At 44.9% G+C, this 62,359-nt stretch overlaps 2 protein-coding genes across 3 annotated transcripts; both read left to right on the plus strand.

Annotated features, from left to right (window-relative positions):
• Window positions 1–12,396: 12,396 nt before the first annotated feature.
• Window positions 12,397–51,431, plus strand: LOC107203951 (fibronectin type-III domain-containing protein 3a-like). Of its 2 annotated transcripts, none has more exons than XM_015626646.1 (27): window positions 12,397–12,479; window positions 17,056–17,146; window positions 28,238–28,373; window positions 31,528–31,603; window positions 32,465–32,541; window positions 34,052–34,289; window positions 35,202–35,474; window positions 36,373–36,428; window positions 37,526–37,680; window positions 37,941–38,000; window positions 39,075–39,213; window positions 40,045–40,098; window positions 40,774–40,895; window positions 40,985–41,159; window positions 41,798–41,884; window positions 42,209–42,347; window positions 42,856–42,924; window positions 43,220–43,338; window positions 43,441–43,546; window positions 44,114–44,289; window positions 44,760–44,873; window positions 45,379–45,528; window positions 45,850–46,130; window positions 46,619–46,831; window positions 47,345–47,511; window positions 48,211–48,332; window positions 48,942–51,431. In XM_015626646.1, the coding sequence occupies exons 3-27, from the start codon at window positions 28,278–28,280 to the stop codon at window positions 49,257–49,259; spliced, it is 3,582 nt and encodes a 1,193-aa protein (XP_015482132.1). In that variant the 5' UTR covers window positions 12,397–12,479; window positions 17,056–17,146; window positions 28,238–28,277; the 3' UTR covers window positions 49,260–51,431. The 2 variants fall into 2 exon arrangements, with proteins under 2 accessions (XP_015482132.1, XP_015482133.1); XM_015626647.1 differs by having other exon boundaries at window positions 12,412–12,479; window positions 17,053–17,146.
• Window positions 51,432–54,486: 3,055 nt separating this feature from the next.
• Window positions 54,487–58,589, plus strand: TAF9B (TATA-box binding protein associated factor 9b). The gene is made up of 7 exons (XM_015625962.2): window positions 54,487–54,574; window positions 54,662–54,743; window positions 55,284–55,420; window positions 55,888–56,022; window positions 56,661–56,742; window positions 57,320–57,433; window positions 57,899–58,589. The coding sequence occupies exons 1-7, from the start codon at window positions 54,524–54,526 to the stop codon at window positions 58,057–58,059; spliced, it is 762 nt and encodes a 253-aa protein (XP_015481448.1). The 5' UTR covers window positions 54,487–54,523; the 3' UTR covers window positions 58,060–58,589.
• Window positions 58,590–62,359: the final 3,770 nt, after the last annotated feature.

Consider the following 62,359-nt stretch of genomic DNA (forward strand, 5'->3'; position numbering starts at 1 on the left):
TTCAGAAACTGCACATGGGACGTGTTCACCCTAATTCCATAAACTGCTTTCCCATAAAACACCTGCAGGATGTGAGCAGCCCTTCAGTTTAACGAGCAATAAAGTCCAAGCACTGGCAATAAAGAGAGATTTCCTCTCATTCCTGCTCTGAGCTCGGTGCCTCCTGCCCTCCCTCCCCCCAGCCCTGAGCATGTTTTTTGGGGTTGGAGGGGTTCAATCCATTCCCACTGCTTGGATTCCCCAGGGATCTGTGCACTGAGAAGCTCTGGGTCCCTTAAGCAGGAGTTAATTCTCAAGCTGAATCTTAAATTAACATTTTTTTCCCAATTTCCACTGTGGTCTGACATTAGGGAGGGACCTCTCCCACATGGCAGGAGGGAGAACACCAGGCTCTTCACCCTTTTCCTACACTGGGTACAACCTGATTACCAGGGAAAAAACTAAGGAGCAAAAATGAAGGAAAGCCCATCAGATTTTGAAATACCATCAGCACTAAAATGTCTTAGAAACGTTCAGCAAGCAATAAAATGTCATAGAAACATTCCCAAAAGCAAACCTGAGGGATGAAAAGCCCAGCCTGACATTTGGGGTTACATTAAATCCCTCTTGGGATCAGCAAGGTTGGGAACTCAACCCTGCTTCTCCCAAACTCTTAATTCCAGCCCTGTGAGCTGCCACATGTACAAACAACCCTTTGGAATATTTGCAGACTTCACTGGAGGGGGAAATGTGCCCGTTTTGTTCTTGTCAGTGTAGATTCTTACGCTTCAGAGGAAACCAGGCTGCCCTGGGAGCAAAGGGCCCTTTGTTAGGTCAATAAATACATTCCTGGTGGATCTTCACCAGGTTGGGAGGGATGGAAGGAACGAGGCAGCAAAACCCCACAATTTTGATCATTAATAAAAACCCCAAGTCCACAACCACTGCTGGAGGTCTCTGCTGGGGGAGGCAAAGGCTAAACAGAGTTTATTTTGGGCTTGGTCTGTTAAAATCCCTTTATTTGTGAGGAGCACAATTCCCTGGTGATCTGCTCGAGTTTCATTTCAGCGAGGCCACTTGAGTTACTCAGCCTGGAGAAGAGAGGAGACAGGGGAAGCTCCTCAGGAGCTGCAGCTCCTCCTGAGGGGCAGCTCCAATCTCCACTCCTTGTGAGCGGGACAGGACCCAGGGAATGGCTGGAGCTGTGTCAGGGGAGGGTCAGGATGGATTTTAGGGAAAGGTTCTTCCCCCAGAGGGTGTTGGAACTGCCCAGGCTCCCCAGGGAATGGGCACAGCCCTGAGGCTGCCAGAGCTCCAGGATGGTTTGGACACCACTCCCAGGGATGCCCAGGGTGGGATTTGTTGGGGTGTCTGTGCAGGGACAGGGGCTGGACTCTGATCCTTGTGGGTCCCTTCCAGCTCAGGGTATTTTATGATTCTAAGGCTCCCCGCTGCCCCTGAGCCCCCCAGTAACACCTGGAGGGTTCAAAGATGAGAAGCAGAGTGTCCCCATGTCCCTGCTGTGGGGACACCCAGGACAGGAGGCTCCTGCACGTGCTTTGTCTGGGCTTGAAGCTGCTGGGTTTGGGAGCAGTTATTGCAAAAGGCAGCCTGTGGCTGGACTGTTAGAATTGCATCCATCCCAGGATCAGAGAGGCTTTATTTCCTTTCTGAGTAACCCTGAGACAGCCCCTTCTCTCTGCCCCGTCCTCCCCACGTTACTCACGGCAGGAAGCTGCTTACGTGAGTGAGGGCTGGAAAATGCTGCACTGCCCTTTCACCGCGGATTTTCGAGGAAAACGGAATGAAAAGTTCCCCCAAACTGGCCTTGAGCCGCTGCCTCCCGTCAGCAGCATCTCCTCCCACACTCCTCACGTCCTTCACCACCCCAAATCCCTGTGCCAGAGCTTCACAGGACTCCAGAGCTGCTTTGGGTTCCTCCTCGCCCTTTCCCGGCGCTCAGGTGGGAAGGGCAGGGCAGCAGCTTCCCTGCAAACCTGGAGCAGCATCCTCACCTGTGGGGAAGGGCTTGTGGACCCCAGCTCCAGAGCAGAGACTGGAGCAAGGCTGAGATCCCTCAGCAAGGGCAGCCAAGGTGGCCCAGATGTGTCCCAGAGAAGATTCCCGAGGAACCCCAGGCTGGGCAGGACTCGAGGGGGACAGAGGCTGAGCTCAGGTGGATTTTCCTCTTGGGCTGCTGCACCATGACTCCAGTCAGGGTTAATCATATCCTGTGGGAGTTTAAAGAGCCCTCAAGGATGTGAACTGAGGAAAGAGAGATGCTGAGGAACAGATGTCAAAGCCTTGGGGGACAGTCCTGCACATCCTCAGCTCCTGGGGCAGATCCTCCTGGGATCTATCAGGAAAATCCTCCTGGGATTTATCTGTTCAGATCCAAACTGTGCCAGTAACACCAGCTGATGGCAGAGATTGCTCCCACTGTAATTAAAACTAATCAATAGAATCTGAGGTTGTTCTGAGGGTCAGCAAATGTCCCTGGTGCATCTGCACACAGCAGAGGACACTGGAGGCACTGGGCAGTGCTGAGCAGGAGCCTCCAGAGCCTTGGAGAGTGGCACCAATGATTCAGCTCAAATCAAATGTCTAATTTGATTATATTAAATGTAACTCTCTCCCATGGTAGGAATTCTGCTGGTGAAACAGCCTTAGCAAACATCCAATGTTACACTGGATTTATGTAAACTCAGCCTCCATGGCTTCCAGCGAGGTGCCCGAGCTCGTGGCCTCCTCCACCAGCACTGACCCCTCAGCAGAGCTGTATATTTTGATTTTTCCCTGTTTATTTCTACTGGAGGTTCCTCTGAAACAACTGTGCTCCAGCAAGGACTGCTGGAGGAGGAGGCAGCTCGCCTCACACTCAGAGAGGGCACAATTCGTGGCTAAACTGACTCTTAGAAGGAAGTTGGGAAAAGTAGAAATATGGTTTATTGGCCATCAAATCTAGGAAAACAACACAGCCAGGAAAATACTGCCCTCCTGTGAAGAAAGGAGAGTGATAATGAAAAGTTAAAGCTGAAGTTTCAACCCCAAATGTAATTGAATTACAAGAAAAAAAATATGTAAATTCTTCAGCCCCTGCTTTCACTGGAAAATGGAAATTTCTACAAAATACCATGTCTTTATCCAAACTGAAAGGATCATGTCAATACAAACTGCAGGAGAGGGAGGAGATTTGGAGCTGTTTGAGAAAATAGCAAAAAATGGAGAATATTTTTGTTTCTTTCTATTTCATGTTAAACTTCAGGGACTTTTCCTTAAGTTCAGTGCAGCAACACCACAGGAGAGCATCACCTTTGCCATCCCAGCTCACACAAACAAAGCCTGGACTGCTTTTGGATGGAGGGACCTATATTTAATAACTTTTATTGATTGATTTGGCTGGATTCTATATAGAAATACATAAATAGGAAGACCAGGGGCAGTGGTGAAAAGGCAGCACTCAGAGAGACCCTGATGTTGGTGAGGCGCTTTCTGTCCCCTCTCCCAAAATTGAAGGGGTCAGGACCCCCTAAGGAGGCACTGACAGCATTTTATCCATCAGAAGGAGGATTTTCAAGCCCTGTAAGCTTTGATAAGAGCAGGGATTACCAAACCCCGCTGAGTGACACGGTGACAAAAGGCCAGCCCTGCGCATGTCCCACACGCGCTGCCCGAGGACGTTGCTGGCCCCGTTTGGGGAGAAAAGATGAAGTAACAGCAAAGAGGGGAAGTGAAAAGGAGATTGCTTCATTTCTTTATGAAACAAGGGTCCTGTAGTTCTCTCAAAACCTGTGTTTGTTTTTGGAGAAACAGCTGGAACAGACACAGAGGCCACATGTGTCACTGGGGGAAGGGTTTGGTGGCTCTCCAGGGTGACCGGTCACTGGAGGCCACTCACAGGTACAAATATTCCGTGTCTGGAGGCTTTCCCTTGGCTCCAGTAGAAAAGCTGAGCATGATTCAGACCAAAGAGGGTCATTCCAAGCTTTTTATTGAAGGAGGTGGTTCAAACACTCTGTCTCAGGAGGTGGGAATTGGGCAATGCCATTGCTGGGGTTCAGCCACCCCACCCCTCAGCAAGGCAGAGGAACTCTGGGCTCCCAAATCCCTTCCCAGCACACAGGAGCTCCTCAGCCCCCCTCTCACAGCTCTAACACAAATCTATCCTCACCCTGTAGTGCTTATCTCACCCCTAACAAGTCAGACCTCCTGACGGCCCTGGGGAGTGGAAGTGACTCCTGGTCACACATTCCTGGTGTGGCAGCGAAGCAGAGGGGCAGGGATTGATGCTGGAGCACCAGCATCTCCACCAGCATCTCCACCACCTTTCCCAGCAGAAAACTTCACCCTGAGCTCACCACCAGCTGAGGATGAGCACAGGGGCGGTGACCAGGAGCACTGCCCTGCAGAGAGAGCTTCCAGGCACATTCCAGGAAATGTCACAGCTCCATACTTCACTTCCACTCCCCTTTATTCCTTCTGATTTACTCACAGTGATCGGAAAATTCACTGCTGGAGCATCACAGACAATCCCCACATCAATTTCCATGGATGACCCCAGCTGGCAGCAGCTCCAGGCCCCATTTGCAGCCTCTGGAGCCACCAGCTCCTTTTCCAGAGCAGGGAAATGGCAAAGCCAGCGCTCCTGGAGACTTTGGAAGGGCTCCCTGAAATTCCTCACTCCAGGAAGCCTCCAGCACCAGGCACAGCAGCAGGGAAAGCAGTGAGGAGGATTTTTCAAAGCAAGAGAAGATGGGGAAGGTGGTAAGGGGCCAGTTTGGGGTTTTCTTCTGCTTTCTCTCCTAAAGTGTCCTCAATAATTCTACTTGCAGGTTCTCTCCCAGAGATCTGCTCTGCCAGCTGAGAAATGCTCCTCGTGCCACCACCTCACACGGAATATCAGTGCCTGGACCTTCCCTCTGAGGGTGGGAAACCAGACCCGCACCAATCTTGAACTGGAGGTCATTAGTCCCAAACAAATAAGTAGATTTCAGTAATGGATACAACGTGGAGGTTTCCTGGAGGAGCCAATATTTGAATTCTTCACAGCTGCATCTCTGCCTTTTGCTGGGTGGGTTTTTTTTCCCTCTTTAGCCTGAAGTGCTCCCAGCTCCCTCATGCCTCATGTGGCTGCTTCTTATTTGCATCCCAGACCTGATTCACGACTCTGCACTGATATAAAATATATCAGATATAAAATATATCAGATGTAAAATGCTCCTTGGGGTGGGGAGAGTCCCTTCTGCAGTGCTGAGGACACGGATCCAAAGGGAAGGGGATGCTGCTCCAACGTCTTTGTGGCTACAAGAGGAGCCCCCAGTGCAGAGCAGGGGCCCCCAGGCCTCCATCGAGTGAAAAATAAAAAATAAAACAAAAAAAGAGAATGGAAACAATCACGAGGAATGGGCTTATTGTAGGAGAGAGCAAGTAAAAGAGGTTGTTTGGGGACAGGGAGGAAAATGCCAGATAGGAAAGAAACAGAGCTCTGAAGAGAGACAATGGAGAACTGGAGTGAAACAATTGAAGTCCCATGTGGACAGGGAGCAGGGAGATCACGGAGCTTTTCCCAAAGGTGCCGCAGCTTCCAGCACTCTCAGCCCAGGGATGGACACCAAACCCTCCGTGCACAGGGCTGAGGGAAAGTTTGGTGCCAGTGTGAAGGGAAAAGTGTTTTCACTGCCTAAAAGTGAGGTGAGAGGAGTTAAAACAAGGGCAGCAGCCAGAAAAACAAGTGAACCTGTGGAAAGGTAAGAAACCTGCTCCAAGTGCCCAGCAGGAAGGAAACAGCCCAAACAAAGGGATGAGCATCACATTACACCTGACACAGGAATATTTCAGGTTTTATCAGTTCTCCACTGCTGAGGGTTCACCTGCAGCTCCCTTGCATGTGACCTTCAGAATAAGTTAAAAAAGAGATCAGCATTTCAACAACTGAACTCTCAGCCTTTTGTCTGATGGAAAAAAAATCAGTTCCAAATGTGGAGATTTCAATGCAGGCTGTAGTTTTGTTACAATTCAGATTTATTCTGCTTGCTTTCTTTCCTTTTTTTTTTTTTTGTTTTGTTTTTTTGTCACTCCCCTCCTCTCTGTTCTCCACACTTTGGCTCTGGTGCCTGTTCTGCTCTCCAAAGACCTTTCTCAGCTGAATTCCATGCAGGGAAATGAGCCCCTGCCCAGCCCAGGGAGTGAAATCCCCTCTTTGGGATAAAAACACAGAATTCAGGTGCTTCTGCAGCATCCTGGAAATGTTCTCTTCATGCAAAGCAGCAGGAAAGCACATCAGAGATGGTTTGTTAAACAGCTTCACTCTGATTTATAAAAGCATTAAAAATGAACTCATTTTGGCTTCCTCCTTTCATCACCAGAGCAAGGATGAGCATCTCCAGCTCTAACATGTTTGAATGAGGGTTCTTTTGATTTCTGATGCTCCAGTTCCTTGGAACTGTGAGCTCATTCCCAGGTCCAGACCCAAGCCAGCCGTGGTGTCCCTGTGGCCGGGTCAGCTGCAGAACTTCCCTGTACCCAGCTGGGAGCAGCTCTGCTCCTGCTCCTGAGCCTTCCCACTGCTGACACGGCTGCTGCACCTTCCCTGGGCTCTGCAACACCAGAGAGAGAGGCAGGATGAGCTCAATCCCACAAGGAGATCCTGTTTTCCCCAGCTGAACGTTCTGCTCTGGAGGAGAAGCCCCAGCAGGTGCCACGTTGCTTCCCAAGGCCTCTGCTTGGACCTGCCCGTTCCCAACAATTTCTTGAGGCACAGAGTTCTTCAGTCCTGTTTGGATTTGGTTGTTCTTTCTTCTCTTGTTTGCTTCTTGGCTTGGGGCAAGAGTTATGGATTTATGGCTAAACAGAGCCAGTGGTTGGAACTGGACTGAAATGAGATGTTTGATTCCTATCAGGGACCTTGCTAAATAAACTGAGGAGAAACGGAGCAGAAAGACCTTGCAGAAGGTGGGAGAGACCAGGCAGGTGTTCCACAGCCTTCTCCTCCCATGGTGGTGACAGCAGCTCCAGACTGGGGCTGAGAAAAGTGAGGAACAACTTCCCTGCTCCAGGTTTTTATCATTTACAGGTATCCAGTGGCAAGGGAGGAGCTCCAGCCCTCCCTCCTGCATGGGAGAGGGATGAGGGCGAGCTCAGCTGCTCCTCCCTGCCCACAGAAAGATCTTCAGTGGGACAGGGTTTAATTCCCTTTTCCAAACAGCCCCTGTTGTGCTCCCAACCCGCAGGATGAGGCAGAGGGAGGTGTGGAAGCAGCTGGAGGTCAGGACACGCAGTGTTTGCTCGTGGGCTCTGCCACATAGCGAGTGAAGGAATCATAAACCAGGTGTTCCCCAGCACTGAACTTCATCCCCCAGCACCTCCAGCAGCCATAAACACCAGCAGTGTTTGTTGTGGGCTGCTGTTGTCGAGGGCTTTTGGTTTGGTTTTCATGGGTGACGTTGTGCCAGCAGGTTTGCAGATCCAGGGCTGATGTTCAGTGGGATTTCATGGGAGCAGGTTTGTGCCAGGAGTTCCTGGTTTGGAGTGAGGCTTTTTGGGGGGGTTCTGAGTCCTGCTGGGAGGAAGAAGCACGGACAGAAAATGCCCACCTGCACCTCCATCCCCTGCCAGGCTTTCCTGCCAGTCCATGCTGGCCTGTCCATACTGATGCCAAGCACCTGAATTTTCCTCTCAATACATCTCTTTTTTTGCTATAAGTCACCACCAGAACTGAACCAGGACTGAAAACCACTGAGAGGGCAGAGAGTTTTGTGCATATTACTGAACTCAGAAGAAAATCTCAAAACCTTGGTGTAATTTCTTCAGTTAAAATGACGTCAATTTTAGTGGCTGGTCACCAGTGCTGGTACCACCCTGTGCCTCTGCCAGTGTCACCTGTTTGTTTAGTGGGTGTTTAATAGCCCTAAAGCTATTAACATCTATTTCTGCTGGTGCTGATCTGCTTCTGAGGTTCAGCATCAAATAGAAACAGCAGCTGGATGGGGCTTGAAACAACCTGGGGTGGTGGAAGGTGTCCCTGTCAATGGCAGGGAGTGGAACTCGATGGGTTTTAAGGTCCCTTCCCACCCAAACCATCCTGGGATTCTGCGTTCCATGGGACAGGGATGAGGGCACCTGCAGAGGAGCAGGCGTGTGACCTTTGAAGAAAACCCTCTCTCCCCACGCCCTCCAGGCTTTTCCCATTGTGCTGCTCTCCAAACCCACAGCCCAGAGCGCTGGTTTGCTCCCTGTGGAGCAGATCCCACAACCAGAGAAAACACTCCGGGTGTGGAAGGAGCGGTGCCAGCGCACACGGGCGGAAAATCTGCTCCAGCACCGCTGTTTACTCCTGCAGATCCCAGCACAGCTCCCAGCAAAGTGCTGCTGGAGGGGAGTTGGTTTGCCAGGCTGTCCTGCCCTGCTCCCTCTGGGTGTGCTCACACAGGAGTTTGTGTGGAGCCAGGGAAAACCAAGGGAATGCCTTCCAAGCCTGCGCTCGCAGCTCCCAGCGGAGGCAGGAGAGGGGAGGCTTTGCTAGACACGAGTTCAAATAACCAGAATCATTATTATTGTAGCCAAAGGATGGAAAAACAAACAGTTTTTTTGTGGGCTGGAACTAAAACTCCAGGGTGGCTGCTAATCCCCCTGATAAGTGGGGTGTTGGCATGGAGGGGGGGTGTGCATCCAGGTTTTTGTTATTCAAGCTCCCCAACCCACGTTCAGACTGGGTTATGTTGTAATTGCAATATTCCTCTTATCTTTCTTTGCTCTCCTCTCTGTCAAAGGCTTCTCTTTTCCATTTATTTCCTATTTTTCTTTCCCCCTGCCCCTTTAGTTTCATTAAAGCACCTAAGGCAGTTGAATCAGCAAATTAAAAAAAATGAAATTGCAATTCCAAATTTTCTAGTGGAAGAATGAGCATGCTTTTGGCACTGCCTCTTGCCATTGTTTTGTTAAGGCAGACTCTCCTTAATTCCCCTCTTTTCCATTTTTTTTTTTCCATTTCAGAGCCTGCCCTTCCTTTATAAGCCCAGATTTCTTCCCATTTGCCCTCTCTTTCCTCCCTCCTGACTCATTTCCACTTCCCATTTCTCTTTCCCTTTCCTTTTGCCAAGTGCTCTTTGATGTTATATTCTGCTATTTTTAATTCCTCTTTCCCAGGCCTGGATCCAGCCCCAACCCACTGTCCTCTTCCTCTCCAGACCCAACTGACAGTCTGGGCAAAAATTTCCTCAAAATCCAACTTTTCCCAAACCAGTCACAGCCTCCGTGTGTGGAACCCGCTGTCCTTGCACGGTCCTTGTGGCTCTCCAGGAATTTCAAAATAAGGGTTAAAGCTGCCCTCAGCCTTGTTCCGTGTAACTCCTGACCCATTTAATCAGAGCCTTCCTCCCAGGCAGTTTGGTCACTGCTCTCCTCACGCCAAATATTCCTCCCATGCGGCTTTTCCGTCTGGAACATCCCGCCTCTGCCTCCAGCCTCATCTCCCTGTCCAGTTCCAGCTGTAAAAAGCAGCTTTCCCTCACTGTCCTGCCATGTCCACCCAGTCTGGGTGTAGGCAGCAAACATTGGGTCATTTCTTTTCCATGGTGTGGGAATAGCTGTCGCACTTGGAGTTTTAAACGAGTTGTGACTCCAGAAGTTTCTCCACTGCTTGGCTGGATCGACCTTGTTAGGATATAAAATCCATTTTAAACGGAAAATTTAAGGAGAAACAACTGATTTAAGGAAAGGCTGGGGGGAAAGGAAAAGGATTTTTCTGCACTGTGTTATTACCTACAAAGGAATTCTTGTCCTTATCAAAGCTGGAGGGTCCAGGAGCTTTCAGAGCAAAGAATGTTCAGCATTCCCTCCCAAGGACCTCCTTTATTCTGGGTATCAGGCACAGGACATCACCACGGGGGATCACAACCACCTCTAGTCACAACTTGTGAGGTTTAGCTGGCAATGGATAAATACCAAGCCTGGGAAGTCAAAACAGTCCTTGAATCTCTGCTTCCAGCAGCAAAATTCATTTGGTGGAGAGCGTTTCAGATTTCCAAATCCCATCTGGAGGGTCACTTTCAGGAGATCTCCCAAAAATTAAGCCCAAATATTTCACTTCAGAATGAAATCCCCAGGGCACTGCAGATTAGGTAGAGCCTGTGGAGTTCTAAGATTCCTGGGATGGAGTGCTGAAGATTCCAGGAATTCTCTCAAAGGTGAAATTATTAACCAACTTTCTGTTCCTAAAGCAGGTCTGCACTCACTGAGTCCTGTGCTGGTCTGGTCTTCCACCTTTCCTGAGGTGTTCCCAGACTTAAATGGGAGCTGGAATTAAAGACTTCCATTTGGGGTCATCAGTGAAATTCAGAGTTTAGTATCAGGGACAAAAGCACGGTGAAATTAAAAACAAAGGAGCAGATAGTTATTCCCCTAAATCTTTGTCTGAAGATTTCAATCTACTTTATAGGCAAATTTATAGGTTCTTATCAACCGTAATAAAACACGGGATGTGCTGATCCACACTGTTCCACAGGGAAAAGAATCAGGCCAGGAGTCACAAATGTGCAGGAAAACTTGTGGAAGAGTAGAAAAAAGAGGAAAATTTACTGCAGAGGATTCACCAATGATTTTGTTAAAAGGAAAAGGTTTCTCCTGCTTTTTCCACCTGGAATTTTCTGTGGATTCAGCTACAGCGTTTTGCTTTTCATATGCAACAGATTTTATGTTCTTTCACTGTTTGTTTCAAATTAGCAGGGAATATAATTATTTTATGGGTCTATATGAGTAAAATTAATGTTAAAGTTACCCTGAGACTTTTTGGCCTTTACTTAACAAGGTAACCTATTAATTGCTTAAAAATTCAGCAGCCAGCACCACTTCTGGCCTTTCTTACCAGGGCCTGCTTGTTTTAAAAGATGGATGGGAATTTATTTTAGTCCTGTCCAGCACAGGGTGTTCGTTCTGGCAAATAAACCCCTTCCACCGGTCTCCGGAGAGAAATTCTCTGACATTAAGGAACAATTTCTTCTATTCATCATAAAAATTTCTATATTCATTATGAACACATCTAAGATCAATCTGGGGGTAAACACAAGCTCATTCATTTTACAAGGTTAGTCTTTCTATGTCTATTATATATACACATTTATTATGTTGCATATAAATGTCAAGTGTGACCTTTATCTGCTGTGATCCACAGTTTAGTGGGGCTTGTATAAAAGCACAGCTGTCACATTTATTTTACATCCACACAGAGCTGAATTCCACACAGAATATCTCTGAAATTGCTGCTTTAAGCAAGTTTGAGATACACTTTTAAAAACACATTAATAGAAATGTATTGTGTGAACTGCCTGGTGGAAATAGGGTGAAGAGTGTAAGATTTATCGGTACATTATTTGGCAGGGGAAAAAAATGGATGTGCCAGAGGGCTCTGCAGCCCAGGAGGGTTTTTTTTTCCAGTCCCTGCCCTTGATCCTCTTTGCAGCAGGGCTTGGGATGCTCCAAGGCTGAACATGGGAATGGAGCTGGCTGTCAGGATACACAGGATCATGGAATAACAGGAATATTCAGGTCAGAAAAGACCCCCAAGACCATTGAGTACAACCACTCCCCAGCACTGCCAAGGCCACCACTAGCCCTTGTACCCAAGTGCCACATCCACAGGGATCTTAAATCCCTCCAGGGATGAGGACTCCTCCTCCAGGATGGGGTCTCAGTGCAGGATGGGTGCCCTGGAGATGCTGTGCCAGGGCTGGACAACGCTTCCCAGGAAGAAATTTTCCTTAATATCCAACTAAACCTTCCCTGGCACAACCAGTGATGAAACCTCTGCTTCCTCCTCCCTTTGCCCACTCAGTCGGGACCATCCCCTGTCTTCCATGCTGTCACCATTAAAGGTTTTTTTGTGTTATGACACAGTTTTAGGGTCAGGCACGGGCTGTGACCCCCCCAAATTGTGGGGTGGAATGTACAGAGTGGGAAACCCCCGCTCATCCTGGCAGTGGCACGGGGGGGATGGAGACTGGAGACCCCCGAAAGGGTCTGGACATGGATTGGTGACACGGGTGGAGCGCTGGGGTGACAAACAGCGCTCAGGTGTGACAAACAGTGTCCGGAGGTGACAAACAGTGCCCGGGGGTGACGCTGCCCAACGGGGACAGACAGTGACCAGGGCACAGCGTCCAGGGGTGACAGTGCAGTGCCTGAGGGGGACAGACAGTGATCAAGGGACCAGACTGCCTAGGGGACAGTGTCCGGGGGTGGCGGGCGGTGTCCGGCAGGGACAGACAGTGCCCAGACAGGTCACCCGTCCCCAGGTGCCACCACCCCGGCCCGTCAGGGCCGCCCCCCCGAGCAGCTTTCGGCGGCCTCGGGTGTCCGGGAGCCGCGAATCCGCGCGGGTTGTGGTTGGGGCGCCCGCCCGCCCCCGGTCGGCGGCGGCGCGGCGGCGCAGGCGCGGTGCGCGCATTCCATGATGGCGGCTCGGGCGGGCGGCGGGCGCTGAGGCGGCGGAGCCCGCGGGGTACACGGTCAGTGCCGGCGGGAGCGCACGGGCACCGCCGGGGGCCGCTCCCTGCGACCCCTTTCCCGGGCTCTGCTGGTCCTCGGGGCGGACAGAGCGGCGGTGCCCAGCCGGGGCGGGGTGGGCAGTGCCGGCAGCGGAGCCCCGCGGAGCGGAGGGCGGGAGGCGGCGCGGAGCCGGGCGGGGGCGGCTGGAGGGACCGGCGGGAGCCCGGGGACGGGAAGGGTGTTCTGCGGTGGGGGAACAGCTCGGGCTGTGGGGCAGGTTCGGGAGTGGACGTGGCGCAGGTGGGGCAGGATCCAAGGCGATCCGATATCTCGGGACACGGGGTGGGATGGGGTGAGCGGGATGAGATGGGGTGCCTGGGATGGGATGCGGTGCCGTGCCCGAGGCGCATGGGGTGGCCGGGGCGCGGGGCAGGCAGGGTTCAGGGTGGCCGGGACAAATGGCCGGGATCTGTCTGGGTGCGCTGCCCGATGGAGCGCGGGCATCCCCCGAGGAGAGCCGGCGTGTTCGGGGATGGGGGTTCTGGGTAGCCGCTCCTAAAGGGACTCCCGGTGCTGGGGGGTCGGGCCGGGCCGGGCGGGGGCTCCCGGCTGAGCCTGCCCGGACGGGGTTAATGCCAGCCCGCGACGCGGGTCGCGCTTTCCCCAGCCCGTTCCCGTTCCGCTCCCCAGCGCACAAATTTTCCGTCTCCTTCTTTCCCTTTCCTCTCCTTATCCTCCTGTTTCGTGGGGCAGGAGGGGCTGAGATGTGCAGTCGTCCCCCCCAGGTCCCCCCTGGCCGCCCCCCCGTGCTCCCTCCCCGGCAGCCGCTGCCTGCGAATGCCACGTAGCCTTGTAGTTGTTCCCCTTGGCTGCTCCGCAGCTCCGGTCCCAGACACCTCCCCCGCGTCCTCCTGGGCTCGGGGCAGGGGGAGGTCACTCCTGTCAGCCCCTGCCTGGCTGGTGACCATGTCTTGCCCTCCCCCTTCCCGCTGTGTCTCCCTCTCCGCCTTGGGGCAGCAGCAGTGGGGACCCCACTGGGGCCGCTCTCTGCCCACTCCTATTTATGCGTCTCACAAAGGGCTGGGGACTTCAGCAGTGGGTGCTTCCCTTCGGGGACAGTCTCCAGGGGTTCTCTGCCCCCAGACTCAGCAGCCCCTCTGCCACCTCAAATCTGAGGTATTTTGTGTGATGATCTCCGAAAACAGGGCAATAATGCATTGCTGGCAGGTGTATTTGCTCCCTTCACAGCTTGCCCAGCTGCTTTCTGAGTTTCGTTTCTGTTCAAAATTTGGTTGGAATGATGGAAATTTTCTGTAATTAATAATTGAGCTTTCAGTTTCTGTCCATTCTGCTGATACTTTATGTCTTCTCTCTGTCCTGTACTAGTTAAATTTTTTCACATTGGCAGCCTTTTCTTGCTTTCCCTGCTGCCTGATTGGGAATATTGACACACAGATAAGTTCCCCAGCAGCCCGCTCTACGTATGGCTGTGTCCTGTGATTCCTGATGTTTTCCTAATGTATTTATCTTTACAACACTCGGTTCAATAGGGAAATACTGTCTCAGTCACAGATGGAAAGACTGAGGCACCGAAATATTTATGGCCCAAGGTCACACAGGAAGTATGTGGTGAGGCAGGGAATTGAATCTAGATTTCCTGAGCCTCAGATTAGCATTTCAACCAGGGAAGCATCCTCTCTGTATTTTAAGCCAATAAATTGACCTTGGAGTTAAGATCCAGTGTAGAAGAAAGTACTTTGTGTTTGGTTCAGTATCTGTGTGAGCAAGAAGCAAAGCCTGAGTTGCTTCCCACACTCGCATTCCTTCCCTTGGTTTATGTAATTTGTGAAAAAGGATAAGGTGGTAAAATGGGAAAGATGTTGACTTTCTCAGGGCTCAGTGTGTGTTCATGGGTGTTGAAAGGCAGCCAGCTATTACACTCTCCTCTCTTCGCGCTTTTTACCTTCCCATTTCCAAATCTTGGAAAGTTCCGGAGCGCTGTTGTTGTCTGGGAATCGTTTATTCTCAGCTGGGATCAAATAAATCACATTTTCTAGAGAGCTGAACTAATTCACTGGATCCCAGATCTCTCTTTGGGATCCTTCATGGGGCAGCCTGTAAATAAGCAGGGCTGGGACTGATGGCTCACACACCTCCTGGAGCAAGCTCTTACAAGTTACTCACTCAGCTGTAGCTCGGGATTGTTGCAGCAAGTTTTTGGAAAACTTGGCCCTGGAATGAAGCAGCACTTTGACAATGCAGTGGAATAATTTCAGCTCCTTAGGCTGGGGATGTGCACAAATACCACCTTTCCCTGCTCTTCTCTTGCAACAGCTGATTTTTGGTGGTGGTTTGGTGGTTCATTCTCTTCAGTGGCTTTGAGGAATTGGATGTTAGAATGATTTAAAACAATAGGATTCACCTTGAAAGAGAATAAAGATAACTTTGTCTACACAAATCCGTTTCCTGCCACAAGCCTTGATCACAAGCTGCACCTCTCTTTGATGTTGCACTGACACCAAATCTGGATGTAACTGTTCTGTAGAACTCCTTTTCACAACCTTTTGGTGTTTTTGGAGGTTGGCATTGGCATCCTGTTAACTTTGGGGCTTGTCACACCCCTGCCAACAATTGTCATCTTTTATGGTTATTTTTAGGAAAGGTCTGGTGGGTCCTCAAAACAACAATATTTTATATGGACTGTGCAGACAGGAAAAATTCCAGTATTCTACTCCCATTCTGCCTGGCCTTGGGTGAATTTCATGCAAATTGAATTTTATCTTTTAAGCTTGAAAGAGTGGCATTTTTATTTGGCGACTTGCTATTTCCACCTTTGGGAAACTTGTCATATTTAGAAGGAAATACGTGACTGGGAAGACATTCTTCTAATATTGTTCATCTAAGTCAGGAGCTGGTATGAAATATTGTAAGAATTCTTTCCCTAGTTCCATATTTTATTAATTTCCTGTCATGATTTCATTGAACTGGAGAAGAATTTTAAAATTATCTCTGAAAGCAGATGAGAAAACCTCAATATTAGTAATCCTGCAACAGGCAAGAGGCTTGAGGGAAAAAAATTACATTTCTCACTTCTAATTTTGGTCTGTCTGAAAGCATCAGGTCTGAACTGTCAGTATTTAAACCTGGGGTTGCTCCAGGCTCAGGCCTCAAGGCTGGGGGATGTGGGAGCAGGAACCTGTGCATTTTTTCACCTGTTTTTAGCACGTTGTCATGAAGCTTCCCAAGGTCAAGATGGTTGGTTTTCAGCTGTTATCTTTGCTGCAAGCCAGACCTTCACTGAAAAGTTTTGGATTCCTGAGTGAGGAGCACACACTGAAGTCTTTATTGCATTCTTGAAGAGCTTATTGTAAAAGCAGCGATAATTTATTCTTTCAGTGGTGCTAACACAATCCTTTCTGTGTATTGACCAGCACAGACAGACCACTGGCTCCCAGCCCTTCGGCCCTTTCAATCCTAATGTAAATCTCCCCTTGTTCCCAGGATCTTGATTGATGTGGAAAATGCCTCCTTTTGCCCAAGATTCACTCTGGGGCCTGATGCTTTATATTCAATATTTTTCCAGTGTCTCATTTAAAGTGGCTCAGGAGGAACATTTGTTAGGTTGTGACTTCAGAAGCATCTTCAGGTGATGTCATCAGGGTGACTTGAAGACAGTATCACCTTTTTGGTGACAATGACAATGGATTGCTGTGTGGGAGCTTCTCCAGACAGCCTGGGGAGTCACCCGGACTGAGATTTCTTGGAGTGTTCCAGTAAAACTGCAGAACACACTGCACCTGCCTGAGCCTTATCTTCAGAGATTCAGGGGGAATTTCTTCCTGGAAAGGGTGGCCAGGCACTGGAAGGGGCTGCCCAGGGAGGTTTGGAGTCTCCATCCCTGGAGGTGTCCACTGGAGGTGGCACTCAGTGCTCTGGGCTGGTGACAAGGTGGGACACAGGTTGGAATTGATGATCTTGGAGACCTTTTCCAACCTTAATAATTCAGTGAAAAACAATATTAGGGATTGACTGATCCCTGCAAAAACTTCCTGTGTCTGGAGGGCCAAAAGAGGGCTCATTGTGCAGATATTTTAGGAAGTGTTTTAGTGCTGGATGCAGCTTGAGAAGGGTGGTGATTTTTGCATTATTAAATGCAACATCTGAAGTGGTTTAATGTCTCCTGGAGCTGTTCATTTCCTTCTGCTGGAGCATCTTTAGTGGAGCAGTTTCTAGAATAAAGTTGTGCTGCCCCGTAACAGCAAACTGGGATCGTATTTCCAGCTTTATATACAATTTATGTCTTTTTATGGCCCTTATCAGAAGTCAAATGGGTTCATGACAATCTAAATTTGGGTGTGTTTGTAACCTGATTTTTCTATCTTTATTGCCATGTAGAGGAGTAGAACAGGTACAGAGTAGGTAACTAAATAAATCCAGTTATATCCAAAGAACTCCCCATTGCAGTTACCACTGCCTGTCCCCTCCTGGCTCCTGCTCATTTCATGGATCTCTGGCATTCCCTGCAGCTTGTTTTTCTTCAGATTTCACGTTTGCCAAGGCACTAACATGAAAATGTGTGGGTTTTTTTGCCAGCAGAAAGAAGTTTGAGGACAGCACACGTTGCTCGCTCTGCAGCAGGCACTGGAACACTCACCAGGAGGAATTCCAAGTCAGGAGAGTGGCAACGGTAATTACACAGAATTTAGGATTCTCCCAGATTTTATGAAGTGTTTATTTTCTCATTAAGTCTCTAAGTAACACTTTAAGTTGAAATTAATGTATTTGACAGACCTCTAAACTTAGGACTCTTTTTTTTCTGGAAGAAAGTTCTGGACAACTTCTTATCAAATGGAAAAAATGAATTAAGGAAAGAGGAACTGATTGAGTTCTTGATGTAAGAAGAGTTTTGTGTTCCACAGGAACATTATTGATTTTGTGAGGTGGCAGCCTTATCTCTGTTTTCACATTTCTTACTCTTTCTTCTCCCTTCACCCACTTAGCTGGAAGTTTTCTCTTAGAGAGAATTGCATAATAGGCTTTGGATAAAGAAAGTAAATTCTGTTTTTGGCCAAATGCATTTCCTGTGTAGAGAACAGCTGGAGAGGGTGACAGCATTCTGGTAGTGCCTTGCTCAGATCCTTTGGTTTTAGTTGGAGATCATGGAACTGAGTTCCTTCTCATGGAACTGGTCAGGTCAGGGAACTGATCTGCTGGGAAAGCAGAAAGGAATCCATCAAAAACTTGGGGAGGAATGTTGGAAAGCAAAACATGATCAGCAGATGGATTTCATACAAGATATAAAGAAGTGATAATCATGCTGCATCCCCTGGGTCTGTACAGGTGTTTGGGGAGGAAAAGCATTTAACCAGGTTAAATCCAGGTTTATAAATTCAGATGAAGTTTTTTAATCTGTTGTTCCATGCCCTTTATTAAATGTCTTCAGCATTAATGTCTCTTCCATGGGAATCAGTAGCTTTCAGTTCTGCTAAGTGAGGTATTAAAGTGACCCTGATGTGTCACTTGGGTTTGTCATCTCCAGTCACTTGCAGGAGTGAAAGCAGTTTAATGTTTGCATGGGAGGAGTTGTATGCTCCTGAAAGACTTGCAAGATGTTCATGTTGGTTTTAAGCAGATTCTGCTTTAAAAAAGCTTTAATCTGGTCACCCAGGTGTGTATTTTTGTCCGTTTCAATGTGAGGGGTGAGACTTTATTTAGATGAACTATTCAGATTTAGAAGACATTATGTAAACAGCTTTTTGGTGTATTGTAAATTGGCATGTTGCTTTTTAATGCCTGGATTTCTTAAAATATAAAATTAATAAAAACTTACATAAGCTATCATCCTTAGGTTTTTCAAAACTGATAATTTCTACTTAGGCAGTTACATAAAAATGTGATTCAATCCCCAAATTTCCAGCAGTTTTGTTGATTCACAAATAAATATTCAAAGCTCAGATGCAGAAGCGAATGATTTCAGGGTGTTGTCAGCCATCAGCTGAGCTGTGGCAGTGGCTCTGTGCTGGTCTGTCACCCTGACTGAGGGAAGTGTTCCTGCTCCAGCCTCATGGGGATGATCTCTCACTTGCATTTTTCCCTTGCATTTTCCATGAACTAAAGAAGTGCACATGGTCTATTGCCACGGGACTGCTCAGCTGTGGTAATTACAGTCATTTATTGGTGTGTTTTAGCCCTGGATTTAAGTGTAACCTGTTCTAACCAGCCCAGTTTGACCCAGTGCTCAGCTAAAGTGTTACAGCCCCAACCTCTGGTGTTGTGCAAGGAAAAGTCTTCAGCTGCTGTACTAAAATAATTCCTCCATGCTCAGAGTTTGCTTAATCTGCTCCAATTTGAAGAAATCCTTTGCTTTTGCTGGGTTTTTCTGCTTGGTTTTGAAGTCCTGGTTTAAGAGGGTTGTTAAATGAGAGAGGCCTGTTTATGCTGCATCCAGCACTCTGGTGGTTTGCAGATCAGAGCTGGTGTAAAATCAGCCTTTACTTCCTTAGAGCCTGCAGAAATTTGGGAGAAAACTCCTGGTTCTTCCACCTGTGAAATCCTGTTTTTACTCCTTTTTTGTTGGATTAGATAGCACTTGACTGCTCTGAGCTGTCTCATGGTAGGGAACCTTTTCTGGAAATGGTCTGGTTGCTGTTGGTTTTCATAATCTGCATGATTGCCCTCCCTGAGTCGAATTTAAAGTAAATAAATTGGTGGAGATGTGGAACGCAAGCATTTGTGCAAGAGCTTTTGGATCACCTCTGTCTCATACCAGCTGTGTATGTCTGCCATCCCATAATGCTCCCCAAATTCATGGAGGTATCACCCAGCTCTGGCACTAAAAAGGGCTCGGTTTTGGTGCTTTCCTGGCTCAATTCCAGGAGGTTTCATCCAGGTTTGGACACCTGGCATAGGACAAAGCAGAGCAGCCAAGCTCAGGTTGCACTCAAATTCCCCATTTTTTCCTGGTCCTCTAAGACTCTAAAAAAAGCTTTTAAAAATACTTTAATATTCCTTGCCATGAGCTGGGTGTTCCTGGCTGGAGGGAGGGACTGGGATGAACAAGGTGCTGTGGAATGATGTGTTCCAGTTGGAGGGAACGTGTCTGCACATACAGCAGCCATTCCTTTGGGTTGCTTCCAGGCTTTCAAACAGAACTTTTTCCCCGGAATCTGGGAAATGGGCAGAATTTTTTTATTTTCAGGGAAAAAAAAATATCACAAAATGGCTTCAATTTTACCTTCCACTTCAAAACAAATTTGTCCCATGGAGAATAACTGTGCTCACTTATGCAGATCCTTCTCCTGAATTTGGAGCCTTGGAGCGGGTGCAGTTCCCTGTAGGAACTTGCAGTTCCCAGCTGGCAAACTTTGGCACACTTGGAAATGCTTTGTTTCATCTGCCCAGCTCTGTGGTACTTCCAGGTGGGAATTCCAGCTGCCTTTTAGCTGACCACTTCAGATCCAGGAGAGAATTTGAGGCACACACAAGGGCTTGTGCTCTGGCTTGTGCCTCTGGGTAGAAGTTTTTTGGGATTTCTTTTCCATGAACTGTTGTGTCTGTTGCTTCCATAGCTTCCAAGTGGTTTGGAGAACCATTTGGATGTAGAATTTCCATAGTATATGGTTAATGTGCAAATAAACTGGTTTGCTTCAAGGCCTAAAAAAAACAGAATAATGTGGTTTTAAATTCATGGTTTTACACTTGAAAATCATATTTAAAGATATCCATTGTTAAATTGCATTTCATAAAGGCTTTTTAATTTAAGCTTGAAATTTTTTGCTTTGTGTGGCATTAAAAATGGGCACCTTGGCTCATTCCAGAAGATATCACCTTCCTAACAGGCAGAAAAAAGGCAGTTTTATGTTTAATTCTTTTTTTCTTTTTATTTTTTTTGTAACAACATTTTTGCAGCTAGAAAGTTCCCCAATCCCTTTATTTTGTTAAGCTGAAATAAGAATGAAGTGCCTTAATGTCTCAGTCCTTTGAGCTGCTCAGTTCTCTGAACATTTGTAGAAGCAGGATTGGGATTAGGACAGGAATGGGACCCTTCAGGAACTCCTGGGTTTTGGTTTATGGGATTGGTCACTTAGGAAGCAGCGCACAAGTGCTCAGAATTCAACTCTGCTTTTCTGGCAACAAGAGAAAAGCCATAAAAGAACTAAAACAACAAAGGAAAATATTTATCTAAAAGTTATGTCATGTTTGCATTATAGAAACTGTTATTGCCAACTTCACAGGCCTCCTAAATGAATAATTCTGAGGGCAGGCATAGCCTTAATGTGAGCATAATATTAAATAACAGCTCAAATCAAATGAATGCACTCTGGCCACTGACAGAGCTTTTCTGCCCAGCTCTTGCCAGTGGAGTTCCTTTTGGGAAGAGCAGCAGGAAGTTACGCAGCCCTTGGAAAAACGTTTGTAAGGCTGGAGGGTGGGCATTGGCCTCTTTGTCCCCTGGAATCCTGAGGGATGGAGTTTCAGGCTGGAAAACAATCCTGGAGTGCCGGGGAGCTGCTGTGGGAGGCTGCAGGGGACAATTGTGTGATGGCTTTCCTGGCACGCTCCCTCAGGAACCCGATCCAGAGGGGTGAGGGAGGGTGGAAGTTGATCACATCCCTCAGGTCAGAGCTGCCGAGGCCTCGCTGTGTTGGATCTGCTGTTTCTGGGTGCTTTGAGGGATTTTAGGGTGTCTGGGAAATAAAGGTTTCCATCCCAATCTTAGTCCTCCTCCAGGGAGAATTTTAGGAGCGTTGAGGTCTCACAGTGGCCTGAGAGAATAGCATTAATACCAAATTAAAAATCCTTCTGTAATTTGGTCAGTGCTGAACACAAACACTTGGAGCAGAGTGTGGAAGCCTTGTCCTGTGTGTGTGGAACTGGGGTGGAATTTTGTTGAGGTTTTTTTGTTTTCCTGGCGTCGCAGACCTCATCTGGGTCAAGGCCACCCCTGGATCAAGCTCTGAATAGTCACAATATTTGAGCCCATTTGTTGGGTAAATCATGAGGAACATTTTTCAGGCAGGCTCTCTCAATATTGAGAATATTTGAGCCCATTTGTTGGGTAAATCATGAGGAGCATTTTTAGGCTCAAGGCTGTGTTGCCCTCCTGGCTGGAAGCCAAACTTCCCACAAGATGCTGCGGCCTAATTCCCTTGGGGGCCGTTATAAATGATTTCCAGGATTTTAATCAAAACATGGATTTAGTGGGGAACAGATGACTTATGGAGCAGGGGTGGTCCCTCCAGAGCTCAGGTTGTAACTGAGCTTCTGTAATCTTGCTGAAAGTAAACCCAGTCCACCCAGCAGGTCTCACGTGTGGTCCTGGGGCACAAACTATTTCAGGATTGGGATGGTACCTTCAACACCTTGTTAATGCTGTTTATTGGAAAAAATTGGGTGGGAGAGGGCAGCTTGGGTCTTATTTCCCCAATTTTTCCTGCTTTAGAATTACATGGGTTATCTGGGTTTTTTAGGAGTCATAATTAACATTCTTTTCTTAATTGGATCTTTTTGACAAGGTTATTCCTTAGATATAATTAATAATTAAAAGAAAAGGATCTTTTAATTCTTCTTGTTAATTGGATCTTTTTGACAAGGTTATTCCTTAGCCTGAGGTTGGGGATGGCTCCATGGTTGTTCTTTTTAACAGCCTTTGGAGATGAGTGATGGAAAATTGAACTGACAGAGTGGAGGGTAAAATACTCAGAGCTTCAGTTTGCAGGAGATCTGGATTTTAAGGCATGGCAATAACAAATAATATTCTTTATCAGAGAACATGGGGTTTTCCCTCAGCTCAGAGGAAATGTATTTGCTACATTTTATATATTATATAATACTAATTAGTAATTCTGTCAGTATAAAAAGGTGTAAGTGAAGCTTTAGGTGTTTAAACAATACTGCTTTTAATCAAGAGCAATATTACAGTAGTTTACTTCCTGCAATAAATGAAAATTTAGGATCAGGCTGGCAGGTTGCATAAGGCACTGACCCTGGAAATCAGGAAGTCTCTGCTGAATTTCAAGCTCTCCTTCCTGGACACATTGTTCTTTCTAACTCAGGCATGGTGTATTTCTAAAAAAATAAAGTCTCAGTTTAAGTAATAAGCTCCTTGGAATAGGAACTTTCTCATCTTAAATCCAGCACTTACTGTAATGAAAATCCAGCCTTTAGGACAGCTTCTGTCTGGGGTTATAAACTTAATTTTCACTATTTTTGAAATCTGTTTGGTTTCTTCTGTGGACAGTGGAATGAAGCTGATCCATGCCTGCCTGCAGTGTTCCTCCCATTTAGTCTCTGTGACAGTTTTCTGGAGAGATATATAATATAATATTAATATAATATATTTTAATGTAATAGGAAAATATTTAATGTGAGACAACAGGAACTTTGAAACTTGCTAAATCCATAATCCTGCAACACGTTTGCACAATAGATAATCTCAGTATAGATAACATGACTAAAGGATACAATTCCAGTGAAAAAGGTATTTTTTCAGTTTATTAAATTTTTCTCATTTCTTTCATATTACAGTTAAGATATGCACAATCTTTTTGTTCTTTCATATCCTGCAGTAAATACTGGCAAATTCATTGTCAGTGCCTAAAGAGAAACACATCTGTAAATTGTAGATTGTAAATTAGTGGTGACTGCTCCAAAAACTCTGGATAAAACAGGAATGATGTGTTTATCCAGGAAGATTCTTGTGGCCAGAACCTTCCTTTCAGATATTGCTGTGACAATTTTGAAGTTGTTTCTCCTGTGTCATTCAAGTGGAAGTGACAGAGCTGATGTGGTGCCTCATCCCGAGCTGCACGTTGGGAATGGCTGCAGGAGGCTCAGGAATGCCGGGAGTTCTTCCCAGGAGTTTACAGAACATTTATGGAGTCATTATGGTTGGAAAAGACCTCTAAGATCCCCAGCTCCAGCCATTTGTCTGTAACTGCCCTGGAATTACTCATTATTCCACTTGGGATCCAAACCATCAGAGACAATTTTAGCCTTTCTGACTCTCTCATGTGAACCCCTGATGTTTTCCAGACTTGAGGCGGGATGATCCCATATCAGACAGCCCTCTGAGCTCCCTTTGCTCCGCTCCATCCTGAACATGAAGAGCTGTTTTCCATGGAAATCCGAGCCCGGAATCAATGAGCACTGAGCAGCTCCTCGGGAGCTGGCCGTGCTCCAGCGGCTCTGCCGGGGCGGAATTCGGGCTGGATGCAAGGGGAGCTGATTCTGGAGCCTTGCAGAGCTCGGCGTTTTTACTGTGGCAGGAAGTGAGGTCAGGCCCAGCCTCTGTGGATGGGAATTGTTTGCTGGAAGGGCAGTCCTGGAGATTTTCTGTTTTTCCTAGAATCTTTTGTAGGGTGAGAGTGTCCCTGGAAAATGTTGCCCTCTTTTGAATATGGGAACACGACCGTGTTGCATGAGATTATTGAATTAGTCCAGTACACATCTCAGGGTCCATTTTTCACAATATGGATTTGGTTTATTTAGTTTAAAATACGTTTTATTGTGAAAAATTGCTGTATTTCAGCTCTTTAGATGTTGAATAATCTTTGAAAACAAAAGCTCAAGCTATTTAACTTAGAAATGTGTTATCCACTATCACTTCTTCCAGCTTCAGGTTTGTTGCTGAGATGATTAATGCCAATTATTTTAATTTTTTGTGGCTCTGTGGGCTGAATTCATCCCTCAGCTCAGCCCAGGTTTGGGAATGACCTTTAGCTGATGTGTAATAGAAACCACTGCAAAAAAATGAATCAGGCCAGAAGTACCCTTGCAAAATGTAACCTTTCTAAAATTTAATCTGTGTAATTCCAGACTGAGTCAAAAATCTCCAGGACATGGTGACAAAGCTGTAGAGACACCTCTACAAGTTCTGCTATTGATTCGTATTTAATGAGTCACTAAACTTCAGTTTAATCCTATAAATTACAAAATTTGCCTGGTCTTTAGTGCTTCCAGATGGGATTTTTCTTGCTTATTTTTAGTCTAGAATTTAAGATTTAGTGTATTAGCTCATCTTTAATGTCAGTGCAGCCTGTGAATTCCCAGGACTGTACTTTTTTCCTTGGGTCTTTTTTTTTTTTTCCCCCTGACCACTTGAATAGTTCCTGGGGATGATAAATCCCTCACTGCCAAGAACAAACCACGGCAAAAGCAGTTTGAGCTGCTCTTCCTGAGATTTGCTGGAATAAAGTGGCTCCAGGGACCAAGCAGCTCTTTTGATGCAGTTCTCCCGGTGGGTGGGTCCACGAACAACCCCCCAGCTGGATTTGCCTCTCCAAGCTGACTTGGTTTGGGGTAAATCCAAGGGTTTAGAGGAAGCCTGGAATCACTGACAGAGTTTTAGGGATGATGTGAAACTTGGGAACTCGGGAGTGTTGGTGGAGGAGAGGCTGGCCATGTCCTGGCCCCCAGAACCCCGTGATTCCAGGGCTCGCTCCCAGCATGGGCAGGAGGAAGGGGGGGAATTCTGCCCCACTCAGGTGAGACCCCACCTGGTCCAGCCCTGGGCTCCCAGCACAGCAAGGACCTGGAGCTGCTCTGAGAGTCCAGAGGAGGCCACGGAGCTGCTCCAAGGGCTGGAGCCCCTCTGGAGCCAGGCTGGGAGAGCTGGGGGTGCTCACCTGGAGAAGAAGAGACTCCAGGGCAACCTCAGAGCCCCTTCCAGTGCCTGAAGGGGCTCCAGGAAAGCTGGAGAGAGACTTGGGAAAAGGGATGGAGGGGCAGGACGAGAGGAATGGCTACCTCTGACAGGATGAGATGGGATATTGGGAAGGAATTCCTGGCTGTGAGGGTGGCAAGGCCCTGGCACAGGGTGCCCAGAGAAGTTGTGTCAGCCCCTGGATCCCTGGAAGTGTAAAAGGCTGGGTTGAATGGGATAGGGGCTAGGGGAGGGTGTCTCTGCCCATGGCAGGGGGTGGCACTGGATGGGCTTTAAGGTCCCTTTTAACCCAAGCCATGCTGGATTCCATGGTGCCTGAGTGTAGGAGTGTGGGTGGAGGTGGGTTCAGGATCCCAGAATCTCCTCTCTGCCCTGTCCTCCCTCAGGAGCAGCCTTGCCCTGCAGGGAGGGCCAAGCAGGACTGGATTCCCTGCTCCAGCCCCACCGTGGGAGGGTGTTGGGAAATGGCTTTTCAAGATAGAGCTCTGTCTTTGTTTTGTTTTGCAGGAAATTGTGCTGAGTATGTAATAACTTTTTAGGAATTCTCTTTTTATTTACCCAGGTACCACCTACTTCCTCAAGTGGAATGGAGACTTTGGGGAGGTGAATCTGTGGATATATTTCCCTGGAAAAGTTTTACCTGTTGAAGTGGGGAGGGGTTGAGTCCCATATTCATTGACCATGTTCCCTTGGAGGGCAGGGTGTTTTTGTTGCCCTTATCAGTGTTTTCAAGGAATGAAACAGTGCTCAAAACCCAAAATAACTTGGTGTTTTCCAATTTGTCAGAACGTCCCTCTTTATCCTCAGTGTTCTGCCACTTGCAGCCACCCCAGCCCAGCTGCAAAGGGAAATATCAAGATTCTGATCCAGATGAAACTGCCCCAAACCTCTTCAGATGTTTTTGTTCCTGTCAATACTTCTGTTTTCTCTGACCATATGGCCATTGCTGCTAAGACACAAAATTGGCTATTTTTGGAGTTTTATCATTAACAGTTTAAACCAAATTATTTCCTCCTACTCCAAATATTAAATTCTTCCTCAGAGAAATGAAGTTACAACGCTAAGCAAGCAGAAAGTGTGTGGAGGTGTCCATGTAAATTAAATCCTCTGTGTAATTAGAAGATGAAGGGTTCTAAAAACCCTGGGGAATTTAGGGCTCTGCTCTATATTTTGTCTTAAAGAGAGAATTAAATTCAGCCAAGGCAGGGGATGAGCAGAGAAACTCTGAAAGTTTATTTTAAGTTGCAGAAGATGAGCAGAAAAACTCTGAACCTTTATTTGAAGTTGCAGAAGATAATCAGAGAAACTCTGAACCTTTATTTAAAGTTGCAGGTGCCTTTGAGCCCTGTTTCAGAACATGTTTTTCTGCAGCTGCTTGTTTGGGGTAGTTGAATTTCAATGCAGATGGAGTTGCCTTTTGGTAAAGGGGTTTCCCCTTTATTTTAAGTATTAATTTCTGTTTTCTTTGAGATTCAAGAATTCCATATGCATATATAAAATAAAGAATTTTCTTATTTCCTATGTACAGTGAATTCCTGTTATGGTTCTTAAGGCTTAGATCCAACCTCAAAAAATGGGATAGGTGTAGAGGAAGAAACCTTTTTCTGAATTTTACTGTTCCAGGCAGGGGTTTTTCAGTGGAAGAGTTAAAATTTGCGTCCTTGGCAGAGGCAATTCCAAACCTGACAAAAAGGAGATTATTTTATTCAGGAAATAAATACCATGCTAAGACATTTCAGTGTATTTATTAAGTGTTTTTTAGGCCAAACCTGATGCAAATTTGATCTTTGAGGTCCTGTCCAGCCCTTGCACCTTGCAGTGATCTTTGGCTTCTTAAAATTGTTACTGGAGCAGCCCTGGAAAAGAATTTCCTTGTGAAAGGAGCTGGCTTTTGGCAAGTCCTGAGGAGTTTGTTGTGCTGCATTTTGTGGCTGTGTGATTGTATCTCTGATTTTGAGATGCTTTTGCAAAGGAGGAATGGGGGTTTTATCAGTGGATTCCACCAGTTCCTTTGCCTTGTCTTGATAACAAAGGAAAATCTCTGTAATCTCAGCTTTCTTACAGATTTTTCTGTACAAAACAAGATAAACCCAGAAGAAATTATATTAATTATATGATATTTCTCCTACTGTTGCTAATCTGCTGGAAATGCAGTCCCACAGGTACAGAATTAATCAGTTTTCATCTTTTTTTCTTCCCCAAATATTGCCCTTTCCATGCTGCTTGTGGAGAACTGAGGAAGGATTTGACACTTTCAAGCAGCCTGACTTGGTTCATGCACAAATTTAGGGGGCTGTTTTGTGGTTTGGTTTTTATTTTTAAGGAATTGAACCCTCCTAAGCACATTTTGCCGTCTGGTTTATGGGAGGCAATGGGAAAGGAGAAGGAAGTGTCAGCATTTCCTGTATCCTGTTATCTTGTGCTTTTTATGGATGCTGGATTAACTATACACTGAAAATTCCCTACCACTGGGAGCTTGCTGCTTGACTTGCTCTAATAACTATAATTAATTTGCATTATGTGTATTTTGACTGGCTCTAATTACAGATTATTCCTTGGAAGCCCATGACTCTGCAACACTTTTCCATTCACATTTCCCCGTGGTTCTCAAGTCAAATATTTTGGGACAAGGAAGGATTTTGTGTTGTCTTAAGATTTTTTTTCAACCTGTCAGATTTTGTATTGGAGAAATTGCATGGTTTGGGGTTTTTTTTGGTCATCACTGAAATCTAAATGTGGTATGTGCATTATTTAGCCTGAAGCTTGGGGTCTGGACTGGAAGCAGTTGAGGAATTTAAAGTGCAAATTTAGGAATAAATTGCTGTATAAATGTATAAATTCCTCTACTGTGTAATTGTTGCACTGAGGTACCAATTCCAGCACTCGTGGCTGAATATTCCTGATAATTAAAGGGGAGAATTTTGGGGAAAGGACATTTATTACTTACATAAAATGAGTTAAAAGTGAAAAACAGAATAATACTGGACTGTTTGGGTGCACTGGGAATATTCTGAGTTGGCAGGGCCCCACAAGCTGAGTTTGTCAAACAAACAGAGAATGATTTAAGGAAGGGGGAAGTGGATCTGACCTCATCCCTGTTTTTTCTTGGCACAGGTGGTTGAGGTGAGCAGGTGTCCATGAATGATCCCAAGAAATGATGGCTGACCAGCCGCCCCCTCTGGAAGCCACACCTCTGCTGAATGAAGTGCCACTTCTACCTCACATGGTCAACGGGGACAGCATCCAGCAGGCAAGTCAGCCCTGAACTGGGAGCACTGGGAACCACTGGGATGCTGGCTCCACAAAAACCCTGCAGCTCTGCCACTGATCTGCAGAACTGGGGGAGGATGTGGTTGTGAGCACTGACGTCAGGAGTTAAACAGAAGTGCAAATGGAAAGAGGAAAAAATCATTCAGCTCCCAGCCAGGGGACAGGTGTCAAAAAAGGGCTTTAAAATGGAGTTGCAAACTCCAAAAATCAGAGGAAAAATTAGGGGGTTAATAAAGGTTTTGCAACTCCTGTTGCAAACTCCTGAATAAAGATTAGCAAGGGATTGCAGAGGAAATCTATTACAGGAAAATGAAAGGAAAGACCTTGGCTTCCTGGTTTTAAGTGTCTTCATTAATAATTACAGTGCAGTGGTGAAACCTGAGTGTATTTAGTTGAAACTTTAGAGCTTTATTGGACACAACCTTTCAGAAGTGCCTGGTAGGATTAGAAATACAGGTAAAAGTGACAGCAGAACAATTCTGAAGCCCAAGTGTGTGTAAATTGTCAGTAAATGGGAATTTAGTGTTCAGCAGAAAGAGCTGAGTGTGTTTTACTACAAATACTGGGAGCTCTTCCCATCCTTTGAGGTCTGGTGGGTCATAAATGCTGAAAGTTAAGATGAAATCACCTTTAATTTGTCATTGTTGCAGATAAGAAGGAGAATCTGTATTGTTTCTGTTGTCTGCTTGGAAAAATGAGCTGTATTAAAGAAAAAGTCTCTTTCCCTTTCTGCCTCAGACCCTGGAGGTGGAAGTATAATGAGTGTGTCTGGAAATGAGCAAAGTCTCCAAGATATTTTTGAAGTTGTGGCAGTAGAAGGTGAAATTTCAGCCCTGCCCAGCTGAGAGGTGGTTCAGGTGGTTCAGGTTTCATGAGGAAAAGAGATCAAGTAGATTTAATTGGCCCCTTTCCCCAGAGCTGTGTGTGTGGGACGTGGAGGTGACAGTCACTGACATTTTTGAGACCTAGAGGAGACTCAGATTAAAGAAAAAAGGGAAAATAATAGAGTTGTATTGTGGAGATGCATTTGAAGAGCAGATTTGAAGTTAAAATAGAATATTTTAGAGAGAGGCTCAACTTAAAATCTTTATTAATGCAGAGGTATTTTAATTATTTCTCTGCCAGTGCTGTGGAGGACAGTGCTAATACTTAATTATTGTGGAGTGGTTTGTTTCCAGCAATCACACCTGTGTGTTTGGCCAATTCCAGTTAATCCATTAATTCCATTTCACTCAAAGCAAACGTTGGAAGTTTTCTGAAAGGCTTTCTGGATCCAAAAGTGTGTGAAAGAGGGATAAAACCAGAGCTGTGGCTGAGCAGTTTTGGCTGTGCTGGTGCCACCAGCCCTGGAGAGGTGCTCAGGACACCTGGAGGCGTTGGCAGCTCCTGGGCTCAGCACTCCCCGTGTCTCACTTGGCTCAACAATGCTCCAGCTTCCTGGAAATTTTCCTTGTTGGAAGGTGGCTGGGACTGCATTTGCTTCATTAATTCCAGTGAGTCACTGCTCTAAGACATGGCCTGTGCATTCCTGGAATTCCAGGCTCCCAACTGCTGCTGCAGCCCTGTGATTGCAGCACTCGGATCCTTCCCTCAGTTTTCCAGAGCTGCAGTTCATGGAAGCCTGTTCTGAAGTTGTGCCACCCTCAGAAGCTCTGAATCTCTCAAACACCCCTTTATTGCCTCTGAGTTTTGCCCTCCAAGATGGGCCTTTTCCTGAGGTCAATCCCTGCCTCTGGAATCCTGGACCCACACCAAATCTTTTTCCTGTTTCTTGTGCTCTGGTAAACCCCCAGCCCATTATTGTCAGTTTTTGTTAAACAATTAACACCACTTCTCTCCCTTTACCCCAAGAAATTTATTAGCATTGAAGTCATACATTCACTTGCATTCTGAAGTGACAAATCTGCATAAATTTCATTATTAATGCAAATTATGCCACTTCTAAAGGCATTGTCTGCCATCTCTCCCTCTCCTAGAACCATAATAAATATTACTGAGTGCCTAAATGGCCTTTTCAGAGATTTTGGTGCCTCACTTTTATCCAGAAACAAGCCATCCACCCAAAGTAATATTCTCCTGTACAAGGAGCATCAATTCTCCCCTACAAGGGAGGTTATGAAAAACAAAATCAAAGATTAATACACCAATATGCAGAAGCTGCAAAACCAGCGTTAAAATAGCATTTATCATTTATCCTTGGAGTCTGGAGTGATGAGAGCAGTGAAACTCCTGCCTGGGGTGTTCAGGGAGCTCCAATACTGAAAATGTAACAGCACAGAAAAATTCAATCATTAATGTCATGTGTAGCTCATTTTACCAGGAATTAAATGACCAGGTGATTCCTTCTGGTCCCATCTACCTGCTACAAATGTCACTCCATGAACAGTGCAAAAATACTTTATAAAAATGGAATGGAAGATAATGATACTGATTTTCACAGCTGCTTTAACAAATACATTTTATTTCAATTTTTACCTCAGCACCAGCTGTCACCAGGGTGGAATTTTAATTGTGCACCTGCAGTTCTTACCTGGCCAAACCCCACTTTTATTAAAGGATTAGCTGTAGAATATCATAGATGTTGCAGTAAAGTGAAGCTGCCAAAATTCCCCTGAGGCTGGGGCAGGATGAGGGGATGTTTTGGGATCCCAGCAGTGCCTGAGGAGTGATCCTGGCCCAGCTCCACTTGGATTTGTGTGCAGGAGGACATGGCCACGTCCTAAGGGACCTGCAGGGTGTCACTTGTCACTGGGGCTTGGATCCCTTCCACAGGGAAAACACACCTGGGCTCACAGGAGCTGCAGGGAAAAGCCTGGAATGCAATGTGGATCTCAGGTCATTATTGCCTCAGTAAAAGCAGAAGAAGCAGTGTGAAATTTGAAATTAAAAGCTTATTTCCTGTGTATCAGGTGATGCACTTTTGGGAGTAACCATATTAAAAATACAAGGATTTTATGTCATAGTAGGAAGAAATATTTTCATTTTACCCATCATTCTAACCATTTTCCTTTATGACTCCAAGGTTGCCAAAGCTCTCTTGTTGTTTGTCTCTAAAGAAAAGGGGTTTTCCCCCAGAGAATTTCTAAAATTTAAAAAGCCCCCAACCCCTCTCTTTTGTGTTCTGTTTCCTGCAGGTGATTCTTGTCCAGGTAAACCCAGGTGAAACATTCACAATTACAACTGAAGATGGACACATTCAGTGCATTCAAGGTAAAAGGAAAGCTCAAATCCTGAATCCAAATATTTTTGTTCTAGGGTTATTCCACTGGGTTTTTTCTGGGATATCAGATGCATTTCCTGCACTGGAATAAATCAGATTTTTCAGTTTGTATCCAAGCACGAGTGAGGCAGCACTGGGAAGCTGCCAGGATTCCCTGTATCCTGCAGAATTTAATTTCCAAAAGATGTGTTTGCAGTGATCCTTGACTAAGTGCCTTCCCAGGATCTTTACACATCATTTCTATGGCATTTAATCCACAATAATTTAAAGAACTTTAACAGGCACTGGGACCTCCCTGTGCTGTGAGGTGGGGGAATCATTGCTCCACTCTGTGCCTGCAAATTCCTTTTTTCCTTCTGGGTAAGCGACAGAAAATCCAAGTCAGGGCAAAATATCTCCTGTAAGTCAAGTGGAATTTATCAGTATTCCCATTTTTGGAGTATTTGTTACCATTTTACATGTTAATTATATAAAATATGTCCATTCTGATTCCATTTCATCAAATGCCCTACAGGAATAATTCCTTTGAGCTTAACATAAAAATATAATGTATTTAATTTTTTTTTTAAATTCCTACATCAGCTTTATCCCAACACCTGCGTTTGCCATCATGAATACAGACTTTTAGCTGTCACAAATTAAGATCTAAAATTATTTATACATATTTTTGTGCAATTGAAAAGACAGAGTTGGCCCAAGCGTGGTGTTTGGGATAAAGCCAATAATCGAACAGAGAATGGGATGCAATTCCTGATGTTTCAGGCTCCAGGTTGAGTTCCCACCTTTGGAAAAAGGTGTCTCCAGATGGGAAAAGCCTTGGTTGTTAAAAAGTGGTCCCTTGTCCTCGCCAGGTCCAGCACATGTCCCTATGATGTCACCAAACGGTTCCATGCCGCCGATTTTTGTGCCTCCCGGTTACGTATCTCAGGTACATTTATTTCTCCTTCTCTTGCAGTGTGGTTTTTTGGGGAAATTTTTAATAATATTTTTATTATTTATTGGTGATTTTAGCTGTGAAAAAAACTAATTTTTCCATTGAACTTACCAACTGTTTCACTTTATTGTGGGCTCTGTCCTCTCTGAGTAATGTCTGATCCTGTTTCCAGGAGTTTTTTAATCCTACTCCCAGCAGTTAAAGATACTTTTAATAACAAGGGCAGCTCTGAATTGACTGTCTGAGCTCCATGAACAGGATCCACATGTTTATTTTTCATCAGTGCTGTTTGCAGGGTGAAGCTGGGTCATGTGAACAGTCCCAACTGGCTGCAGGTTTTCTATTTTAATACAAAAAATCATCTGAGTTTTCAGTGCCCCTGTCTTTACCAGCCCTGATCTCCTGAAATTCCAGCACTGCTGGAGCAGAGTGTGCAGAGTGTGGTGGTGATGCAAACACCAATTCCAGTGATTGTTTGGGAAGTGAGCAGGGCTCTGGGCTTTCCCAGCTTTGCTTCCCAACTCCCATGTATTTTCCTCTCCTGGGTCTTGTTCAGCTCAGACCTGCATGTTGTTACCAGAGATACTCCCAGTTCCCTGTCTGATTTATTTCTAAATTAATGCATTTTAAAATGAAATCATTAAAACCAAATGTGGGAATGGAACTCGTGTTGTAGTAATGTTGAAAATCAGGAGTGATGTGAGTAGGTTTGAAACCTGTGAGTTCTTGGGTTCTCCAGGCAGTTTCTTTTTGCACACAGCTGCATTTTGGGCTTCTTCTGCTCTTCAGCCCTGCAGACCTTGAGGAAAGATTCCCCCAGATAATTTCTGATCTCTGTGAAATGGATCCCTCAGTGCAAACAGTGGGCAAAGCCCTGGCAGCGCTGAGCTGCTCAGCCTGAAAACCACATTTATTTGTTCTGTGTTTGCTGTCACCTGAAACCAGCAGGGTTGGGTTGTTTTCCCTTGGTTGTTGTGACAGGGATTGACAAGTTGGAAAGCAGCTCTAAATCAGAGCTTGAGTTACCTGGACTGTTCTTGTTAGATGAGGTGATAACTTTGTGTTCCCAGTGTCTGGAGCAGCCCAGGGCTGGTTCTCTTGGATTCTGCCAAAGTGGAGTGAAATAATTCAGGAGTGAATAGGTTGTGGACTCCCGTCCCTGGAAGTGTTCCAGGACAGGCTTGGATGGGGCTTGGAGCAGCCTGTTCTGTGGAGGGTGTTCCTGCCTATGGCAGGGCTGGGATGAGATGAAGTTTAAGATCTTTTCCTACCTAAATCATCCTGGGATTTTGTGATTGTTCAGCACTTTGGTGTGACTGACTGCCTCAAACTCCACTTTATCCCAGCAGTACCTTCCTGGTTTCCTTGGAATCCAGCCTGGTGTACAAACCCCTGCCTGTCAGATGCTGGGTGTGACCCAGAGCAGGGAAATTCCTTGTTAAATGTAAAGTATTTGATGGGATTTTCTCTGGACTCACGGTTGATTTCTCCCATTTCCCGGCAGGTGGTGGAAGAAAACGGCGTTCGGCGAGTGGTGGTGGTGCCCCACTCGGGGGAATTCCATCCTTCCATGCATCCCCCTCCTCCTCCCCCTCCTCCCCACGTACCCCATTACATGCACCACCCCCATGCCCTGCTGCCACCCCCCCCTCACCCCGTGTTCCCCGCCGTGCCCGGCACAGGAGAGCTCCCAGCTCAGTTCATGCACCAGCCCCCACCACCACACGTGTTCCAGGAGCAAGGTGAGAGCCTGGGAATGCCCCAAAGCCAGCAGGGACAGCTGGCCCTGCCTCCCCACTCCTTCCCAGGGGTTCTGCTGCTAACTTAGAGCATCCCTGTGGGTCAGGTACTCACCATCTGCAAAGTTTGATTGTGTGTCCTCTGAATTTTTTGTTGGAATTCTCTGTTCTCAAGGAATTATGCAAATTTTTACCTAAGAAATGTTGTATTTTCCTTGCATCCCTGTTTGGTTTTTTTTTTTTTTAACTCCTTTCCCTAAAACTGCCCACTGAGTTTTGTCACAGCCTTGACATGAAGATTATTGAAAATGAACTTAATTTGATACATCAATTTTTTTAAAATTTTTTTTTTAGTCCAAATATGACTAAAAAGTGAAAAAAAAACCCTAAAAAATGTCATTATCTATAGTGGATAATGACACCTGCAGACCCACTCTAAAAACTCAGTGGAGCAATAAATCAGTGAAGGACTAGGGTTATGTTGAATTAAACTAAGCTCTAATACTTATTTTATAATCAAGACTTAAAACAGAAGTTACACTTAATAAAATCATTCATTGTCTCTCAAGAATAAATTGGTAATTACATATTTTGGCTCATTCTAGGGTAAAACAGCATTCAGGCTGTGTTGGAAAAATTCAGTTTGGGTCCTAAATTTGCTTACTTTTTTTAAAATATGCCTATAGCAGGGAAGAAAGGCAGCTGTAAAGCAGGATCTGGGGCAGCTGAGAGGAGAAAGGCCCAAGAAATTCAGTTTAAAAATACCCCAAAACTCCAAAATCCCTGCACTCCCAGACTGACAGAGCACATGGAAGTTTCAGGTTTTAGCTTGGTTTTAGTGATTTTTCCAGCTTGTAGATTCAGGTGTCAAATGAATTATTCAGAATAATGAAATCACTTCTCCCTTCTTTGCAGAACCTCGTTCCCATGGAAGGACAAACTTCATCCAGAGGGACGAGAGGAGTCTCAAAATGCAGGAACACCTCAAGAAGAGGCTAAAGGACAGACAAGCCAGTGGTCACACCAACAATAAACTGAACAGCCCTCCCTCATCACCACATAAAGTCCTTAATTCTTCCAATGCCACAATTCCCAATGGGAATGGCAAGGGCCAGCAAGGGGCAGTTGGAGCACTAAAGCAGAAGCAGATAGGAAAAACAAAGGGCACTCCAGAGGCTGAGATGGGAGGTAGGTGGCATGGACAGGGGAAATCTCAATTATTTTCTTATTTTCTATAAATTCATTGCAAAACAGGTTCTGAAAAAGCTGAATTTATAAATTTGTTTGGCTGCTCAGGATTAGAGGAAGCCTAAAATCCATTATGGTTAGTTTTTTTTTCCTCTAGGAATCACTGGAATATCAAGTTTTTTTCATTTGGTATTTATCAAAGAAGGTCTTCAGGAAGATTTAATCTTAAACCTTTTTACTTCCCTGTCATTTCTAACCCAGGAAAGATCAATACTCTGATCTTGAATATCTGAGGGTGACCCATAGTTACTTCTAGAACTTCTGGTGTGAGTGTTTGTGGTACTTTTTGGTTAGCCAGGAGTCACTTAAACCTTCAAGAAATATGAAAACTTGAGCAGTTGTAGAAGCTGTTGTTTAATTAGTTGTAATTTCAGCTTTTTAATACCTCATGATTACTAAAAACCTTGTGCAGTGTCATTGTCATTGCATTGCTTTGAGACAGTGTCAGGCTTCTTCCAAACTTGGGAATGTTTTGCCATAGAAATTCCTGGAAAACACATAAGGCAGATAAGATAAGATCTTATTGTCATTTTTTTTAACACCTCTCATTTTTGGAGGAGTGTTTTTGTGTTGTCAAAGAAAACCTATTTCTGCTCCATTAGGAAAAGATCCCCTTTGTGCAGGATGTACTAAAAGGGTTTTTGTACCACTGTTGGTTTTGGATAGTTGGTGTTTCTGCCCCTCACGCAGCCAAAACAAACAGGGGAAATGAACTTTGCACAATAAGAACCATTGTTCAAGTCCTGTTGAGGCCAACTCCATCTCGTGGTGGCCTTTTGGTAACAGCCTGGGTTTGCTCCCAGGCTTTGGGATAATCTGGTTTGTGTTTAAATTGCAGAATCTGACACAGAATCCAGGAAATGTGATACTCACTTGAGCATTGGCAAGCCAGTCGTAAGTATTAGCCTTAAAATCCCATTATTTTCTGGGCCTGTGCTTCCTATAAAATAACGTGTGTTTTATCAATCCCTTTTTCTTCATTCTTAATGGTTTGATTTTTTTAATAGAGAAGGTAAATACAGTTTAGTTGTCAGAGTTTATAGCTGGGAAAGGGTAACCATGCTGGAAATTCACTATTTCTCAGTGTGCCAGCCTGTAATCCCAGAATATTCCACTGTTGCAGTTTTCCAGGGTATGTGAGGGTTTTGCCTTGCAAACCAGGGGCCTGCTAAACTCTTGGAAGTTTGTCTACTCTTGGAACCATTCTTTACTCAGCAGAGAGGATTTAGGAGTGTTGAGGATAAAATTGACACCAACAGATCCTCTTCTGATGTTCTATTGAGAAACTGGAGCAAATATTTGAGTATTTAGAGACTTGCTTAGGAAGGTGGAGTCTGGTGAGGGTAATTAAAATGTCTGTGTTTGATCTTGAGCAAGTTTAATGAGCTCTTCTCTGCATTATCCACACAGCAAACAGGGGTTGTGTTCCTTTGCACCAGCTTTTGAGGGGTTTTTTGGTCCTTTAGTACTTTTTCCCTGCTGCTTCTGACATCTGTGCTTTGAGCTGCCACAGGGCTGTGTTGCCTTGGGCAGAGAGAATTTGGAGTGTGGGAATTAAGCAGCAAAAAAAAAAAAAATCAGACAAGAAATTCTGAGTTTTACAAACGAAGCCTGTGCTGTCCTTAGGATCAGTGGTTGAATATTGTGTGAGGGAGCTGTCAGAAAATCAGATGTCTGTGCCTAATCTGATCCGGGGTCCTGCCCAAGACTCCCCAGTTAAACATTTGCTCCAAATGAGCGATGGAAACATTGATGCAGGAATTTTCTCTTCTGCCCCATTGTGGTGTTGGTTTGGTGTTGGAATGGAAAGACTTTAGAAATGAAAAGAGGAAATCATTGCAATCCAAAGAATGCCTCTGTATTCCCACTCCAAAGGGAAACAATTCCTCCAGTGAGGAGCTTCCTAGGCCAATTAGCGACGCCATGTTATTGACTAATTAACCTTTTCTTGCAGAAAGCAAACTTACTTGCATTATTTATGCTTTTAATAGGTTTCTGATATACAAGCAAGATCAGCCGTTCTGTCCTGGAATCTCCCAGTTAGTTCACAGAATGGAGAGAGCCATAGTCATAGTCCAGCAGCATTTACATTTGAAGTAGCAATATCCAACAGTGGTAAAAATGGAAAATTTAAATCTGTCTATGTGTAAGTTTAGTTTCTTCCTTTAAGCACAATGTTTAAACCATTAACCAATCAGCAATCTCTCTATCAGGAGCTGTTTGTTGACTTGCAGACCTTCCTACTTCACATGAAATAAATTTTAAGTAATGTCACTAAAGAGTTATACATGGACAGTGGGAAACTTAAATGTGCACTACATGGTTTTGCTTTTCAATGAGCTTTGAGCCCTGAGGTTTAAGGAAGAGCTGTAACTCTGCTTTCTGTTTGTTTTTGCCTTTTCACAGTGGGGAAGAATTAACAATTACACTTCCTGATCTCAGACCAGCCACTGATTATCATGCCAGGTATGCTTCTGGGAAGGAAATAATGCTTTGGGGGATGTGGGAATTCCAGGATTCTTGTGGCTTCATGGAAAAGGGGTGATACAAACAATTAAGGAATTACTCTGAAAAAACACCATGCTGTGGACATTGGGTTTGCTATCTAAATTCCCACTTCTCTTCTAATTTCATTAAAATACCACCTCCTTTTCTTCCCTACCACCTTCTCTGTCTCAGATTTCTCAGTTACAAACTTTAAATGATTCTCTGCTGGTATTTTTTTAGAACAACACTCTGTAGATTGTTGTAGGCTGAAGTCAGTGGTAAATGAGGTAATTTAGTTTTTGAATTGGATCTGAAAGTCTGAGTTGTCAGCTTGATTTCCAGAGATGCTTGTCTGACCTGCAGCAGTGCAAACAGGGATGTGGGAATGGGCTGGAATGGGCAGTGGGATGATCAGGAGTAAATGATCCTGACTGGAGGTGTTGGGCTGGCCAGGGAGAGAGCAGCTGGTGAAGCAATCCAGGGAAGCACTGGGAAGAGCCATACTCAGTGCTGGGGCACTGGAGCAGATGAGACCAAGGATTTCCCTGGAGCAAAGTCCTGCTTTGAAGCTGTGGAGGAGTTCTGAGTGTGGGAAATGCTGGGCTCAGCTCCACCTGCACAGTGGGTTATGTTTTCCACAGAAAGGGTCAGGGCTGCTGAAAACATGAAACAATTCCTATGAAAATTGTGATTTTTATGATTTAGCCTGTTTAGTGCCCACCCCCCTGCACAAGTGTTGGCTGTGTTTGAATTTTAAGGTGTCTCTAGCAAAAGGCTCATTTCCAGTCAGGTATCCTGTTCATCTGAGAACACCTGCCATAGTTTTCATCCCCTATCCCACAGGTATTTCAGCACTAAATATCTCCACTGTGACAGAGAGTAATGGCAGAGTAAATGAAGGGTGAGAAATGGGGGTGTGGGGTCAGCAGGTCAACCTCTCTGACCCCCACCCTGCAGCCACTGCTTGGGATGAAATCCCTGAAGCTGCCAGCTCTTCCCTTCAATTTGCAGGTGCCAGAGCAACAGCCACATCATTAATTACCTTTTGTTTAGAGTTTCAGCTACCAGCAGTTCCATCAAAGAAACCATTTCAGAACTGGTGAGCTTCACTACAGAGAGTTGTGAGCCAGACTGTCCAGCTGCCCCAAAACTGATTAACAGAACCAAAAACAGCCTGAGCTTGCAGTGGAAGGTAAGAACCAAACCTGGGGCTGAGTGAAGGGGAGCAGAGCACTCTGCTGGATTCCTGTGCAGTGTATTTAAATTAGCTTTTTCAAGAATTCAACATGTGCTCTAAGTGTTGCCTTTTAAGTTGCTCAGTGAAGATTGATAATGAAATAATAATTTCCTTTCTCTTTTTTTTCAATATTTCCTGAGTTTCTTGCCTGCAGCTTTGGTGTGACAGAGTTGGTGGCAGGGCTCTTCTCTTCTGAACTGGCAGAGAGGAAAAAATGAATTTTTATTTATATAATCTTTGCTTGAGTTCTGGATGATAGATAAGACTTAATGTTTTATTCTGACCCATTCAGACTAAATTTCTTTGGATGGTTTTAGAGATTCTCATTTTTAATCTGATTTGTGAATATAACCAGTATCTGTGAAGGTTTATTGGCAGCTGTGTTTGCTTGGTTTTTGATGTTTTTCTTAGGACCATGTTGAAAAATGGTTCCAGCTAAATGACTTCAGTGAAATTTTTTGTAGAATCTGTGCTTATAAGATGAAGAAGTTCCCATTTCATGTGTGAGATGTTGCTTGTGTGAACCTTTTGATTGCACAGGCAGGTGGTGAGCACACAGTATAAGGCACAAGGAAAAGAGCTCTAGGAATATAATTTGCTTCATTTATAAAATAAAATGATTTATAAGTTCATATTCTAAACTATCACACCTAAAAGAAGAAGCATTAATGCATATGCCTTGTATTAAAAGGCAGTTGGAGTTTAATATTCAATGTGTAATATTTATAAAACACATTTACAACCACTTGATTTTAACTCTTTTTTTCGTTGTTTCTTTATTTTCAGTCCTCAAATGACAATGGTTCCAAAATAACTAATTTTCTTTTAGAATGGGATGAGGTAAGAGCTTTTCTAGTACCAAAAAAAAATCATAATGACATCTGTAGAGCAATTACACTTAAAAATACCCTTTGCTTAGGTACAGCAGCTATTTTGGTACAACTGTCCTGACAATTTTAAAGGAACAAATGATCAGTGGGAAGGGACAGTGTAAAACTGCCTCATTTGTCATCCAGAGCATCAGTAATTCCTGTGTTCTCATGAAATGCATGAGCATTTGGCATCTTTGGGTCATGTCACAAATTTCCCTCAGCTCTTGAGCTCATCTTGCTGAGATGTAATGCAAAGGGATAAAAGACTTCCAGAATGTGTTTTGTTTTCAGCTCAATGGTTTATCATCATTTTGTCTAATCCACAGTACCAAAAGTAATCAGATATCTCAATCTTAATGTGATTAATCACCAAGACTTCCCAGAGTGACCATCAGCAGACTCAGGATGACCATGATGCATTAAATTCTGCATTCTTGAGGCTCAGTAATTTCTTTTTTAATTACTGTTAAATGAGTGAAATGACATTTCTCATGGAAGATGTTCCTGCCAATGGAACAAGATGTGCTTTAATGTCTCTCCCAACCCAAACCAGTTTGAGATTCTGGGATTTAGGAAGATGTGGAGTGAGGAGGGTGACCTTGGCAGGAATCAGGGTGTGACTCTGGATCTCCCTGCGTTCCAGGGGAAGAATGGCCCCTTCAAGGAATGTTACTACGGGCACCTGAAGCAGTACAAGCTCACCAAACTCGCTCCCTCCACAAGATACTCCCTCAGACTGGCTGCTAAAAACGACATTGGAATGAGGTAACCAGGAGCCCAGGGACACCAAATGATGGATTTCCCCCTGGATTCCATCAGCTGCTGCTCACCCTTCTTCAAAATCTCCTCCCCAGTGGGTTCAGTGAGACGGTGACGTTCGGCACAGCCGGGGTTGTCCCGCCAGCCCCGGCGCCGCCCACGCTGCTGGAAGCAGGAGTGACCTGGATGGCCCTGGGATGGAGCCCTCCTGCAGGAGGGGCCTTGGATGACTCCCTCACCTACAGCCTGGACATGGAAGAAGAAGGTTCTGTAAGTGTTGGGCTTTGTGTGGCAACTTCCTTCATAGTGCTGAAATAAAAATGAACTGTTTTTTTACCTTCCGATAAATGGTTGGCAAGTATTGCATGGAGCTCATGGCAGAGAGAGACAGCATTGCATGGAATTCATGGCAGAGAGTATTGCATGGAATTCATGGCAGAGAGAGACAGCATTGCATGGAATTCATGGCAGAGAGTATTGCATGGAATTCATGGCAGAGAGAGAAAACATTGCATGGAATTCATGCCACAGAGTATTGCATGGAATTCATGGCAGAGAGAGACAGCATTGCATGGAATTCATGGCAGAGAGAGACAGCATTGCATGGAATTCATGGCAGAGAGTATTGCATGGAATTCATGGCAGAGAGAGAAAACTTGGTGTGGAATTCATGCCACAAGGTATTGCATGGAAATCATAGCACAGGGATCAAATACTGCATGGAATTCATGATAGAGATAAAATATTGTATGGAATTCATGGCAGAGATAAAGTATTGTGTGCAGTTCATGGCATAAAGTGCTGTGTGTAATTCATGGCACAGCAGTGAAGTTTGAGATTAAAAAAATGTGATTTACCCACCTTAAAAATCAGTGACTCTGCTCATCCTTTTTTCCCCTCCTTGCCAGGGCTATGGATTCCAGCCCCAGTACAATGGAGATGAGCTCTCATGCACTTTAAGAAACCTGAGGAGGAGTACATCCTATAAGTTCAGGGTTTGTACCATAGTTTGTTCCTAATTTCATGTGCTTTCCTGGCTTTGGCATTTTCCAGCAAATTTTTCAGCTTTGTATGGAGACAGCAGGAATTCACCTGTTGTCCCAGCAGTTATCTGTTGTTAGAGCAGGTTTGGTGAAGTAATAATACAAATCAGGTTTTTTGCACCAGCTAATTTTGGTGTGGTTGTCTTTATTTTGGTTGGGTTTTTAATAGAAGATTTTTTTTTAATCATCAGCATGTTTAATTCTCATGTATTATCAACATATATTACTGTCATTAAATAAACCATGTATCTTCTATTCTGTTCCCTCCTCCAACAGCTCTTTGCCTACAACAGTGAAGGAAAAAGCAGTCCCAGTGAGGTGGTGGAGCACAGCACCAAACCTGACAGACCTGGAGCTCCGAGTAAACCTGTTGTAAAGGGCAAGATCCATCCCCACAGTGTGAGAGTCACGTGGGGTAGGTGCCTTGGGGTGTTCCAGTGCTGCTGGGGTGTGGACAGCCTCTCTCTGATTAAATGAGGGGGAACTCAGGCTGATTATTTATCTGCAGGTATTGTTGTTGCAGGACAAACACTCAACATTACCCAAAAATGGTTTATTCTGGGGCTGTGGTACCACATTCCCATACCATGGTGTTCATTCATTTTTCAGAAGCAGTGACTGCTGTGATAATACCCTCTGGGTTTTCTCTGATGTTTAAATAATTCTTCTGTTCACTTAAAAAATAAGAGCTGATACCTGAAATTGGGAGTGTTTTCCCAGTTACTCTTCCTGACACAATCATGATTAATAATAGGAGGAAAATTGCTCTGAAAAACATATTATGAATAATTAAGTACACTGGTTTCTCTTGCTAGTTGACTTTTTTGTTTGAAAGAATATGAATATGTTCACTGGAAAAGCTGCTAACAAAATAATGCCTTGATAATAAACCTTCTGTAACTTAAGGTGTTGATTTCTTTCAGAACCCCCCAAGGATAATGGAGGATCAGACATTTATAAATACATTTTGGAAATCTCTGAGGCATCAGTTGGTAAGGAATCACCTTTGTGTACCAGTACAGTACTCAGTCTCCATCCCTGGAGGTATTTAATTCACATTTAGATGTGGGACATGGTTTAGACTTGGATTTTGGGGATGTTTTCCAACTTAAATAATGCTTTACTCCAGCAGTCACTTCTGATTTCACACGTGTGTGTTGTGTTGTACATGTTCTCTGTATAATTAATCATTTCAAATTAATTCTCTGGTTTGACTGCCTTAATAATTGTGTGAGAGAATTTTCAGGTGAGATTTTTGAAAGGGTAAAGTGCTTTTCCTTTCGTCAGGAGCGAGGTGGGAGCCCATTTACAGCGGAGCCCAGCGGGAACACGTCTGTGACCACCTCAGGCCTGGCACCTCCTACAGACTGCGGGTGTCCTGTGCCAGTAAAGGTGGGGACAGCCAGGTGAGCAGCAGGAGGGGAAAGGTGCTTCTGGAAACCATTTCTCTTCATGTTTTAGCAAAATGCTTTGTGTCTGTGCTCTGCAATGATCTGTGTCCCTGGCAGGCCTCTGATGTCACGACTGTCACGACAGCAGCCGTTCCCCCTGGGCCCTGTCCTGCCCCGGCCCTGGTGGGCAAAGCCAAGCCCAAGGAAATCACTTTGCAGTGGGGTAAGCTCCAGAGTTGCATTAAAACACTGCTCTGATGTCAATCATCCAAATCAAAAATCTAGAGAACTCTTCAGGTGGAAAAAAAAAGTAAAAATAAAAATACAGAGATGCTGCCCGTGACCTCAGGGTTTTTCTTAAAACCCTAAACTTGGGGTGGGGTTTTTGGTTTGTTTTGTGGGAGTTTTTTTAAGAAGACCAAAGCTTCTGCCCACCTCTGGTAGGGTGGTACAGCGAGATTTAAGCAGACATAAATATTTTCCAGTAAGAAAACTTCCTGTCTGCTCATGACTGACACCTGCTTGGCAATTTAAAAATCAACTCTTGTTTTATTGCTGTTATCAGCAAAGGAGATAAGCAAAAATTAATGAAGATAACACTGTTTTGTGAAGAAAACAGAAAAAATCCATGAAAAAACCCTGATGAAGGCCATCTTAAACTAATTATCAGTACCTGGGGGGAAAAAGCAAGCTTCATGAAGTGTTTCTGCTTATATACATGACAAGAGCCTGCCCTAACTTAGGGAATTTAGAAATTAATAGGAAAATCCAATCTCTTTTTGTTTGCCAGGCCCCCCAGCTGTGGATGGAGGCTCTGAGATCACTGAGTATCTCCTGGAGATGGGCAGCTCGGAGCAGGAGGAGCGCAGGGTGGTTTATCAAGGCCCAGCAGCTGAGTTTGGAGTGACCAACCTGCTCCCAGGGAGAACCTACAGCTTCTGGCTCCGGGCAGGGAACAAAGTCGGGGTAACCACTGCACTCACCACATCCCACTGATTCACACAAGGGACAGCAGAGATGGTGCTGAGGGGATTTTGTAGCCTGTGTGGTGTGAACCTGTTGTTTGTGCCTTTGGAGATGTTGGGTGGGTTACCCCGAGCTCAGGCTCTACAGATGTTTTGTGGAAGGGGTGTGTGCCAGCTGTGCCAGCTTGGGAAAAGTGTGGGATAAGCGTTGGTGGCATAAAAGTCTTTGTGAAACAGTCCCCAGCTGCTGCTGGAAGGCAGAGCCTGCCTGGGGGAGGGAGGAGTTACAAAACCCTGGGAGGAGCTGAGGTGTGGGAACAGGGGCCAAGTACCTGCAAGGAATCTGAAACTGAGGCCTGAACTCTGCTGTTTACTTCCCTGTCAAGTTAAAAACTGTTCGTTTGCTTCACTTGCACATCAGTTCTTGCCCTGGTGCTGTTGCTGTGTTCATACTGCGTTGTTTTCCTGCAGTTTGGCCCCCACTCTGAAAAGGCAGAGCTCTGCACTGCTCCAGGACCCCCTGAGCAGTGCTGCAAACCCCTGATAACCTGCAAAAGTGCAACTTGTGCTGTGGTTTCCTGGGAGGTAGGTGTTGATGGCTTCCAGTACCACCCAAATTAGTGTTTGGCTTTTAAAATTGTTGTGACACATTTATGATATGGAGAAAGTGGAGAAATAGGATGTGTAGAGGTGGAATATTTTAATATTTTATGCCCATTTCTTTATACATATCTGTGTTGGATTTGTAAACTTTGGGAGTTATTAATTACAGTTTTAACTGGACAAATTGGGTGGCATTTAATCCTCCTCATGGTGTGGTAATTAATATATAGTGAATTGAGTGGTAAGAGATTGTGGGTCAGTCAGAATTCTGGTGTGAACTGTGGTAGTGTTACAGCCACCTTTTTAATTAAAATCCCTTGGAAGAGACCTAAGGTTTCAACCCCAGTGCTTCCAAAGGTTGGATTTGATGATCTTGGAGGTGTTTTCCAGCGTTTTCTGTGACTCTCACCCAGTGTCTCAGTGTAACCCTGGGTGCTGGGGGTGTGTAAGTGCAAGAGCTGAGCAGAATTTCTCCCTCACCTCACAGAGCCCCGCGTGCAACGGAGCAGAAATCACCGAGTACAGGCTGGACTGGGGCCAGGTGGAGGGGTCCATGCACATCATCTACACTGGCCCCTGCCAGAGCTATGAGGTCAAGGGGCTCACACCTGCAACCACCTATTACTGCAGAGTCCAGGTAGGAAAAGCCTTTTGGTGCCACTGAGCACTTGCAGTTTGGGGAGAAACTCCAGCTAGAGAGGAATAAAGTCATGTGCTGTCACCTGCTCATGCAATAGAGAAGGTAATTGGGAAAAACACTTCCCTTGTCCCCCAGTCCCTCCTCATTCCCTGAATCTGGAAAAGTTTAAATGCAGTGTGCTGTGAAATACCAGATGCTGTGCCCTGTTGACAAATTATTCAGGTGATTTTCCACTCTCTCCCATGTTGCTTTTAAGAACACACAGGAGGCTGTGAGAGCCGTGAACAGAGTTGGTAACTCCTGTGTGGTGTCTTTCAGGCCCTGAACGTGGCTGGGGCGGGGCTGTTTGGGGACACGGGCATGGTGACCACGCCTCCATCAGTGCCCGCAGCCGTGGCCGTGCTCCACTTACTTGAAGAGGATCAGATGGAAATTTCCCCTCCTTTCTCCACGTGCCTTGCAATCCAGTGGGAAGAGCCCTGCTGCCACGGGGCAGAGATCACAGGGTACAACATCGAGTATGGGGAGAAGCAGCTGGTCACTGTGGGGAGAAACACGACCCATGTCCTTGAGAATCTGCTGCCTGACACCCTGTACAGGTAAGAATTATTCTGAAATCACATTTGTAGGATTTGAAAGTCCTTTGAGGGCAGTGCTTTAAATTTTTAGAGCAATTTTTCATGCAGCTTACAGACTGGCTAATTCACCCTGCAACTCCAAAAAGACAAAAAGACACTCCTAAAATTGTCATATCCAGACCAAGCATGATGTTGGCAGGAGTGAGGTCGTGGTTGGTGTTAAGGTTCATATTCTGTCTCAAAGCCAAGACTTTAAGGTTCCTGGGTTTAGAATTTTTCTCTGGGCTGCTCAGGTGTGTGGCCAGTAGAAGATGGATGGACAGGTAAGAGCAGAGCAGGGGTTCCTCTTACCTCAGTCTTGGTTAAGCTTGGAAAGCTGAAGTTCAGGTTTCATTTCTAACTGTATCTTAATTGCTTTACCGTTTGGAGTTATACTCTGTACCCCTTTTAACTCTTGCTTTGTTACCCAGCACATTGCTGACCATGTGGCTGTTCTCTCCCATTCCCAGGATCAGGATACAGGCCATCAACAGCTTTGGAGTCGGTCCTTTCAGTCATTCCATGAAAGCCAAAACCAAACCACTACCTCCTGACCCTCCCCACCTGGAATGTGTGGTCTTCAGCTACCAGAGCCTTAAACTGAAATGGGGAGAAGGGCCCAGCAGAGCTTTAATTCCCAACCCTACTCAGTTCAACCTGCAGATGGAGGACAGGTTTGGCAGGTGAGACCATTAAGGATCTTGTGGTTTTACATGTCAAGTTTTTTAAGGTGTTTTATGTTATTCTCTGTTCTGTTTGCATCACTGAGTCATTTGGGCATCCCAGAGTTTGTCCTTTGGAAGTTTTGCATCTCATCTTTCAATCAGAAATGCTGTCAAAGACTTGGACTTGTGCTGCTTGTAAACAGTAAATACAATTTAAAGAATAAATACCTTAGCACTGTCCTGTGCTGGCAGGGTTATTTCTGGACATTCAAAACAAAGTCTGGTCTGCATATAAGAAACAGGAGTTGGCCAGCTGTTCTTTAGATGGAAATTTCAATTTATTTTGGATATTCAAGAGTTGTTCTCTTGAGTCAGAGTTGGGCCCTGCAGCCTCAGTGGGAAGAGGCCTGGGACACCCGGAATGCAGCATCACTTCTTTGTCCTTAACTCAAATCCGAGTGTTTCAGGTCTGACACTGCCCTACACGTTGGTGATTGCTGGGTAACCCTATGTGTGTTCTGTGTCCCCCAGGTTTGTGACAGTCTACAATGGTCCCTGTCACACCTACAAGGTGCAGAGGCTCAGCGAGTCCACCACGTACCATTTCCGCATCCAGGCGTACAACGATGCTGGGGAAGGAGCCTTCTCGGAGGTCTGTGCTTTCACCACCACCAAGTCTCCACCTGCTCCTCTCAAAGGTGAGCTGGCACTGCCCTGGCAACTGCTGCAATCCTACCCTACTGATGGGTAGGATTGAGTCCTACAGCTGACCCTCAGCCAGTCTTTGCAGGGACAGAGACACAAACTTGCTCTGAGGGGCTTTGTCTGGGTGTGAAAAAGGCTTTTTTTGTTGTCATCACTCCTGCACTGCAGCTCTTCCATCCCTGAACTGAGCATTCCCACCTTGGCTCAGCTGGAAAGGCATTTTGCAGGGTTATCTATTGAAGTTACAGCAGAGTGTAGGCGAGTGAGGGCACAGTTATTCCTCTGACCTTCACTTTTTAACATGGATGTGATAGGTCATCTTTGAAGTCACTGTGAAGGTCTGAGTGCTGAGTGCCTGAAGCAAAATTAATTAACTGAACCACAGTTAGAACATCATTTCAGCTCTGCACATGGACAGAAATGCTGGGTTCTGTAGTGACTTGAAAGTGCTGCTCCTCTTTACAAACATGGGCACATCCTGGCAGCTCAAAAAGACCAACAAGTGTAACCTACACGTAACAATGATCATTTTTTAAGTTCATGTCATCAAAGAGAATAAAAAGAAAGAAGCAAATCTGAATTGCTTTAATTGCTGAATTGCATTGGAATGAGTTGCCTCTAGGCATGGCAGCTGTACATTTGTAGAGACCATTGTTCTTTTTCTAAAACACCAACAAATCACTATTTTCCAGCACCCAAAGTGATTCAGCTGGAAGAAAACACTTTGGAAATCACATGGGAGCCTCTACAGCCGATGAAAGGAGATTCCATTGTTTACATCCTTCAACTTGCTGCTGGCAGAGAGTTTGATCAGGTACCTTTAATGCGGCATTGGGAATGTGAGGGGTTTTTACTGGGAAAAATTATTACCAAAAAAAAGGTGTGGATATTTCTTGTGGAAAGGTATCCCTGCCCAAGGCAGAGGGTGGAATGAGATGGGCTTTAAGGTCTCTTCTGACCCAAACTATGCTGTGATTCTATGATTTGAAGGTTTAAATTCTGTTTGGGGAGGTGACAGGTGACTGACTTCTCATTTCAGAAAGTGTGAAGTGGGTGGGCACTGGTTTGTCCTGTTCTCCCAACAATTCCTTTGGCTCTTGATTCTTAATCCTGATGGTCTGTGGTGCCACTGCCTCAGCTAATCAGAGAGTCTGCTTTGGTGGGGGAGCTTTAAGGAAGAAAATGCAGGGTAATTTTTTTTTTCTCCTTTCTGAGCCTCCCAGCCCAGGTGAGGCCTCAGTGTGGGGTTTGGCAGGAAATTCAATGAATTGTGAATTATCCAGAGATCTAAGCTGGGATTTTATGGAACTGGGGAGAGGAGGGGAGCTCCAGGCTGTGCCCAGCACTGCACACACCCCTGGAGCAGGACAGGCAGTTGCAGAGTGAGATGCTCCTGACTGAAGTGGCTCCTGTCTCCTGCCAGGTGTACAAGGGCTCCGAGCCGTGTTTCCGGCTGCCGGCCGCGCAGACGAACTGTGAGTACCGCGCGCGCGTCTGCGCCGGCCGCCAGTGCCACGACCTGCCGGGCTGCCCGGAGCTCTACGGCCCCTACAGCCCCAGCAGCGTGTTCTGCTGCCAGCGCCGGGAGCCGGGCCCCGCCGCAGCCCCGGCCGGCGCCGAGCTGGCGCAGAGCGGCAAGCGGCTGCGCGAGGAGCGCGTCATCGCCGTCGCGCTGCTCTGCGGCTTCGCCGTGGTTGCCATCCTCTTCGCCGTGGTCATCCAGTACTTCGTCATCAAGTAGGGCAGAGCTGGCCCCGCTCAGCTGTCTGTACAGAGCTCTCTGGGGTATTTATGGGTAGTTCAATGAAATCCTAGCTGGGAACCCCTCGCTCCGTGCGTTCCCGCTCCTGCTGCTGGGGCTGGCTCGGCAGATCCTTTCCAAATGCTGGACACTGATTTCCTGTAGAAAGGGTGATCCTGGGGCCTCTGCAATCAGGGTGAGCTGTTAGAGAACAGCAATCAGCTGCCTTACGGTGCACACTGGGGGGGTGTGCACGCTCCTCCTCTCTCCCCATCCCAGCCAGTTGGAGAGGGAAGGCATTGCTAGAACAGTCCTTTCCCAGCACCACCAGAGCAGCGGGAGGCGATGGCTGTTCCATCAGGTTTTGCTGTAGTTTGATATCCATGAAATCCAGCAGCACAAGTGCTTGAGCTTAGAGCAGAACTGCAGAGCCTACTAGAGCATACCACATTTACTAGACTGTAGAAGGAAAGCAGAATATTGACTTAGTGATATTACTACTTTACAGTTATTTTAATACTTGGGATTCAGTAATAATCATTTCAAGTGTTGGAGTAGAGGGTGCCAGGGTTTTTTAGGGTTTTAATCCAAACCAATGCCAGCAGGACGCGGCGCTCGGCCGGGATGCCCAGGAAAGGCTCTGCCCGGAATGTTCCTGCTGTCCTGAGCAGCTTTGGCCCAATCCACATTTCACTCTCAGTGCCTGAGAGAAAAGTAATTCCCTGTGCAGCGTGCTCAGAACAGCACAGGAGTTGTCTTTAAGGAGAAAGAGTGCATTTATGATAAATGTTACACTATTTGGCTCAAACTGAGCAAATGTTTTTGTACTATTATTAACCTAAAAAATAAAAGTTCAGCCTGCTTTGGGTGCCCTTCTAACTTAACCCCAACGAGCAAATTGTACGTGAGAGAACTCTTTTTAGCTAACGTTTATACAATGTTTTAAACTTGCTATCCCAGTGGTAGCAGCTTCACATTCCATGGTTTTCCTGTTGGGAATGTTCAGCCTGCTATGAACTTGTCTGAAACTCGTCCTGGTTGGCTGGGGGATATTTTTGTGGACACTGTGCACTACATTTGACTGTTGTGTTCCATCTGCTTGTGAATCCCTGAGGAGGAGCCTGACAGCTCCTGGCTCCATTAGATCAAAGCTTTTGAAAGCTGGAATTCACAGATTTCCATGGTTTCTGGATGGGTCTTGCCAACAGCATTTGGAACATGCCACAGAACAGTAGATTTAGGGTATTTTGCAAAGTCTGTGGCTCCACTTTGGCCATCAGAGCGATGCACTTGTGGGTGGGAGGGTGGATGTGACAGAGCTACAGGCGATGTGTTTCCAGTAATTAATTAATCACTTTTAAGGGTCTTTCTCCTACAGCAGTTGAGGAATAACGTTGTGTTAGAGTTTGAGGCATTGTGTTGTATTTCAGATGTGGAAAACCTAAATTATGACCTAGTATCACTTAATCCTCTTCACAGTAGATTGATGGTGCAATCTGAAATTCATCTTTTCAAAACGTACTCTTCATTTTTGTACTCTATTTATTTTGATTAAAAGTCCTGGAAAAAAACAAAAATGTATGTTTGAATGTATTGTTCTACTTGTAGCAGAACTTTAAGTTAATCATTTATTATATCATAGAAATCTCTCCCTGCAGTGTCAGAGTTTTATACAGATATTAGTCTCTAGTTTGCAGAAGAGTTTACAATCTGTCTCTATTTTCCTCATAGTCTCCCTTTAGCAGATAAACTGCCTGCAGCAAATCTCCGTTGCCAAAGGGTTCTTTCTTAACTCCTTAGAACCAGCTTGTAGAGGTTTATTTGGCAATAATAATCCTGAAACTAGGATGGCAGAGTAAATACTAACAGGTCACCACTGCTAAAAAATGAAATTGAATCCTTTTGTAGTTGCCACAAAATGCTCATATTTCCAGAAAATATCCAGGATTTATACTGCAATACAGATTTTCCATCAGCTGTTGTCCATTCCAGAAGGATGTACCCTCGTGGCATTAATGTATTTTAGGCATCTTCAGTTTTCTTGTGTTGTCATTTTTGAGGTATCTCAAACGTATGTTAAAGCTGCCATGCATTGTATTACTAAATTGTAACTATCAAATAGATAATATATTTAATACAGCCAATAAATAATACAAATGTATTCAGATTTGACTCCGAGCTCCTGTGCTTTTGTGGGATTTGGTCTCACTTGTGTCACGTGTAATTTAAGGGAAGGGAACACGCTCAGTTGTCATCAAGAGCTGAATTTACTCGGGACCCTTGGAATATCACTTCCATTTCTCCTCACTCTGCAGGAAGAACCTGCAGTTCCCAGGTGAGGTAGAGCAGTTCTTTGATACTGAAAATTGAAATCATTTGGGGCTGATTACAAATTTTCCATCATTTTGTGTTGACTCATGGCCTTTCCCCCTTGAGCTCTTCCCCAGCATTTGCTGCTGAGTGTGGAATTTCTCCTGACAGTGCCTTAATGATCTGATGAAGGGAAAGGCTTTCTTTGACCTCATTCCCAAGGAGACAGCTGGACACGTAGCCTGGATAAACGTAGCACTTCAGGGATGAGGAGCTGGAAGACCCTGGGGTGGAGGAGGCAAGGGGAATGGGGGACAGTGAGGGAATCCTAAGGGAAAGCTCTGGGAAGCTGGAAGCACAGGGCCAAAGGGAACAGGGATGCCCAGAAGCAGGATGTGTCCTGCCACAGTCCTCAGAATTCCTCCAGAACCCGAGAATGGGGCTCTAGCAGAAGTGAGACAGGTATCATCTATAAAACAAACCTCCTCCCCCTCCTTGGAGCTCTGTGCAGTTCTGCTCCCAAGGACTACTCAAAAGCCAGAGTTTTGTGGAGCCAAATAGTGTGGGATTGGTGCTGGAAAGGTCAGAGCTGAGCACAGGCACTGCATTGTCCAGAAAATCCCAGACCTGACGTTAGGGAGATTCCTGCTGCCCTTTCCAAGAGGCAGAAGCTCTGGCTGGGGTTGTTCTTGCAGATTTGGACACCTCCCAACAAGAAAGGCTGTCCTTGTGCCAGGGCTCTGCATGGCTGCACCCTGAACACTTCAACAATTCCTATCCGGGAAGGAATTCCCAGTGAAATTTCACAGAATCGTGGAATGGGTTGGGTCAGGACAGACCTTAAAGCTCATCTTGTTCTCTTGTCAGACAGGGACACCTTCCCCTCTACCAGGTTGCACCAAATCCTATCCATCCTGGCCTTGAACACTTCCAGGGATTTAAAATCTAAGGGATTTAAATCCTGCACCCTGAACAGAGCCACGTGCCCAGGCTCTGCTCCTGATTTCTCCAACAGATGATTCCCAGCTGGCCAGCAGCTGCCTGGGATGAATGACCCGCGGCAGACAGAGGAGTCGGCACCGGGCCAGGACATGCCATGACCCCATTTCCTGTTTTCTGATGCTGAAAACAGCCCCAGTGTCTGAGCAGAGGGGAAGGGTGGCTGCTCTTCCATTGGGTCAGCATGTGGTGCCTATGGAATGTGTCTTTCTGCATTTATCCTGGAGAAAAGGAGGCTCAGGGGGACCTTCTGGCTCTGCACAACTCTCTGATAGGAGGGGACAGCCAGGGGGATCGGGCTCTGCTCCCAGGGAACAGGGACAGGAGGAGAGGGAACGGCCTCAAGCTGTGCCAGGGTGGGTCAGGTTGGACATCAGCAGGAATTTCTCCATGGAAAAGGTTGTTAAACATCGTAACTGCCCAGAGAGATGTCCCTGGAGGTGTCGAGGGAAGGACTGGATGTGGCTCTCAGTGACAAGGTGGACATCAGGCACACCTTGGACTCGATGGCCTTGGAGGGCTTTTCCAACCTCATTGATCCCGTGATTCCCACCACGGCTGTGCCCCACAGGACTGTGTGGGGAGAAGCATCCATGGCCAGGAAGGCTTTTATGGCCCTGGGGACAGGTGGCTGTCCTGTGGGAACTGGCTCTGCCTGTCTTCTGCTGCTCTCCTCGCAGAAATCCTGCAGGTAGCTCCTGGTTGTGCTTCCCAGTGTGGAAAGTCACCTGTGGGCAGGTGGAGAAGGTGGCATGTGAGGCAGAAGAGTCATGCACTGGGTTTAGGGATAAATCCTGAGTCCCATGGAAGTGCAAACCATCGTTTTCTTTCCTGCCTCGGGAATAAATTGTGTGACAGCCCACAGCTCCATGTGCCAAGTTCCAGCCTGATCCCAGCCTGTGGAGGAGCTCCTCTTCCTGTTTCCTAAAGAAAGGAGAAAGAAAAGTGGATTTTGTTTCTTGACTAAGGTCAGTGTCTGAAATCCCTCCTCCCTCCTCCTCCCAGGATGTTTTTGTGTGACACCCTCTGACTCATGGAAGTCAAATGACTTGGCCTCAGAGCAGCCTCAGCACAGGATTCTGGCACAGGAATGCTGTGCTGGCTGAGGGGTTTCCAGCTGCTCCAGGCTCTGCTGGAGCTGTGGGGCTGCTCCTGTTCCCCAGGCTGATCCCAGGGCAGGGTTGGGATGTGTTTCCATCCAGGTTGGCTGATCCAGGTGCTGAATGCCTCCCTGGGCATGGATGGGGAGCTCCAGAGCTGCTGCTGGAATGTTCCACAGGGCGGATCGGAGGGAGCAGCTCCAGGTTTCTCCATGTCTGAGGAACTGGGATGGGAGTCCCTGGCACATCCTCTTCCTCCACACCTGGCTGCACTCGGGCCATCCTGGGTTATAACAACACATTGCAACAGCTTCAGGAACGGTGCTGATCGCCTGCCTGACAAAATCACAACAAAACTTTATTTTTGGTTCTGTTTTGCCTCAGAAAGTGAGAAACTGACAAAACACATATGGAATGTGCTCTAAATGCCTTCCAAATCCAGTCAGCTGCCATGAAAACAAGCTTTAGAAAGCTTTTAAATTTGCTTCCAAAGTGGAACCTTTTATTTTCAGAACAGTGGGAGCACACTGTCATTTTTAGTTAATCCTGGGAATGCTGGCAATTTAAAAAGTGGCTTCAGAGCTGTAAATGCAATAACAAAACATCTCCTCCTGCATCACCACAGGGCAGATGGGGAGCACTGGGCTGTCTACAGCAGGGGGAGTGGGAAAACAGTCACTTGAATCCAGAAGATTTGGTCTGTGCATCCGTTGGCCTGCATGAATATTTATAGTAAAATTAATTTCTGTCTGCCAGGCCGCGTCTCCATGGTAATCCCGCTAGGCCGCGTCTCCATGGCAACACCGCCCTCCCGGCCGCCGTAGCCGCGCCCTTTGTGTCACATGACCGGAAACGATGGAGGCGGCCAAGATGGCGTCTCCCAAGAGCGCCCCTAAAGACGCGCAGGTACCGCGGGGTCCGGGGGGATCCGGGCGGGATCGGAGGCTGCCGAGGGGCTCGGGGGACTGAGCGGTGCCTGTGTTCCCCTCGCAGGTGATGGCGCAGATCCTCAAAGACATGGGAATCACAGAGTACGAGCCGCGTGTCATCAACCAGATGCTGGAGTTCGCCTACAGTAAGCGGGGCCGGGCGGGAAGTGCGCAGGGAAGCCCCGGGTGGAGCAGGGAAGTGTTGTGTGGAGCAGGGAAGTGTTGTGTGGAGCAGGGAAGTGTTGTCTGGAGCAGGGAAGTGTTGTCTGGAGCAGGGAAGTGTTGTGTGGAGCAGGGAAGCGCTCTCTGAATCCGTGCTTCCACGGAAGCTCCCCTGTCAGACTCGGTGACCGTGGAGATCTTTTCCAGCTGTAATTCTGTGATTCTTTGAAAGTAATCACAGAATCACAAATCCCAGGATGGTTTGGGCAGGGACACCTTCCACTATCCCAGGCTGCTCCAAGCCCATCCAGCCTGGCCTGGGACACTTCCAGGGATCCAGGGACAGCCACAGCTTCTCTGGGCCCCCTGTGCCAGGGCCCGACAGGGAGGAATTCCTTCCCATTGTCCCATCCCTCGGGCAGTTTGAGCCGTATCCGGAGGCCACAGAATTTTCAGTGCCACCTGGGTGAGATCAGGGAGCATTTCACTTAGCCCAGCCTCAGCCCAGAGCCTGTTTCCCCCAGGATACGTGACCACCATCCTGGAGGACGCCAAGATCTACTCGAGCCACGCCAAGAAGTCGAGCGTGGACGCGGACGACGTGCGCCTGGCGATCCAGTGCCGCACTGACCAGTCCTTCACATCGCCCCCGCCCCGGGACGTGAGTACAGCCACGGGCAGCATCCCTGGGGCTGGGACACGACACGGGGGTGGGGCTGGGACACGGGGGTGGGGCTGGGACACAGGTTTGTGGCCAGGACAGGGAATGTCACCGGGACACAGGGATGTAGCTGGGACATGGGGATATCAGCAGGACACGGGGCTGTCCCCAGGACACAGGGATGTGGCAGGGACATGGGGCTGTCCCCAGGACACGGGGCTGTCCCCAGGACACGGGGCTGTCCCCAGGACACGGGGCTGTCCCCAGGACACAGGGATGTCCCCAGGACACGGGGCTGTCCCCAGGACACGGGGCTGTCCCCAGGACACGGGGCTGTCCCCAGGACACAGGGATGTGGCAGGGACACAGGGATGTCCCCAGCACACGGGGATGTGGCAGGGACACAGGGATGTCCCCAGCACACGGGGATGTGGCAGGGACACAGGGATGTGGCCGTGTCTCTGCAGTTCCTGCTGGACATTGCCCGGCAGAAGAACCAGACGCCGCTGCCGCTGATCAAGCCGTACTCGGGCCCGCGGCTGCCGCCCGACAGGTACTGCCTGACCGCCCCCAACTACCGCCTCAAATCCCTGCAGAAGAAGGTAAGGATTGCTCAGGGACTGGGGATTCACCCCTGGGGGGTTGGGAGCAGTGTTAAATTGCAGTTTTCCACACCTCTGAAAGGTGTGTGGGAATTTTGGCCTCTGTGTGTCGGCTTGGAGGTCTCCAGGCTGGATTTGCCAGTTGTTGTTGGTCGATTTTAAGTGGAAATTTTAAAATATGGGAAACTTTAAAGTGTGGGAATATTGTAGTGCTAAAGAAATACTGCAAAATCCCAGAACCACTGAAGCTGGAAAAGCCCTCCTGGATCATCAAATCCAACCTGTGCCTGATCCCCAGCAGAGCACTGAGTGCCACGTCCAGTCATTCCCTGGACACCTCCAGGGATGGGGACTCAAACACCTCCCTAGGCAGCCCCTTCCAATGCCTGACCACTCTTTCCGTGAAGAAATTCCTGCTGCTGTCCAGGGGGAACTGTCAGGTTTAATGTCAGGTTGTCAGAAGCACAAGTCAGGCTTTGGTGTAGATATTAAAGAGTATTTTTTACTTCCACCTCAGTTGTTTTCTGCTTTAGAGGGAAAATATTTCCTTTGCTGGGAAGCCCTGGGTGCTTCAGCGGTGGGGGGACTTTGCTGTTGATTCCAGGCCATTCCCTGATTCCCTGCTTCTCTCCCCACAGGTCTCCTCCACAGCAGGGAGAATCACAGTCCCTCGCCTGAGCGTGGGTGCCGTGAGCAGCAGGCCCAGCACTCCCACTTTGGGTAGGAAACAGCTCCACAGGAGATTCCCACCTTTATTTTAGGAAGGAAAAATAAAGAGGAATAATTTTAAACACTTTTCAGCCCCTGAGGGAATGTCAGGGACTGCCTGACCTTATATTGACAGCATCAGATAGTTAATTTAATAAATTAATCTTTATTATTACAATAACATTTAGATGTAAATGCATTACAGATGTTCTGAATTTGTGATAAATTCTTTATTTAAGGGACTATTCAAGGACTTTACTTAAATTTAAGGTTGTTTTCCTCAATGTCAGTATGATGCTGAATTAAATAGCACCAGGAAAGATCCATTTTTAAAAGGATCTTAAAATTTAGAGCTGTGCCCTAAAAATTAGTGTGTGTGTTAGTAGTCTGGAATTCTGTGGGGCTGGGGTAAATGTGGGAAAATGAGCAAATGTGCCGCTCTGCCTGGAAATCTGACTCCTAATATCTGCTGTCCTTGTGTTCCTGTGCATTCCCACTGTGTCTAAGAGCAGGTTCCGCTTGGGAGGGTGTTTTAGGAGTGTTCCTGGATTTATTTTGATGTATTTTGGTGGGGTTGTGTTGAATCCAGGCACCCCCTCAGCCCAGACCGTGTCGGTGTCAGCCAAGGTGGGAGCGCCGGTGTCGCTGGCGGGGCAGCGCTTCACTGTCCAGATCCCGTCCTCGCAGCCCGCTGGGAAGTCAGGTATTCCTGGGATTCCTGGGATGGGAACAGGGATAACCACACAGCCACAGGGTGCTTGGGTTGGGAGGGAGAAGCTCATCCAGTCCCACCCCCTGCCATGGATACAGACACGTTCCATGCTGCTCCAAGCTGGCCTGCAACACTTGCAGGGATGGGGCAGCCACAGCTGCTCTGGCCAAGATGATGTGGGAATTTCTTCCCCTCTCCCCATTCCAGGAATTTCCAGTGTTAATTCCCATTCCCAGTGCAGCAGTGGCAGCCAGAACATCGCCATCCTGGGCAGTTCCCTCCCACCCTGGCTCCTGTTTCCCTCTCCCCTTTGTGTCCTCAGCCCCCCCAGCATTTCCCCATCCTCCTCTCGGGATGACCCCCCCGGAACGTTCTGGCAGCACGGCGCTTTATGAGCCCGGAATAACGCAGGGATTGCTCCCAGCTTTCAGTGAACCTTTTCCCTGATTCCCACAGCCACTCCCACCACTCCCACGGTGCAGAACGTCCTGATCAACCCCTCCCTCATCGGCCCCAAGAACATCCTGATCACCACCAACATGGTCCCGCCCGGCGCCGCCGACCCCAACCCGCTCAAGAGGAAGCACGAGGACGACGACGACTACGACGCCTTGTGAGGGCCCCCAGCCCCTCCCACGGGATCCACGGAGCCGTTCCCGAGGGATCCACGGAGCCGTTCCCGAGGGATCCACGGAGCCGTTCCCGTGGGATCCATGGAGCCCCTCCCGTGGGATCCATGGAGCCATTCCCGTGGGATCCATGGAGCCATTCCCGTGGGATCCATGGAGCCATTCCCGTGGGATCCACGGAGCCATTTCTGTGGGATCCACGGAGCCGTTCCCGCGGGATCCACGGAGCCGTTCCCGCGGGATCCACGGAGCCGTTCCCACGGGATCCACGGAGCCGTTCCCACGGGATCCACGGAGCCGTTCCCGTGGGATCCATGGAGCCCCTCCCGTGGGATCCATGGAGCCCCTCCCGTGGGATCCATGGAGCCCCTCCCGCGGGATCCACAGAGCCCCTCCCGTGGGATCCATGGAGCCATTCCCGTGGGATTCACACAGACTCTGGAGGGTGGGAATGGGTGGGAAGGCCCCGTTTGGGCCTTGGGAGTGTGGAAATAAAGAGGAGAGTGTTTGTAACCCAGCCTTGGTGTCTTCTGCACACACCTCGGGGAGGGGGCAGGGATTTTTCTATATAATTTCAATATTTTTAATTTATATTTTTATAATTTTTATATTCATTTATATATAATTTTATATACACATATATATTGTTTTTATATATATGTGTTCCCTATCTATATATATGTGTTATTATACACACAGATTTCATTGCTTTATACCCTCAAAACTCCCACTTTTATAATCTATATCATTTATCTATACACATACATAGATATTTATATATGTACATATTCACATGCACACATTTATAAAATATATAGAATAGAATGTATATAGAGAGTAGTTAATTATGCGTGCACAGAAACACTTCATATATAAATTATATTTTATATTATGTACCTATTCTAAAATATACATACATATGCTATATAATGTAAAGCACATAATTATATAATATATATAAATACCTTTTGCATGTAACATCTATATCATATACAAACACAAAATATGTAGAATATAGTGTAAGTATATGGAGAATATATACTACTTAGGCATGCACAGAAGCACTTTATATATTATTATATATAATACATATATTATTTATATATATCATATTTATAATATGTATTATATATATATTATATTTTATAGTATGTCATAATGTATACATTATGTAGTACACAATCATATGTAAAGCATATACATATATTATAAATAATATAATTAATTGACATATATTTTTGCAATATATATTGCAAGACAAAATATAAAATACATAGAATATAGATTAAGTATATAGAGAAATAACAGCAGTTAATTATGCATGCAGAGAAACACTTCATATACATTATATATGTTATATATATTTATGTCTCAATCATATACAGTTATATAATAATATTCTGTATAAGGTAAAGCATATAATTAATGTATTTTATATCCAAATATATAATATATATCAATATATTATAAAGATAAATATATGAAACACATAGAAATATAAATCAATATATAATAAAGATATATATAAATAATAAAGATATATATAAATATATATAACAGAATTTTATATAGTAATACATATAGATATGTAATAATACATGTAATATATATCAATAACTTTTATATATAATACATAATACCTTCATATAAACACCTTTTATATATAATATCCCTATGCAGTTGTATTATACACCCACCTGTGTGGGATTTCCTGCATTTTCCATTTCTATAGGTCCCTGTGTTTACAGTCTCAGCCTCTCTCCCACACCAATGTTTAATATAATAGAAATAAAGAAATATATAATTTCCCCATATAATAATTATTATATAATTATATACTATATGCTTATAAAAAATCATATATTATTCTATATAATAATATAATATAAAAGTATACTATGTATATAATAATGTTATATAATGAATATAAAATTATATATTAAATTATTATATAATAAAATAAAATATAATAATATATAATTTCATATCCAATTATATATCATATTATATATTATTATAATTATTTGCCCCACAAACAATGTGGGGGTTTTTATTTTCCCACCCCACGCTCTCACATCCCCAGTTCTCACAAACACTCTTCATATTTATTTATTTCTTTATAAACAGAACTCTATGATGCCTCTCCTGTTAAACATCTAAAATATTTTATATTTCTGTCTAGAAGCAGCCACATCACTCATTTCCATTTATAACACCTCCCTGTCTGATACTGGTGCTTTATTTTTATTTTATTTTTAATTTTTTATATTTTTTTTTTTATTTCATTTATTGGTGCCTGCACCATTCCCAAGCTGCTTTGGGACATTAATTTAATTAATTTAATTAATTGTTCCATATAGAACCAACCCTCCCAGTCTGGTTTCTGCACAGCCCAAGGTCACACATTGTGCTGATTCTCCAGAGGATAAAATACATCAATGGATCCTTTTGTGTAATAGAATATATAATATATATTATATAATACATAATATACAATATATAATATATATTATATAATATATAATATATAATATATGTAATAAATATAACATATATTATATGTATAATATATATAATATATAATATATAATATATAATATATAATATATATAATATATGGAATAAATATCATAAATACAGTATTATAATAAATATGTAAATATAAATATATATTAGTAAATAAAAATATTTTTCTATTATGTAATTATATAAATATAGAAATGTAGCTATTATAAATACAAATATTAATGAATATAATTAATATATAAATATAATACATATAAAAATACATATTAATACATATTAATACAGTCTAATATACATAATATACATTAATATACATATTAATCAGTCTAAATAGGGTTTATATTATTAATAATGATATAATTATATAAATAAATACAAATATAAATATAAATGTATAATAAATCTAATAAATCTATAAATATATATGTTTTATACTAGGTATTGTATAATCTATAATATATAAAAATGAAACCATTCATAATATACAAAAATTCTCACGTTTCATAGCTCTTTTATAAAAACACATATCTATAGCTATGCCTCTATCTACATATATTTTACATATATATTTTATAGAAACATATTATTATTGATTTATTATTTATTAATAATTAGAATTATGTTTATATTATTTATTAATTACATTATTACTATGCATCTAATATGTATATTTCTATATATAATATATAGTCTATATATATTAGGTATATTGTTGTATTTATAGATATTATTTTATACTATATATATTATGTCTTTTAAAATATATAAGTATTTAATATATTACATTACATATATGGAAATATTATCAGATATATATGTTTCTTTTATATACAGTGCTATATTTATATATACACCATATACAGCAACACATAACCCTGGCCTACATAATGCTCATGAATTCTGTATCTTTTATATATAGATCTAAAATATATAATATATATAATATCCAAAATATTTATATAAACATAGATGTCTCTCTAAAATACAAAGATAAATATTTTTCAGAGATATGTATTTTTATATAATATTGAATAATACATATATAATTATATTATTATGTTATTATATTACATTGTACATAATAATACAAATATTATGATATAATAATATATTAATACTATACATAATGTAATATAATGTAATATAATAGAATAGAATAGAATAGAATAGAATATACTTATACATATCTATTTTTATATATGGACATAACATATATAATTATATATAGTATATATTTAATTTTTAATATATGGACATGACTCATATTGTTTATATACAAAACATATAGAAATATATATTACAATATTAATTTAAATAGATTGTTAAAATATTAACATAATACTAAATCTGACATTAAATATATATAAATATATTTAGATGGAGATACAGAAATATATTAGGTACATAAAGATTTTTATATACATGTAGAGAATATAGAGTAGTTAATTATGCATACAGATAAACACACTTTTTGTTACATATATACTTTTCAAATATGCATTTATATAATATAAATTTATATTTTAGCAATATATATAAATATTTGCTATAAATATTTGCATATTTTTTTACTATTTAATATTTATAATATTAATAGAAATATTTAAATATATACACATAAAACTGTTGGATGCTTTCTCACACATCCACAATTTAAAAATAATAATATATAGAAATACATTTCCACACACATTTGTGTTACTGCCTACTGCTGGCAGGTACAAATGTACATATATTGGTTATAATGGAATATATATAATAT

Source organism: Parus major, chromosome 4A, assembly GCF_001522545.3.
Source record: "Parus major isolate Abel chromosome 4A, Parus_major1.1, whole genome shotgun sequence".
NCBI lineage: Eukaryota > Metazoa > Chordata > Aves > Passeriformes > Paridae > Parus > Parus major.

Coding starts and splice junctions, on each gene's coding strand:
- LOC107203951 (XM_015626646.1), top strand. CDS start 28,278: ATGATGGCTGACCAGCCGCCCCCTCTGGAAGCCACACCTCTGCTGAAT. Junction 40,896..40,984: donor AAAAACGACATTGGAATGAG/GTAACCAGGAGC, acceptor TCTCCTCCCCAG/TGGGTTCAGTGAGACGGTGA. Junction 43,547..44,113: donor GGAAATCACTTTGCAGTGGG/GTAAGCTCCAGA, acceptor TTTGTTTGCCAG/GCCCCCCAGCTGTGGATGGA.
- TAF9B (XM_015625962.2), top strand. CDS start 54,524: ATGGAGGCGGCCAAGATGGCGTCTCCCAAGAGCGCCCCTAAAGACGCG. Junction 54,575..54,661: donor GCGCCCCTAAAGACGCGCAG/GTACCGCGGGGT, acceptor TTCCCCTCGCAG/GTGATGGCGCAGATCCTCAA. Junction 55,421..55,887: donor CATCGCCCCCGCCCCGGGAC/GTGAGTACAGCC, acceptor GTGTCTCTGCAG/TTCCTGCTGGACATTGCCCG.